At 43.8% G+C, this 72,089-nt stretch overlaps 2 protein-coding genes across 2 annotated transcripts; both read left to right on the plus strand.

The window, feature by feature from the left end:
- Positions 1-15,083: 15,083 nt before the first annotated feature.
- Positions 15,084-18,742, plus strand: LOC123424565 (IAA-amino acid hydrolase ILR1-like 8). The gene is made up of 5 exons (XM_045108197.1): positions 15,084-15,468; positions 16,899-17,024; positions 17,463-17,777; positions 17,895-18,023; positions 18,135-18,742. Exons 1-5 carry the CDS (start codon positions 15,115-15,117, stop codon positions 18,498-18,500), a joined length of 1,290 nt encoding a protein of 429 aa, XP_044964132.1. The 5' UTR covers positions 15,084-15,114; the 3' UTR covers positions 18,501-18,742.
- A 9,078-nt stretch (positions 18,743-27,820) lies between these two features.
- On the plus strand, positions 27,821-40,493 carry LOC123424566. Its single transcript, XM_045108198.1, has 9 exons — positions 27,821-27,905; positions 28,195-28,417; positions 28,762-28,887; positions 28,958-29,032; positions 29,445-29,570; positions 29,668-29,766; positions 29,860-30,006; positions 30,344-30,452; positions 39,724-40,493. Exons 2-9 carry the CDS (start codon positions 28,256-28,258, stop codon positions 40,359-40,361), a joined length of 1,482 nt encoding a protein of 493 aa, XP_044964133.1. The 5' UTR covers positions 27,821-27,905; positions 28,195-28,255; the 3' UTR covers positions 40,362-40,493.
- Positions 40,494-72,089: the final 31,596 nt, after the last annotated feature.

The raw sequence follows: 72,089 nt of genomic DNA on the forward strand, positions 1-72,089 counted from the left end.
ATGGTAGACACTAGCTCACCTGATTTTTCAACCGTCGATGATGGTCGCTACTCCTACTTCCCCTAGTGCATAACCAATATCTAGCACAAGGAGAAGAAGGAGAAACGACCCCCCACAGCAACAGTCGACATTCTTCTTCTCTCATGTATGGTGGACACTCCCTCACCTGATTTTTCGACCGTCGATGATGGTCGCTACTCCTTCTTCCCCTAGTGCATAACAAATATCTAGCACAAAGAGAAGAAGGAGAAGCAACCCCCACAACAACAGTGGGCATTCTTCTTCTCTCATGTATGGTGGACACTCCCTCACCTGATTTTTTGACCGTCGATGATGGTCGCTATTCCTTCTTTCCCTAATGCATAAAAAATATCTAGCACAAGGAGAAGAAGGAAAAGCGACCCCCACAACAAAAGTGGTTCCGCGGCACGCCACGTGGCTCCGCTGCACGCCGCGTGGGACTAATGGTCTTTCATTTTTAAATAACTGCTTTAATCAAAAACAGATCTGTTACAAAAAGGATTTCATTTTTTGAACTTATTTGAACTGAAGACTTTTTGTATATATATGTGGTCGAAATGCATGATACCATGAAGTTAGAAAGGGCTAAACCATTCAAAAGTAGCAAATGAAGTTAGAAAGGGCTAAACCATTCAAATTTGGAAACTATAATGGCACAAACAGAAACTAGACATATATAAATTGGTCCAAGCAGCACATGATACTAGTCCAAACAGTACATAATAATAGCTATCATAGATATATATATTCGAGGTGACGCTGGCCATAGTTGACGACTCGAATCTTGCGGTACAACTCGTATGAAACGTATGCATCTTTTGCTGCATACTCAATGTTGATACGATCAAGTGGGGCCTTCTCCCAAAGTTTGTGTTGAGACTTTGGGAAATTGGTCTACATATTACCATATTCCTCGTCGATCAAGGCAACTGCCATATGAGCCATCGAAGTCCTGACATGTCGAAGCCTGAATACCGTTTGGAGATCAATGAGGCAACCAGTTGGTATCTCAATACCGAAGTTGTACCTCATCTTCAGCTTGTCGTTCGTTATGTCAACGGTAGCAAAAGTGATGCCGCTGCGAAGGAAGTCCATGAGTTCTGGACAATGCTTGTCACTACTGCAACAGAAACAAATTAAAATGGAACAAATGTTACATACTGCTGCAATAAGGAAACATGTTTCACTACAACTAAAGAGAAAATTATCTTTAGGATTCAAATAGAACATATTGCTATCCTATGCAATTTTTATATCCTACGAATTGATCAAGAAACCGTAAATTAACTATGACATATATATATATATATATAGAATCTTAGTGTATATTGATATGAAATATCAATTATATGGGTAGGGAAGACCCCCCTCAAAAAAAAATTAAAATATGCGTACGCATATCAATAGCCAATGCACACACATGTGCAAGTTTCCAGCCAAGTATGCCCGCATACACATATCAGCAGGCAGTGTACGGGCACATGCATATCCAAAGATTATAATATTCCTGAAGATTAAAGTCCAAGACAAAATCATGACGAACAAGAAAATCAAAAAAGAAGACAATGCCACCTCCATTGGCAGCCAAGACACGGTGTGCAAACCTCTCCAACATGCACTCAATATCCTAGAAAGAAGGGCTATAATGGCTACAAAGCCTATAAAGCCTAGAAGGCCTAAAAACTAGGTGCATGATGGATAAGGAGAAAGAAGGAGGAAATAATAGAGGAGCCTTCTCCCGGAAGCCATCCAAGAGGTGCTCTCTTGCCTATAAAAGGAGGAGCCTTGCTGCGAAGAGAGACACCAGACGGAGAAGAACCAGCCACAGATAGAGCACAGAGTTGCAACTCAGCTAGCAAGCTCTTTGCTCAAGTAGTAGTAGTAGTAGTACTTCCTCATCGTGTAATAAAGAGCTACAATATTTAGAGCATTTGTAAGCTCGCGAAGGTAGTTAGAAGGTAATTTCTTTATCCTTGTGTAAACCCTTCGGGGGTTCCCGAAAGGGAAAACCATATGTAAATTATGTTGTGGAAATGATGTAGTTTCGTGTTTTCACTTGGTATTTTATTTTTGAATTTATGGAACGAGTTCTTATGCTAGGGATCCTATAGGAGAAAACTCTGCCGGTAGTTCTCTGTGTAGCCTTTTATGGCATTTGAATGAGAACCTTATGGCCGTAGAGAAGTGTTCCCTTCGGGTGGAACTGCCTGGGAAGACGATAGGAATTTACTCCATAAATTTGCAACTAAAACATCAAGTGAACAAACTTAGCTACATCTGAAACAACATAATGATAAATATGGTGAGTACTGAGTAGGATATTACACCACTGCGTACACCTCAGTCGTCTTGTTGGCCTCGACAGCCCCTCAAAGATCCTGCAATATAAGCGAAATAATTTCAAAACACTTCGTGTTAAAATAATATAAAATAAATAAATAACTTTGTATTTACTTTAATAACTCGTATACGTAATCAAGTATATCAACATTAAAACCTGAATTTGTAACTTAATTTAGTTTAGATTAATTTTAATTATTTTAATTATTCCGAATATTTTAATTATTCCGAATATTTTAAATATTCCGTATATTTGGTATCAGGTCCAGCATTTTAAACATTGATAGGTTAAAGTATTTAAATTTAGAAGTTAGCGCAGGCAAGGTAATAAATACTAAAGAGAATATTAATATAAGGTGCAGAATAAAACCTTCTGAAGAGCATACGTGGCATACATCTCATAGCCAGCTAAATACAATTGTCGATTTTATATATAACTTTTACATATCTTGGGGGAAAAGACAAGATAATTTAGACCAAAAATTTGAGAGTTTATCCAAAGAATACCAAAAGCTTGCGGATAAATATTCTGGTCTGAACAATAAAATCGATCTCGCCTTACATAAGCTAGAAGAAGCAAAGGTCAGGCAGAACGTACTTTGCAAGAATAACGATTATATTAAAGAAGAAGTGTTATCAATTGGCCGTTACCTAAGTAAAGGCAAAGACTCACTCCCTCGCACAGAAGCAAGACAAGATATACTTGATATAAAGAAGTTGCTGCAAGAAGTTAAAACTTTGATTGTCTCATAATTATATGACTGAATATAGCCAAGCATTAAACGAAATAGCCAAATACTTGTCACCTCCTGTAGGATTTTCTGATCACGACTCACCAAAAGAAGACTCTAAAATTATAATAAGAGAAAATAATACAATTCTTCAGCTATTAATTCAAGTTTTAGACAAGCTAAAAAGTGTCCAAAACAACAAAGAAATTGTGCTATCGTCATCTGGAATCGTAACATCATCAAGAAATATTAATTCAGAAAAATGGACATATCTAAAGGCTTCCTTAGAAGAGATAAAACCCTCCAGTTAGTAAGGCAAGACTCAAGACCACTCGCAATGAAGCATAGATTATCATGTAAAGCCGATGATATTGATAGTATTGAAGAAGTTATAGATATTCAGAGAGACCTCGAAAGATATCAAAAGGATACCCTAAGAAAAATAAAACCGCAACAGGTATATCACATGGGTATGTTTGAGAGTAAGAGCGGGTTATACCGAATATCAAGAGAAGTAGAACTAAGTGTGTTAACACACCCAGTTGATTTAAGAATAGTAAGCAAAAATATTGAAAATGAACTAAAATATTGTGGTTACAAATATATTCATCAAGGTATGTATATTATAGGAGTTAAAGGTATGACAAGAAAGAAATTAGGAGCAAAGGTGCTTATAACTCTATTAGACCGAAGGTGGGAATCAGTAGATAAAGCAGCATTAGGATTTTTAGAAGGAGACATGAATGAAAATAGGTTAATAACCTATATAGCTCCAGACCTAATGATGCCTGTAAAAGAATTTATTGAAAAAATGAGTTTTGGTTTCCAAACTAAGGGATATGAAGATTTTAAAGGAACAAATTTGTTAGTAAGCATAGAATTTATAGGAAGGCTTACTAACAGAAGTAACTCTAGATATAGAGTTAATGTGAGCGATGTAATTGATAGTATGCAATCAAAGGGTATTAAATTTATGAATCCACTTAAAATTGGTTCTGAAGAAAGAGCGGGAGAAGAGTGGAAGATTGGTGAATTAATAGAGAAAAAAGAATTAAAGCAACCTGAAAACTATATAAGTTATCAAAATTGTGAAGGAAGTAGTAGCATTAGATTTATGAACTATAAATCGGCATCAATAGAAGACGCAGAATCCTTTATGTCAGAAACAGAATCTATTGACGATAAGAATAAAGGTGTGACCGAATGCATGGAAAAAGCTAATTTAGATGATGAAATAATTCACTGGGAAAATAAGCTAAAGCATATAGATTGGGAATATAAAAATTCTATGACAAAAGATTGGCCTAAGATAAGAGAAAGAGAATTGTTTATAATTAGAGAAATTGCAAGGTTAAAAAAACTAAAAAATGAGAAAAAGTTGGTAACTAGTGGTTCAATTATGCCAAATACATCATCAATTGAAAGGGGAGAACATGCTGATAGTAATAATGATGCTATCACTAATAGAGATAAGAATATTGCTCAGGAAGAAGAAGTTGTTAGTGAAGAAGAGCAATGGGATATAAATAATAAGTTATTACTAGAAAGTTATGAAGAGGAAGAGGAATTAGTAAAAGATATGTGGTTAGAAGATGAAAATTATAATGATTCGGAGCAGAATAGTGATTTTTATAACTCACTAGATGATGTGGGACTACAAAATTTAGACAATGCAATGGAAGCTATGGAAGTAGAAAGTAGTAATAAAAGAAGAAAGGGATATGGCGAGTCTTCGGTAAAAAGAGAAGGAGAGAGAGAGAGACCTACCAGATCAGCTGGACAATGGCCTCCAGAAAATGATGATTATCAACCTACATATATCCCTGGACAATATAGATATATGGGTGCTAAAAGAAGAGATTTTGAAAAGCCAGTGCAATTTCAAAATTATAAGAATGATGGCGCTATTTTAAACCTAGCAGCTCATGACCCTATAGATTGGCCGAATATAATCAGCATATGGAAAGGTTTAATAGTTCAAAAATATATACAAAACTAGTATAATATAGGAACTAAGGTAGAAGATATGTTAACATATCTTGAAACATTTTTAGGAGAATCTGTAAAAGTTCTATGGGAACAATGGGTAGAGACATATCCTAATCAGTATGAAGAATTAAAAAGGGCCGGAAGTAACCCTAATAACTTTGCAAATGTTATTTCAAATATGATAATCGCAGAAGACCCGGAATTAGGATATACCTCACTACAAAACGAAAGGTTGAGATAAATAGAAAAACTAACATTAACTAGCTGGAAAGGAATAAAAGAATTCTCTCAACATTATTTATATAATGCTACCACTGCGAAGCAAGGGTTTAATGTAGGTGTTGTAGAAAGATATTTTAATAAGTTGCCAGACCCTCTAGGATCCATAATATTTGAAGAATATAAAAAAGAAACAGGTGGAAACGTGGTAAATATATCTCAAGCCATAACATTTGTTTTTAAACAATTAAGAAAGGTATGTACACGCATACAAGCCCAAAGGTCTATGAAGAAGTCAGATTACAATTTCTGCAATAACATTGTCCAAATACCGCTTACGTATGGAGAAGAAAGGCATCGGAAAAACAAATATTATAAACCACAAAGGAGATATAATAGAAATTTTAGAACAAAGAAAAGATATTTCTTGAGAAGGTCCGATAATAGAGCCCCATTCTTGCATAAAAGAAATGTAAGAAGATATAATCCTAAGAAATCATATGATAAAACATGCAGGTGTTTCATATGTAACTCTCCCGATCACTTAAGTAGAACTTGCCCTAATAAAGACCAGAAAAGGTACTCTAGCAAATATGAGGAGCAAGAGAGAGTATTAATAGTAGATAGTGTTAATGAGAATATTTTGGTATGTGATGATGAAATAAAAGACGACGAGTCAATATATTCAATCATAGAGACAGATGAAGTAGAAAATGAGACTCCAGAATATGAATCAAGCGATGATGAAATAGACCTAATTGATGAATTAGCCGGTTTAAAGATCGAAATGATGAATCAAGTAGATTGTGAACATGACTGGATTAAAGGAAAAGGGGATTATAACATAAAATGTGCTTTCTGTATATATTATCCTAGCCAAGATAATAGATTCACATGTAGTTTATGCTTAAAGCAAGCATGTACCTCCTGTCTAAAAGTCAGTAATCAAAAATGGAGACAGGAAATAGAATGGGAGCCAGAAGAAAGAATATTATCTAGCAGGGTTAGAAACTTAGAAAATAGAATAAATAAGCTAGAAGCAGAATTAGAAAAGCTAAAGGATGAATTAGAAGATAATAAAGAGCAAGATAATAAGGTTGCAAAAATCACAAAGATGAAAGAACAAATGATAACAATAAGGGATAAAAAAGGAGATAAATTAATACAATTAAAAGATGCAATAACTAGTTTTGGAAACAAATATATTGTTCGATTACCATTCAAAGAAGTGTTAGGGATAAGAATCCAAGTTAGAATAGTTCTAAAGCCAAACATTTCTTATAAAGTGTTAGCGCTACTAGATACGGGTTGCACAAAGAACATCATACATGATAAATATTTCATGAGATGTCTAGAAATAGTTGAAACTATAGATAATAATAAAGCTGAAGTATCTACCGATATGTCAGGAATAAAGAAAATCCACAACCAGTTAGCATATAATATTGAAGCATACATAAATGGCACGAAATATATAATAGATGAAATTACAATAAGAGATTTATCAGTAATAAATGATGACATGATAATAGGGTTAAGGTTTTTACAACAGTCTTTACAAACTACAATTATACATGAAGAAGGGGTTACATTTATCCCTTATCAAGATAATCTCCCATACATATCTGAAGTAAGAAAGCAAAGAAAAGCTTTGCAAAATGTAGAGATATCTAATTTGGATGGAGAATATAGTACAAGTCCAGAGGTAGCCCTTGAATTCTGTAAAGATGAAGAACTTAGTGAGACCATAGAAGAATATCATATAGAAAATACAAGTACAGAATGCATAGCATTACAATCATTTTCACCAAATTGGTATAGAGACATAAAATCCAAAAAATATATAGATAAGATAGTGCAAAGATTAGAAAACATACAAATTATAGGGGAAATACCGATGAAACATTGGGAAAGGAACTCTATAGTTTGCAAAATAAATATTATAAATCCAAACTATATCATTAAGTCAGGGCCAATAGAAGCTACTCCTAAAGATATTGAAGAGTTCAAAATGCATATTGAAGAATTATTAAAATTAAAAGCAATTAGAGAAAGTAGAAGTCCTCATAGGTCTGCTGCTTTTATAGTGAGAAATCATGCTGAAGAGGTGAGAGGTAAATCCAGAATGGTAATTAACTTTAAAAGGCTTAATGATAATACGGTAGATGATGCATACAACATACCTAATAAACAGGAATGGATCAATAGAATACAAGGAAGCAAATTTTTCTCTAAATTTGACTTAAAAGCAGGGTTTTGGCAAGTGAAAATGGCCGAAGAATCCATTCCATGGACTGCCTTTACTTGTCCGCAAGGCCATTATGAATGGCTAGTAATGCCATTGGGTCTAAAGAATGCACCTGCACTATTTCAAAGGAAAATGCAAAATATATTTAATGAGAACCAAGCCTTTATATTAGTATACGTAGATGATTTGTTAGTATTCTCAAAAACATATAAAGAGCATATAGCCCATCTCGAAGTGTTCTTTCGCAAGGTAGAACAAAATGGGCTCATATTATCAAAAAAGAAGATGGAAATTTGTAAAGAAAGAATAAATTTCCTTGGTCATGAAATAGGAGAAGGAAAAATATATTTGCAAGAACACATTGCAAAGAAAATTTTAGAGTTTCCTGATAATATGAGTGATAAAAAAGTTCTACAACAATTCTTAGGAATTGCAAACTATGCAAGAAATTACATAGATAACCTAGCAAAGCTAGCCGGACCTTTATATGCTAAATTAAGAAAGAATGGTCAGAGATATTTTAATTCTGAAGATATAAAATTAGTAAAGGCCATCAAAGAAAAAGTCAAGAATTTAAAGCCCCTAGAATTGCCTCTAGAAGATAATTATTTTATTATTGAAACAGATACATCTAAAGTAGGATGGGGTGCTATATTAAAACAAAAACCTAATAAATATTCCCCGAAAGCAGATGAAAAAATATGTAGATATGCTTCAGGAAGTTATAAGTTAAAAACGGTAAATAATATTGATAGAGAAATCCTTGCAGTTGTAAATGCAATAAATGCTTTTAGGTTATATCTAGGATTCAATGAATTTACAGTGCGAACTGATTGTGAAGCCATATGTCGATATTATAATAAAATTAATAGTAAGAAAAGTTCAACCAGAAGATGGGTCTTATTTGAAGACACCATAGCTGGGAATGGTTATAAAGTTATTTTTGAGCATATTAAGGGAAAAGATAATACTTTACCTGACATATTTTCTCGTGCATCAAATTTGCAGAAATGAAGAAAGGATTATTCCCCACCAGGGACGAATGCTTCTTAGTGTATATTGATATGAAATATCAATTATATGGGCAGGGAAGACCCCCCTCAAAAAAAATTAAAATATGCGTACGCATATCAATAGCCAATGCACACACATGTGCATGTTTCCAGCCAAGTATGCCCGCATACACATATCAGCAGGCAGTGTACGGGCACATGCATATCCAAAGATTGTAATATTCCTGAAGATTAAAGTCCAAGACAAAATCATGACGAAGAAGAAAATCAAAAAAGAAGAGAATGCCACCTCCATTGGCAGCCAAGACACGGTGTGCAAACCTCTCCAACATGCACTCAATACCCTAAAAAGAAGGGCTATAATGGCTACAAAGCCTATAAAGCCTAGAAGGCCTAAAAACTAGGTGCATGATGGATAAGGAGAAAGAAGGAGGAAATAATAGAGGAGCCTTCTCCCGGAAGCCATCCAAGAGGTGCTCTCTTGCCTATAAAAGGAGGAGCCTTGCTGCGAAGAGAGACATCAGACGGAGAAGAACCAGCCACAGATAGAGCACAGAGTTGCAACTCAGCTAGCAAGCTCTTTGCTCAAGTAGTAGTAGTAGTAGTACTTCCTCATCGTGTAATAAAGAGCTACAATATTTAGAGCATTTGTAAGCTCGCGAAGGTAGTTAGAAGGTAATTTCTTTATCCTTGTGTAAACCCTTCGGGGGTTCCCGAAAGGGAAAACCATATGTAAATTATGTTGTGGAAATGATGTAGTTTCGTGTTTTCACTTGGTATTTTATTTTTGAATTTATGGAACGAGTTCTTATGCTAGGGATCCTATAGGAGAAAACTCTGCCGGTAGTTCTCTGTGTAGCCTTTTATGGCATTTGAATGAGAACCTTATGGCCGTAGAGAAGTGTTCCCTTCGGGTGGAACTGCCTGGGAAGACGATAGGAATTTACTCCATAAATTTGCAACTAAAACATCAAGTGAACAAACTTAGCTACATCTGAAACAACATAATGATAAATATGGTGAGTACTGAGTAGGATATTACACCACTGCGTACACCTCAGTCGTCTTGTTGGCCTCGACAGCCCCTCAAAGATCCTGCAATATAAGCGAAATAATTTCAAAACACTTCGTGTTAAAATAATATAAAATAAATAAATAACTTTGTATTTACTTTAATAACTCGTATACGTAATCAAGTATATCAACATTAAAACCTGAATTTGTAACTTAATTTAGTTTAGATTAATTTTAATTATTTTAATTATTCCGAATATTTTAATTATTCCGAATATTTTAAATATTCCGTATATTTGGTATATATATATATATATATATATATATATATATATATATATATATATATATATTCTCCCACGGTTTTGCAAATATTCAATAAGCTAGACATGTTGCATATTGCTATCCAATGGAACCTAGAGAGATCACTATATCTATCCAATGGAACCTATAGAGATCACTAGCTATATGCAATTTTCATGACTATGACATATCATATTGCTATCCAATGAAACCTAGAGAGATCACTAGCTATATGCAATTTTCATAACCTTGGATCAAAGAACACCGCATAAAATTGTATCACTACAACTGTGATTTCAATGGAACATATTGAACCAATCAGATTTTTTAGATTGTGGAACACTATTCCAATGGAACATATTAAACACTAGTCCCTTCAACTATCACTACAACTATTCCCTTCAACTAATCAAAATTGTTTCACTACAACTATTTGAAGCGAACCAACTATGATTCCAATGGAACATATTAAACACTAGTTGATTCTAATACGATTTTTCAGATTATGGAACACTATTCTAATCAGATTGTGTTTCCCTTCAACTAATCAAAATTGTTTCACTACAACTATTTGAAGGGAACCAACTATGATTTAAACAAATAAACTTACAATGTCATTACCTTGGATCAAAGAAAGCCTCAAAACTTACCTCGCCCATTGGAAGATCAAGACATGGTGTGCGAAACATAGTTGGATGACGGCAACACCGCGTTGATCAGCTGCGTACTCCAGATCAAGCCCTAAGAACTTCTCATGATCCACTGCGGCGTCAAGCCATCGTTGCTTCAACTGTCTAAGAAAATGCGGCACCTCCCTGCTCTCGTTCGTGTACACGACATCGAGCTTGGTCTTGCCATGTGCGAGCACCTCTTCAAAGCGAGTTGGCATGGTAGAAGAAGAGAAGGGAAGAAGAGAGGGGAAGAACAGAGAAGGGAAGAAGCGAGAGAGGAAGAAGAACAGAGAAAGAAGGGCGACGCGACACAGACTCTGCTTCGGTTGTGGTTTTGTGAAGCGGGATGCAAACCGTTTTGGGCCTTTAGTCCCGGTTTGAGCCACCAACCGGGACTAAAGAGGCATACCAACGGTTGCCACCACTACGACAGGCCACGTGTTAGGCCTTTAGTCCCGGGTTGAGCCACCAACCGGGACTAAAGGGGGATACGAACGGTTGCCACCACCACTGCCCACCGCGTAGCCCTTTAGTCCCGGTTTGAGACACGAACCGGGACTAAAGGCTCCTTACGGGCCGGGACTAAAGCCTCGAGGGAGGCATTGAGAATTGGGGCGACGTGGCCGGGACTAAATTTAGTCCCGGCCAAAGGCCCGTTTTCCACTAGTGGGTGGGGGGGGGGGGGTTTCTGGTGGTGGATCGCCATGGTATTGGAGGTGGTGAGACCTTCATCACGAGTGTACGAATCAAATCATCGCTATACATTTTTTGTTTGATAATATCTTCTGTGGTATACTTTTATGAAAGCTGAATTGACATCCAGTAACTTTGGAGAAAATCAATGGATGTTTCTGGTGGCGGAACATCCTTACCGTGCAACAAATCCGTGTGTAAGCTCCAACTGCCCCCAAAAATCCACGATGATCATGTCACGGACAGACTTATTGCACCGAGCAAGGAGTCCTGACAGGCAGTCCTTCCCCGTACCAACCAGAGTATCGCGGTCTGTCAGATGCCAAAAATATTCTTACCAAAGTTGAAAAATACATATAGTTCCTTGGTATGTTGAAGTCTTCTTTCCTCCACATCCATCGGCAGCGCGCCGTGAGAAAACTCATTGCCCCATCCGAACCTCCATCTTAACAAAATGAACTTATTAAAATCATGAGGTTGTAAATGCAACAATCGTGAAGTCGCCTATCTAAACCAGGAGACACCGATGGACAGAATTAGAGATGGCACCCGCAAGGTTTGGGTTTGGGTGAAGCCATCTCATATCCTCATCTGTTTTTTTAGCTTACCCATCATCCGTACCCACACCATTATTAATTACATTTTTTTCATACCCATTACCCGATATAGTAGGCGGGTACTTGCAGGTATAATTACCGGTATTTGCAAAGCATCAATTCAAACAACTCATAATCGTAAACAGTAAAATATAATCGTAATACTTTCTTTAAAATTTCTAGCATCCGGCACAGAAAAGGAAAAAGATGAGAAGAGTCGATGAACTAACAAAATCACAGAGGCGTCCCACTAATCGATTAAGTTTTCAAGAGTAATACGAACCCTTCAAGAAATCCAAACGAGTTGATGATAGTTTCGATGGAGGCCCAAACTAATCTTAGATGACGAGGACCATACAGAAGGAAATGTTGACATCAACACCGATGATAACAATGTGAGTGAATTCATTTCATACAGATTCTACTAGCTAGTCTGAAAGTGTTACGATATTTATGATCCAAGAAAGCAGGATAACCTTGATGACAAAAGCAAGTGATATGTTAGTGGAAAAAGAGCCAATAAAACATAGTCCTCCCGGTAGCAATTGCTTTTGTTAAATCTAAAAAAGCAACAGATACATGTTTAATAGAAAATGGTAGTTTATATTAAGGGCCTAGGATTGAATTTTCACATGGAACCACCAAAATCCAGGGACCGGGCCCGTCTGCATTCTACGTAGCAAATTGTCACCCCAAAAAAGAAAATAGTTGACATGGCTTGTAGAACGCCCTACATCAAAGCTATATACACATTATTTTTCTAAATATTATAGAAAACTAAGGTCCGTGTTCTCACTAAAAAAAAGGAAAAAGAGAGGGAGCACCTATCCATCAGGTGACTGAAAAAACATACGTTCGGTTGTTTCTATCCAAACCGAGAACCCAACCGTCACTCCCATGTAGCACTATCTCTCATCTCCCTCAAGCTTCTTGCTCTGCCTCCACCTCCACTCTGGCTCACTTATGGCGACGACCCACTCCTCGCTACCACTGCAACCCCATGCCCAATTGCGTTGTGATAAGCTACGGTACGATCCTGTCCAAGCCCTCGCCGGCGCCCCGATCTCGGGCTCGATCGGGCTTCGCTCGTCTCTCACACAGAATTGACTGACACAATTTCTCATCTCAATTGACCGAAAGTTAGCAAATCTGCAAAAAAGGAAGCATAATCGAATAAGAACACACAAACACTCAACACGTAGCCTTTTTCTCCAAGCATTTTCTCCCCTTCCGATCCCTTGCTGGCTAGGTTAAACTTTTCACTTTAGAGTTCACCGACGAGCCCGTTGATTTGCCTCTACTCTACCCATCCGCTCAGGTGGCCGGTGGCAGGGAGGTGCCTTGCTCCGGGTAGTAGTGTAGGTTGCGTTGTTTAGTCCTTGCGGGTAAGGCGTTCAAACGTATGTTGACCCTTATTCTTCAAATTTGTTTTCCGGGTTCTGATCCTTCTTGATTTTGTCCATATGAATGTAGTCAGTTGAGATTTAGCGTAGATTTTTGTTGTATCCTTAAACAGGCAAGGTTAGGATTTTTCGTCGTGCGTGTACAACGTCAAGATATGATACCATTTGCCCTAGATCTATTCAAGGGATAAGCGACGACTGCTGCAGCTCTAGGACGGTGGTCCTTAGGGCACGTGCACGAAGATATTTTCATTGTCATTGGCAAGGTCAAGCCGTCTCCAGTAGGGAAGCGGAGACTCCGACGCTTCGGTTCAAATGGTAGTAGTAGTCGTTTGGTGGTCTGGAGACCTCGATGTAATTTTTTCTGATGTTTGAGATGGTTTATACTCCCTCCGTTCCTAAATATAAGTCTTTGTAGAGATTTCACTAGTGGACTACATACGGATGTATATAGACATACTTTAGAGTATAGATTCAATCATTTTGCTTCGTATATAGACCCTTAGTGAAATCGCTTAAAAAACTTATATTTAGGAACAGAGAGAGTAATTTTTATAAATTTTTATAATAGTTTGGACCTACTCCATAAAAAAGAACAAACTAAGACAAATAAAAGAATATATATTTTTTGAACCGGGCAACCCCTTTTCCATTACTCACATAACGGAAATACAAAGAATAAAGGACTTAACTATAGAGCGGCGCCGCATGCTAGTCTTCCTATGCGGCGGCTAATTCCATCTCTCTACCATGCATGCATGCAATGACGTCATCAAAATTCTCTCTATTGACTTGAAATTTAAAAAGTTTTATCTCTAAAACCGTTAATCTAATTGACAATCCGTTTTCACCGTTGGCTTTGTCGCGACGAGATCTTCAAAACTAGACCCCATATCGACATGTTTCGAGAACTTTTTTTCTCCGTCCATAATTGCCACATTTTTAGACTTACTTGTCGTATTATTACACACTTACTTGTCCAAAAGAAAATAACTTAATTACCATTTTTTTCTCGATGTGACTCATGTGCCGCATGTATCCATATTGCAGCACACGGCGGCGTGGGCTAGAAGGATATGCAGATGGCATCACAAAAATATGCATTGCAAGCAAAGCGTCACACAGAAAGTCGGTAGAAAAAGTGTCTGACACAAAACATATGTTGGCAGACCTTATTCACTAGCTAAATGCATCTGGTTAGTACTAGTACTACTAGTAGTAGTTTAAAATTGCATAGTTGCCAATTTTTCAAAAACTTAGTTGTCAAGATGCTAGTGAAAACGATGATCAGAAAAGATTTCTTTATGGTCATCGGTTTTAAATATATTGAGTTGTCATATTTTTGCGTGTCATCACTTAAAAAAGTTGTTTGTGCTTGCCATTTGATTACGTCAAGATGTCATATTTACACGTAATTTTTAAAAGTTTGACGATTAAGTTATTTTTTATCAGACAAGTAAGTGCAACAAATGTGGTAATTATGAGCAAAAAAAATGTTGTCGAAACATATCGACATGGGATCTAGTTTTGAAGATTTCGTCGAAACAAAGTCAACGGTGAAAACGGATCATCGATCAAATTAGCCGTTTAAGAGATAAAAGTTTTTGAATTTCGATCATTTAAAACGAATCTGATGACAACATTGCATGCATGCATCCATAAAAGGAACACACAAGCCGCTTCTAGATAGAATTTCCCAAGAATAAAAGAATATTTCACAGCGCTAAAAAATGGGCGAGGCAAATCGCGCCTATCCTCCCGGTGGAAATATTCAACGGGAGGCCACGCGCGAACTATATCACGTACATAGACATAGTCTTGTGAGCTGGGTTGTGACTGAGCAGAGCATCGAGCAGTTTTCGGTCACGCTCGCATGGCTTGGTTTTTGACCCATCTCGTCGCATTGTTCCTCCTCTTCTCCTCACACCTCGTGACCCCCTCATCGGCGGCGACAACTCGGCTCGGGGCCGATCTCCTGGGCGCGGCGCGTGCGCCTCCGTTCGAGTCATGGCTGCGCGGCCTGCGTCGGCGCATCCACCAGCGCCCGGAGCTGGCCTTCCAAGAGCACCGCACAAGCGAGCTCGTGCGCGCCGAGCTCGACGCGCTCGGCATCCCATATGTCTGGCCCGTCGCCCACACCGGCGTCGTGGCGACCATCTCCGGAGGCGGCGGAGGCCCCGGGCCAGTCGTCGCGCTCCGGGCCGACATGGACGCGCTCCCCCTGCAGGTCCGTAGTCATACTCTGCATTTCCCTCCTCACTAACCATGCTCGTGAGATATGAACCCGTATGATCCCAGCATAATGCAGACTGCTTCTTCTTTTTCTTGGAAAAGAGAAGTACATAGAACGAATTAGAGTAATTAGGACAGGATGTGAATGTTGATTCTTTTTCAGAAATACAAGTGTGAATGCTAATGCGTATGTAGTTGTTAGACCATCTTCAGACATTGGAGCCCCAAGAACATTACCGAACCAAAGTAAAATTGATGTCTTGAGGGGTCAAATGCTTCATTCGGTAGAAATATAAGTGCATGAGGAGGGCATCTTCCCACCCAATTCCCACCCCAATCAAAAATTTGTTAGGAAAATGATTAAGTGGGTCAAGAAAAAGGACATATGACGAGACATGATTGGCCAAAACTTCCGTTGGCGCCCCCAAGAGGCCCGCAATGCACTGCGTTTTGACTGAGTTTGCCGGCGCTATTTTGACGTCCTGAAAGCGTTGAGTGGCTGGGCCGTTTTTCGGTAAAAAAAAGCGTTGCCGAGCCTAAAAAGATGTCTTGGGGGCATCCTAAGGGTGCGGTGGTTGAGATGCTCTTATGAAATGACATTTAACTAACACCCAATTCTGTAATCCAAATGACATATCCTCCAACCAGTGGCGGAGCTAGCAGAGTGTAGTAGTATCATCAGCTGGTGCTGCTATTTCTTTTGTCCTTGTGATACTCTGATATTTCTTTTGTCCTTGTGATACTGAAAGGCCACCTTGTGATACCGAAAGGTGATTCAGGAATCTTAGTTTCTGTTATACGTCTACATCTCTTTCTTCGAATTCGCACCAATGTGGGTTTACTTCCATTGTTTTATCTAAGAAATATGCAAATGTGTCGCAACCAAGTGGCCATCATGAAGATCACCGCAGCAGGCAGCCAAAACTCTTGCCATACCCGATTAATTGTTGTTTGTTGTGCTGCATTATGAACTAGCCACGTAGGAAACACAAAATGTCGCTTTAGTGACACAAAGTGGATAGATCAGCACCTACAGTATGCGACGAAAGCGGAAATATTTTTCCATTATAGCTAGTACTCCCGACCTGGGAAAATCACACCAGGAAAGACTGACGCCGATCAGCAAAAGCGAACCCTTCAGTACATCGCTTTGGCCTGCATTCTGGAAAATGGAAATATTAGCCTATTTGATATGTAATTGTATTGGATTGTACGTTGCAAACGGCACCACAGTCGACTTCAAGCATTGGTCCAAGCAAATACGACATGTCCTGTGTGCAGCTTGCACAAAGCAGAATTCAATCAACAAGAACCTAGCTTGTATCCGAGGATAATCTAATTAATCTTTGTTGTACAGATGTTTATTAATTTATTAGTAAATAGTAATGGCATTTGATCTACAATGGTGTGGTTGTCCTTGGCCAGGAATTGGTAGAATGGGAGTACAAGAGCCTGGAGAATGGCAAGATGCATGCTTGTGGACATGATGCCCATGTGACCATGCTTCTAGGAGCTGCCAAGCTACTTGAATCCCGGAAAGAAAATTTAAAGGTAGTTAAAAACATATTGCACTGATCATACTCTTAATTTTAACATGGTGAAATTCAGAGGATTATTCTGGAACATGTAACATGATATTTGTGTTGAAAATAACAAGCAATGCTCTTTTGTCAGTCCGAACAAATTTGGTATATAGTTCCATTTCAGTGCTTGTGGGCATCAGGGTTTAAGCATTATAACTCAGTCAGTTCAGCACATCACTAATATAGTCTTTTTTTTAAGAAGTAGAGCCCCCGGTCTTTGCATTGATGCATGCAGCCATTTTATTTAGCGAAAGTACAAACACAAAGTCTGAGATCCACTGCTGGCTCATAAATCACTAATGTAGTCTTAATAATCGTAATGTGTTCATTTTTTTTGTGCATTCAAATTTGTACGACCGAGAGCGAGGAAACAGTTCAATTTGTGTCATTGTTGCTTGATCTACAGGGTACTATCAAGCTTGTGTTCCAGCCTGCTGAAGAGGGCTACGCAGGGGCTTACTACATGTTAGAGGAGGGCGTCCTCGACGATGTCTCCGCCATTTTCGGCTTGCATGTCTTCCCACATTTTCCGGTAGGGGTAGTCGCATCCCGGCCTGGTCCGTTCCTTGCAGCTGCAGCTCGGTTCACCGCAACGATCACCGGAAAAGGCGGGCACGCCGGTAATCCTCACGACGCTGTTGACCCTGTCATTGCTGCATCCTCTGCCATTCTCAGCCTTCAGCAACTGGTCGCCCGCGAAACCGATCCACTCGAGGCAGCTGTATGTGATTAATATGTCTAGCACAAATATTCAGTGGTGGCCAGTCCACCATTAGTCTGCTTATGAAACCCTGGGAAGTGAGTGGCAACTTGGTCGATGATGTACTACTTTTTTCAGGTGGTGTCTGTTACACAGCTAAGAGGAGGTGATGCTTACAATGTAATTCCCGAATCTGCGTCGTTTGGTGGCACCTTTCGGAGCATGACGGATGAAGGCCTGTCATATCTACTGAAAAGGGTCAAAGAGGTAGTACAAATTATAAGCCCCATGCGCATTCTCTCCTATCTCAAGTTTCCAGTAAATGCTTTCGTCCATCATTTGACATGGGGTACTGATAACCTGATGCCTTTTTGGAAGGTCATAGAAGCCCAGGCCGTCGTGCATCGCTGTGTCGCCATTGTCGACTTCATGGAGGAGAAGCTAAAGCATTACCCAGCCACCGTCAACGATGAGGGGATGTATGCCCATTCCAAGGAAGTGGCCGAGGCCATGCTCGGGGAAGCTAATGTGAAGGTGGCTCCCCAGAGCATGGGCGGCGAGGACTTCGCGTTCTACGCGCAGAGAGCGGCGGGCGCATTCTTCTTCATCGGCGTAGGCAACGAGACCAACATGGACAGGGTTCGTCCGGTGCACTCCCCGCATTTCGTCCTGGATGAGGATGTTCTTCCTATTGGAGCTGCGTTTCACGCTGCGGTTGCCATTGAGTACCTGAACCGCTCATGACTGAAGGTGCCTTCTTGGATTAAGGAGTTGATGAAATCCTCTGATGTGTGATCCATATACATGCCCATTAAAATGAAAGATTGACAAACATTACCATATAGGGTTAGACATTAAGAATCAAGTTCATTTGCTTGTTCAGACCCTATATATGCATGTATAGTGTGTGATGTGAGATTTATTCATATATAGCATGCATGATAATTAAGACAGTCCAGTAATTGAAGTGTTGACGTTTGTGATTTTCTACGTCTGGAATATATTTTTCAAGATCTATGACAGCCCCATGTATATTCATTAAGATTAAGTTAGAAACAGATTTGTGGCACAAAGAAGAATTGACCCATAAAATGCCAAGAAGCCACGCCCCAAGGTAAGCAGCAACACAAATTATATAGTGCTGGCTGGCTGACTAAGGGCCAGTTCTTTTGGTGATTGTTTTGGGGCTTCTAGAATAAGCTGTCCGGTACCCAATTTATTGTAAAAGCCCAATCAAAAGTATTTTTAAGTGGGCATGCAATACAAATTTGAATATAACTCCAACTCAGAATATTTATTGATTTGATTTCAAATGCCAAAAACAATTTTAGCTCATATCCTATATATTATGGATATAAATCCAACTCAAATACTTACTGATTTAATTTCAAATGCCAAAAATAATTCCTTACAAATGTTCACAAATTTTGGTTTGACTAATAGCTATTACCAAAATTCTCAGTACTTTTGGAGGAACATTTTGGAATCATTGAATGCATTTTCAGGGTTCTTGCCCTTTTAATAAATTGTGACGCTTTCAACAATCCTTAGTTCAAACTTGACTAAAAAAATATGATGCATGAATGATCCTAATATAATTATTTACAGGTAATTATTCGAGGGTTGTGAGCATGTGACATACATCTTCTCGATGTAGCTTGGGGGTTCCATTAAGGATGGTGTGGGATTCACTTTGATCCCACATTGGGTGCTCATCGGGGTACTCTTTTCAGAAGAAGTGTCACGTTTATATTCACATCACCCGTAAAAAAACGTGTACATTCACATAACACCACAAATTACATTACACATGGCTTTTCTTTGGAGCAACCGAGGAGAGAACACACTAAGAAGATTTACATGAGCCACTCCCAAGGAAAATTTGCAAAATAATCCTTATTGGTCCCTCTCTCTGCCGCCACCCGAGCACTCCCTTCTCCGAGCCTGTCAGCCATGCCACCACGCCGCCGGCATTACACGATCCAACACCATCTCTTCCTCCTTTAGCAAGTTTGAATCCGAAGGGAAGCGTGGCTACACTATTAGGAAAAAGCTTATAGGTAGAATATTACCTGTAGCGATTTTAATACAGTCCGCGCTACTGTTAATTAGTAGTAGCTCTGGGCAACAACACGCGTTACGGGTAAGTTGTAGGAGAAGCGCGCTCCACATTACCCAGCGCTATTAATATTGAAGGACCCAAGGGCTAGCCAAAGCAGCGGCGCTAGCCCTTGACCGGCGCTACTGCTAATCGTACTAGCAGTAGCGCTTGCCATGGGCCAGCGCTGCTACTGCGGCTAGCCCTGACCCACCTCTCCCTTGCCCAACTTGGCAGTAGAGTATGTCCCCAACGTGCTACTATTAAGTCGTACATTATCTTCTTCTTCCCTCTCCACTCTCTTCTGCACTCCCTACGCCCATGCTCGTCGGCTAGCCCACCGCATGCGCGACCGCCCTCCCTCACATCCAGGCCATCCTCACGCGGCCGCCCTTCCCCACATCCCGACCCTCATGACGCGACGACCCTTCCCCATCCTGGTCGTCCACCGTCGCCGCAGGTAGCCTCCCGTCCGCCACATGTAGCCCCGAGTAACTTTTCTTGTAGAATGCATTTTTTTGTATAGATTTGCTTGTAGATTTCAGGGTTTAGAGCTTGTAGAATGTAACTTTTTTTGTATAGAATAGACAATTTTAGGTATATATTTTCCTAGGAATTCACTAAGAAATATATTGGAATAGTATATGAGAAATTTTTAGGTATCAAATTTCCTAGGAAATCACTAATCTAAATTTGTAGTAAAAATATTATGTCTAGAAATTTTTAATAAAAAATTAGGTCTAATTTTTTTTAGTAAAAAATAGGTCTATTTGGACATGTGTGTATGTTATTGCAGGGAACACATCCGAGTGGCATATGTTTTAACGGAATGTTGATTCCTTTCCGTTCCAACAAATTTGAGGCGCTCGATATGTCTTCTTTTTAGAAAAGGTCATGCCAAAATTTTGGCATAACTTGTGCTAGAAAGTAGGAAACATCGAGTGCTCGTGATTTGGCAAAACATAGGCCACTCAGAGATTTCATTTTTATTTTCACAATTTCATTTTCATTTTCCACTCGGATGACTAATGCTTACAAGGTTGACTTTAAGTATGTCGAAGCCCCTTGTGTGACTTTCAGATGGAGGAATACTGACTGTTGCCGTGGGGGTCGCTTCTTCTTCTTCTCTTCTTGCGATATATACCTCGGTACAATGCGCATGTAGAGAAGAAGAGGTGCCACCATGTCACGTCCAAGATGCGACCCTATCCTCAATTTGGCACGAGGGCCTCGTCAGGGATAGAAGCGCATCTCGTCGTGTCACAAGAATGGATATCGTTACAACTACATGTACTGAAAAGAAGAGATATATAAAGAGTTGATTTACACTCGCCACAAGCTACATCAGAGTCACATCAGTACATTACATAATCATCAAGAGTAAGAGCAGGGTCCGACTACGGACGAAAACAAACGACAAAAGAAGAACGACCTCCATCCTTGCTATCCCAGGCTGCCGGCCTGGAACCCATCCTAGATCGATGAAGAAGAAGAAGAAGCAACTCCAAATGAACAATCAATGCGCTCGCGTCAAGTAACCTTTACCTGTACCTGCAACTGGTGTTGTAGTAATCTGTGAGCCACAGGGGACTCAGCAATCTCATTTCCAAAGGTATCAAGACTAGCAAAGCTTAATGGGTAAGGCATGGTTAAGTGGAGAGGTTGCAGCAGCGGCTAAGCATATATTTGGTGGTTAAACTTACGAGTACAAGAAATAAGAGGGGGAAGATCTACGCATAACGGACGTGAACTACTGATGATCAAATGAATGATCCTGAACACCTACCTATGTCAGACATAACCCCACAGTGTCCTTGATCGGAGAAGGAACTCACGAAAGAGACAGTCACGGTTACGCACACAGTTGGCAAGTTTTAATTCAATCAACTTCAAGTTATCTAGAACCAGTGTTAAACAAAGTTTCCACGTTGCCACATAACCGCGGGCACGGCTTTCCGAAAGATTTAACCCTGTAGGGGTGCTCCAACTAGTCCATCACAAATTACCACAAGCCGCATAGAAATCCTCAATCACGAAGCTCGCGATCTCGTCAGATTCCCCAGTGGAAAACCTCAACTCTGAGATTACCCAAAGCATCACCAGAATCCCGATGCACAAGATATCTCGTCAAAGGTAAAACTAATCCATCAAGGCCGCCCGACGTGTCAACGATCCCGATAGGAGTCGCGTACCTCGTTCTCAGGACACGACGGATGAGCTATGGTTACCACGCCAAACGCCGAGTTGCCCCGGGTAGCGTTAATAAGCTGCTCTGTTTTGGACCAACACTCATGAGGAGCACTGGCCCGGGGGTTGATTAAAATAGTTCACGGGTGCCGGCGGGTCCCTATGCATTATTATTAGGTTATTAGGCAAATGTAGTACCAAAGTTGGGCCTTGCCAGACCAGCTTTAATCTAAAACGAATTATCAAGGGGGTCCCCATAACAACCCCGATCGTGTTAGGAGCGCTCGATTATGGAACATAACACCGGTAGCCGGTAACTAAGGGGGCAAAGGTGGAACAAAACACCAGGCTAGAAAGGCCGAGCCTTCCACCTTTTACCAGTATATAGGTGCATTAAATTAAATAGCATTTAATATGGTGATATACAAGGAACCCATGTTTTCACATGGAAGCAACTGCACCTGTAACTAACAACGCTAACAACAGGATTAAGCAAGCGGTAACATAGCCAATCATGGTTTGCTAGGTCGAACAGGTTGATGGTAATCATGGCATTGTTGAGAGGCTGATATTTAACAGGTGGTAGGTAACGAGACATAAACGATAGAAGCGATAAACTAGCATGGCAATGATAGTAATGGTATCTGGGGAAATGATCATCTTGCCTGAGATCCCGCTTGGGAGAAGTATGCCTCCGTGAAGCAGACGAACTGACGTGGTCGAACGGGTCCTCACAATCCGGCACGCTGCGGAACTCTATCGAGACGAAGCAAACTGGAAACACAAATCAACACACGAAATTCACCACACGATGCACAACACATATGATGCATGAGCTACTTAATACATGCAAGTCACGGCATGACAAATCACACAATCAAACACTACACATTAAGTGAAGTTCAATATGCACGAGTTGCATATTGACGAAACTCCACGTTAATTATTTAGTTCACTCCCGGTTATCTACACGACAATATTAATGTTGTCAAACATGCAAGAGGTGAAGCGGAAATTAAACTACCTATCTAGGCATTTTAAGTGAGGTCGGAAATGACATATAGCACCTCCGAAACGACCTCACATGTTAAATTCTAATTCTGTCCAGATTTGTCCTAACCATATTTTATGTTTGTTAAACGGCAAAACAAAATGGTTCACGTGGAACTACACGTCGTTGTAGTCCATTTACATATATGGCTCATTTCCAACGGAGCTACGAGTAAATAACTACGCACTAAACCGTTTTTAACACGTTGTCACGCAAACCGATGCAAACAGCATGCTAACAGCCTTAAACATGCATGAGAGTTGGAAATTGTTAATCAACGCAAAATTCTAGTCAAGTTTCATATATAACTTGTCTCGATCCGGTGCATGGTCTAAAAGCTACGGGTGTTTGAAAAATCGATGGTTTTTCTGAAATTCGCAAAAACAAATAAGACAGGGAAAACAAATATGGGACAAAGCTGGTATTCGATTCCAAGACCTCATACATAATTCCACACCTAAATAACCGGCTAGTCTACAATAGAACGCTGGCAATAGCTAGGTATGAACCAATATAACCATTCCAACAGGTTGAAGACACTGAAAATATGAGCTAAAAACAAAGAAAAAAAGATTGGAGGCGCCAAGGATTGAGCCCAGGACCTCCTGGACAGGGAGTGGGATGACAACCACTCGGATACTACTATGTTTGTGAATAAATCTAGTGCCCATTCTATATAACCTCTCGAAACTAAAACGAATCTGGCCAAAAATATCTACCGCCACGAACAGGCTTGCTCACAGCAGGGGAAAACACGGGCCTTAGCCATGGCGATTCAGAGCCGAGCGCGGGAGGCCAGGAAGGATGGCGGCGTTGGGTGCCTGCTGGTCGGGAACGGCAGGGACGGGGTCCCGGGATGGATGGAGGCGCCTGGTCCAGCTCCGGCCAGCCATGGATGGGCAACTCCTGCACCTGCAGATAGAAGGGAGAGCGAGCCAGCGAGGCTACGGTGAGAGAAGGTCGAGAAGAGAGGAGGGAGAAGAGCACGGGGAGGTGGGGCACTGGCCTGGGCGTGGTGCTACTCCGGCGGCTTCGGTCGCCGGTGCGGCTGCCAGCGAGGATGGCCTCGGGAGCTCGCTCCCTCCGATCCAGATCGGAAGCGCCGACTGGGGTTGGGGCTGTTGTTGCTATTGCTCGCGCGGTGGGAAAAACATAGGTGGTCACGGGCATGCAGGGCCTCGACCAGGGTGGTCGCCGGCGGCTGCTGCTCCGGTGGCTTGGTCGCCGGCCAGCGCTACATGGAGGTCGGGACGGCCTGGTTGCTGGCTGCTGCAAGCGGATCTGGGAGGAGAGGAAGCTAGTGGCTCCGTGCTGAACACGAGGAGGAAATGCACGGGGCGGCGGCGGCGATAGGATGGGATAGTTCTCCTAGAATTTAGGGATGGGCCTCTATTTAGCTAGTGGTTAGATATTGGGGCATCTGGACCCTCCGATTTAGATCGGATGGTCGAGATAATTAGGTTAGGGGGTGCAATGGACAAATCGATGACGATTTGCGGTAAAACGGGGTTGATCCGGACCCCATGGTCACGACCGCCGGGTTCGGGTACCGAGAGGTTTTCGGACTAGGCCGCACGTAGGTCGGTGCACTGTGCAGAGGGGCCAGACGGTGATGAGAGGGGAAACGGGCAGCCCGACATCGGGGTTTAAAACAACGAAAACGTCCGACAATTGACCGGCTATAATGCCGCTATATAATAAACGACACGGGTAACAAACGAGCTCCGATCGCGATGAAATTTGACAGACGGCCTACCTACACTAAATTAATACCGTACGCCAAGTTCCAGCTCAATTGGAGAAAGTCTTATACACGTTATAAAACAATGTCTTGACGATGCCGTGGGCGCGTGCGTGTGTGGTCGGGTTCAGAACGGACAACGACGAAAACCGGCAACTACTAACGAATGCAAGTTTTGAAAACTGGCGGCAACAGAGATGCCGATGCGATGCTGATGATGCGCATGATGCGATGATGATGCGACAAAATAAAACAGACACACGACGAAAACGGAAAGGAAAGGGAATCTTCTGGAACGTCGGCACCGGGCTGTCACACACCATCACCGATGGTCGAACTATTAGTGTAAGGGATAGAATAAGAGGAGGAAGCGACCAACACCGTGTGGTAGAGATTTTGCTAATGCACGCGGGAACGAAGGGAGGAGTGATCATCACCGACGGTCGAAATAGTAGTGTGAGGGAGTGTCCACCAACATACACCGCTAGTTGAGAGAGTGTGCACCATATGCACCATGAGATATTAGAGATTTTAAAGGAAGCCTCGACAGACCAAAACTCAACCCATGCTGATTTTTCATATACATCAATAGTTATCGTCGATTTTTAATCTATCAATCATGAACACGGGAAATGTCGTCTGATGACGAGGGGATCCATGAGTGTGATTATTGCAACGAAGATCGGGATCTGTGCGACAGGTCTCACATGTGAAACGACATGTTCTTCACCATCAAGCTTGGCGAGACTTTTGATGTTTTTACGGTACACAATGATGACCATTATTTTTGCTTCTTTGCTTTGTGTTTCTTTGCTTCAATGTCTAATCTCTGTATTTTTACAATTCGACAAGTGTATCCCCTATCATGCAAGACGGTATATCTTGGAGAAGCTCAATTTCAAAAAAATGGAGAATATGAAGACGAGGAGAGCTCACCTGAGAACTAAACATGATTTTACATTTTTGGTTAAACTATACAATGCAGTTAATCACTCACATTTTGGTTGCTCAACTTGGCCATCTCTATCCAAGGCATATGGATCTCACGAGCATATGAAAATAACCTTCGATATTCGTCATGAAGATGATATTGAAGGTAATATCGATATTTGGGTAGAAGTCGATATACTTCCAGTTTTACCTTTATGTGAGTTTGTTAAGTAATTTGCATTGTTTATTTAATAATATTGAGTGTTCATCCCTACTTAACTCGTTTATTTTTAATTGACAGCTTATTTTCTATCTTCGAGTTATTTTCACTCTAACTCAACTTGATCACTTGCACCCATCCACTTTAATTAAAATATTGTTTTTTACACAATTATTTTTGTTATTGTATATTAATATGTGAAAATATGTGTAAATACAATATAAATATAAAAAAAAGAAATATGCGCGGTTAGTAGTGGGGCGAGTCAAAAAAGAGTGCAGCTGCTAACACAGTTACGAGTAGCGCGGGGCAATCGACGCTACTGCTAAAAGTTAGTTGTAGCGTTATAGCCTGCGCTACTGATAGGCTTCTGACCCGCGCTACTTCTAGGGTTTTTCCTAATAGTGCTACATCTGGAACCGGAGATGGATTTTAAGGAGGGGGAGGAGATGAGGGAGGAGACCGAGGAGGAGCCACAGGCGCCCGAGGAGGAGGCGCCGGCTGTCGTCGATCTTTGGCTGGAGCAGCTGGTCATCCTTAACTCCATTCGCTCGGAGTCAGTTGCGGTGGACAGGAGTCGGATGGAGGAAGCACCGGCGATGCAGGCGACGTAGGCGATGACGTATGCGACTCAGGCTTCGGCACAGGCGGATCAGGCCATCTTCGACGAGGAATAAGTGTAGTACACTAATTAATTATGCATGCTTTTGTATGGATATGAAAGATGAAATATGACAGAATTGAACATGGAAAGAAAAACTTGAGACATGACCGGTCAGTCGCGTCCGCGGCCGTTTGAGGGATCGGATTTGCGAGATGCTGCTATAGATGCTCTTAATTACTGATTTCCGAAACCGTTATGTAAAAAAGGGGCTGCTACGCATCCACCGACGGATGTTTTATATACATCCGTCACCCGCACGACCGTACGATCGAGGCGAGCAGCCGTCCGATCCGCAGATGGATGCTCCGTCGGGCATCAAAATTTTCCTGAAACGGCGGTCAAGTTGCATAAACAATCGTTTTGTTGAAAAAAAAACTTTGGACCTAATAATTCCTGAAACAACTGTCGAGTTTCAGAAACAATTTGCTTGTTGCAGGATTTTTTTTTCTTGCAGAAGCACTATCTAGCGAGCAGGGAAGCTCTTGGCGGCGGGGCGGCCGACTAGCTCTAGGCGGCGGGGCGGCCGGCGAGCTCTTGGCGGCGAGGCGGCCGGCGAGCTCTTGGCTTGCTTCCGGTGAAAGCCGTCGTCGCCATGTCTAGGTTCCCTCCTTCTACAACTACTTCCAAGCTGCAAGAACAACATCGTGAAACAATGGACTTGTTTCAAGAAAACGGGTCACGGCTCGTCCGCCCGGCCATGTGGCAAACAAAGAAGGCGATGGATGCGAGAGCAGGATCAGCCGATCCGATTGAAAGGTAACGTTTCCCATGTAAAAAACCGCTCTCTTTGAGCATGCATGCTGTTGTTCTCGCGTGGCCGCATGCGCTTCACGTGCCACCCCTCGCGCACAGGACCCGACCACCTCTCACGTCACGTTTCCTGCCGCGGTAACGGCAGAGCCAGGTGCGCGGGCCCGAGCAGTCACCACGGGACCCACACGCCACCCCCACCACGCAGACCGAGACACCCGCTCCCTCCCTGCTCCCACCCTCCACTCCGCTCTTCCCATTCCCAGCGCGGTGGCCGATCCCGCCCACCCCGCCGTCCCTCGCGCCGCAGGCCGTTGGCCGGCGAGCGGGCCCGCCCGCCAATGACCACCCCCTCCGGCTCGGGCCCTCGCCGCTCCGCGCGGGCGCGTGCCCGCCGCCAGCCGCCGGACGACGAGGCGCCGCCCGACCCCGCCGGAGTCCCCTCCTCCTCCCCTCCTTCGCGGAGGAAGCGCGGGGCCTCTCCCTCCCGGCGGTCCGTCCGCGCCAGGTTCGCCCCCCCTGCTTCCTTCCTCTGCCCCGCCTGAGCTGTGACTTCGTCATATATGCTGAAACTCGTGACGTCGGTGCCATGGTCTGGGCCTGCGATTCCTGGCTAATTACTACGCAGATTGCTATCCCCATTTTGACAAGATTGCTTTTATATGGCTTATATTATGTCGACGAAATTACACCTTTTTTTCTGTCACAAACTGCGTTTCATGTTCTGTGGCACTAATTTGTCAGCGACTCTGGGCCTAATTTAGCATCCATGCCACTGTTTGCTGCTTCTGCCACAGAGAGAAGTACGACTCCAAGCCACCGGTGGCGGTCTTGGATGACGATGAAGTGAAGCGTCGAATGGAGGCAGAAGAGCCGAAGAAACAGGGGAAGGAGATTGTGGAGGCAGGGGGACCGGAGGAGGTTGATGAAAATGCAGAGGCTTTGAAGGAGGCTCCGTTCTGGCTCCCCGATGGTTGGATCATAAATGTTCGCCATGGTGATGATGGCTCAACATACCGGGTACTGGAGTACTACTCTGCTTTTCTGCTAAATTTTATTTATTTACGCGATTCCCACATACGCCCTTGTCTATATGCTTCTATGCTGAATCTACTATTGTGGCCATGTTGATGTTGGGCTGGGATGTGGTACCTATCTTGTGTAAACTAGAGGGGACTCCCCTACCAAAATATAGTTGAAAGTTCTCTTTAAAATAGTACACTGAACTAAGCAGAGTTATTTAAAAAAATAGATATTAATTATGAGTTAGCCAAGTACATGCCAAGAGCAAAATCGAAGCAACTAAACAGAAGACAATAGAGGTCGCAATTGATTTTTGCTGCTTTCTCGTTGTTTCGTTGCAGTACTACACTTCCCCAGTGTCTGACTACACATTCTCGACGGATATGGAGGCACTAGATTATCTGTTCTCGGAGATGGACGAGCGCATATTGGAGTCTGAGGCATGCGCTGAGGACAACGAGCTTCATGTGAGTGAGGTTTTTTTAATGCCATGTGTTGATTACATTTGAGATGTGACTCCCTGAATGTTGCATACAGAAAATGCATTCATGGCTTCCAGACGGTTGGGTGGTTGAGATCAGAGCTGGGACGATGCGGGACAAAATGTACAAGGTTGATTTCAACTTGCTTACACATTAACATTTTGCGTATGTTACTTATTGGCTTGTCGTTTTCTCGAAAAAACTGGCAACTCAGATTTGTCCATATCTGGTGAGAGGTCAGTGCAGCTACACTCATAAGAGATCAAAAGTATGACAGACTTTTTCAGGTGTATCTGAAAAGAACAATGTATTTTTTCTAAGCTACCACTATTCCGTACTTGCTTCTAGAATGGCTTTATGTATTTTTTTTTGTTTAATAGAAGACATTGTTTGTTTAGTGATCAAATATTTTAATTCCATTGGGTCGAGCTAGAGAGTGGGAGAATGTAATAAATAAACAATGTTAATTTGGTAGTCTGATTTTGTAGCGTTGCCTCAAGAGAGTAGCCATCATTTTTACGATGTCTGCATGTCTTTTGTAGTTTTACGTTCACCGGCCTACTGGAATGCGATTCTTCTCAAAAGAAGATGTATTGCGCTATGTGAATGAAGGGAAGATTTCTGGATGTGATGTCAAGGGGCTGTGTGACACCATCTCTGAAGATAATGTATGACTATTGCTGGAACTGTTCTCCTATTTGAACAACACAGTATCTATAAAAAGTTGTAACTATTTTCAGAACTAAGCTTTGGACATATTTGCAGATACTTGCACAGGTGGAATTCAATCCAGATGGGCTACCGAAAGGATGGGTGAAAGAATTGGTATTTAGAAAGTGCAACGATGGAATTAGAAAAGACCCGGTACATTACACGGACCATCTTCCTATTCCTTTAAAATTCATTGAGGGAATTGATTTGATTTTGTTGTTAATCATTCATTATTTGATCGTGCAGTATTATACCGATCCTGTCAGTCATCTTTTATTCCGAACACTGAAATCTGCAATAAGCTACCTGCAGACTGGAGAAATTAGTAAACATGCCTATCTTCCAAGGAGAAGTGTTACAGACATTTACTCTTTTGATGGGTGTGCAGATCTGGTAATTGTTATAAATAGAGTTTTTATCCATTACTAGGCCTATGATCCATTATACGTAGCAGTATGCAGGAAGCCCTCTAAAAACGGGGGAAAGTACGCAGCTAATATATCATCCATGATAGGAAAGTTTTACTGCTTTGACTGTTACTTCTATTTTTCATATACCGATAATTAATAATATTGAATATACAAGTTCAAACAATAATATTGACTATACCGAGGCTTGTTTCTACTAAAATGATCCTGTGGCATTGCTAATGGATGTACCTTCATCGTAATTTTGAAGTGCTCAAATCTTCTTTGAGTTATACTTGACAGATGTTTCTTTTAATCACCAGCCTCGAAAAATGCTGAAACGATTGAAAGTACAAGGGAAGAAAAAACAAAAATTCGTGCAATCATTGGTATTTGAAAAGAATTTATCTGATGACCAGACGTCAAATCGCTGTAAGTTCCTGCAGTTACTGATTACATGGTGTTCTCAGAGTATAGTTCCTACTGTTATTGGCTAGGTGATATTTTGATAGCTAATATGGCACACCTAGTTATGGTACTTCTTGTTACAGTATATGTGGATTGAACTAGCCCTTTCCATCAGTTCGGACTTTTGGTTGCATTGGCTAGTGCATGAAGTTTAACATGGTAGAGCTAAGGTCTTTGAGTTCAAGTTCTGGTTTTCGCAATTTATTAAAAATTGCTGGTAGCCCCCCTTTGTGTCCACGTAGAGGCCTCTTGAGTCATACGTGAGTTTCGCGCGCCGCGCTCTCTTTCAGTTGCACGTGTTGACTTGTCTTCCCCGTCACATGTGAGAGGGGGTGTTACAGTATATGTGGATTGCACTAGCCCTTTTCATCAGTTTGGACTTTTGGTTGCGTTGGCTAGTGCATGAAGCTTAACACTTCTTGGTGAACTCTAATTTTCCATACTACAATCATACTAATTTTCTCATTCAGTAGTCCTTCAAATTACAAACATATGAAATGTTTGGTCTGATCTTTGTTGTACTGAATGTTAATTAACTTCGTATGAAACTAGCCTACAATATGCCCCTGCTTATTTCTGACATTAATGTGTTGTTGATATGCTATGGGGCATGACACCAGCAAGCAGTTAGGACTGTAGTATAACTGGACTTTATCTCTGGTAGTTCAGTCAAACACTCAAACTCCTTATCTAATAATACTAATACGCAGAATACAACAAGAATATCGTGTCTTGTAATTTTATATTCCTTAATTAATGTTATTGGAGTACTTGAGATATATTTGTACAGTACTCTTGCATGCCGTGCACAACAGAGATTTCAGGAGTCAAGGAACATACCCAGATGCTATTTTCACAGAGTACATGAGATGCATTAGGGAGTTGAATTTGTGCTTGGGAGGTGTTGAGCAGGTATGGGGCCTGGCACATCTCCACTTCAGGCCATAGGGCACAGTCCATTGTCATTGACGTAGATCAGGAAGTGCTGGTCGCTGTCTTGAGTAGAGCACACACTAGATGGGCATGGGCTGAACTGAAGTTGCTGCTAGTTGCTGTTGGTGGTGCTACTGATGCCTTGTGCTGTTCCTGGAGACTTGTTGCTGCTGCTGATTGAAGAGGAGAAGAAGGTTGTGTCTGGTGCTGCAACTCGGTGAGCATGCGGGAGAGACTATAGAGTTAACTGCGACGAGGCGGCTGGTTGGGCTGCTGATTCTGCGGAGGTGTTGCTGCTGCTGATTGCAGAGGGACGCAGGCTGCGATTGGAGCTGCTGCTGCGTGCAGCTGGCCAGGGGAGGAGACCTTGTTGCGTGTAGCTGGTTTGGAAGATGGGTGAACCAAAGGGCCTTGTTGAGGCTATCGAGAAGCTCACTTTGTTCCTCACGGGCTTGAACTCTGGGGCCATTGTTCCTCGACAGGAAGTGGCTCAGAAGATCGAGTTGTCGCCCACGGATAATAAGTTAGAGGGGGTTACCAATTATCGGAGCTGGTTCCGGAGGGCTTTGTCGGCTGTGGACCAGAAGGAGCTTGATGGGACTTGTTGGGTACCGTTGAAGAACCAGGAGATAAGACTGATCCGGAGGAAAAGAACTGGAAGGCCATCAACTATTTGCTTATTGGGTGGTTGTTGAACTCGGTGGTGCCCCCCATTGGACTCTCTGTGGAGGGGCCCTCCGCAGCAGCTAAGATATGGAAGACTCTGTCCATCCAATACTCACACGCAATACTCCGGCAAGGGTAATGACATGCTCATTGCTCAGATTGATCGGAAGATTCATCGTCTGTGCCAAGGCGACATGTCATTGATGACATATGTGGCAAAGCTGCAAAACAGTGATGCAAGCTCATTTGACAGAGTGGAACTGCCTATTGCGCTGCAAAAAGGACAAGTGACGCAACTGTTAGGAATAAGCAACTTGTATTCCCATGAGTCCATAGGCCGATATATATACATGTACATGTGGAACATATGCAGGAAACCCCTTATACAACGGGTGAAAGGACGTGGATGTCGCCTAGAGGGGGGGGGGGTGAATAGGCGCTTTAAAATAATTAAGGTTTAGGCTTGAACAAATGCGGAATAAAACTAACGTTTAATATGTCAAGCACAAAACCTACAAACAATTAGGCTCACCTATGTGCACCAACAACTTATGCTAAGCAAGATAAACAACTACGTGATAGCAAGATATATTACAATAAACAATATGTCTATCACAAAGTAAAGTGCATAAGTAAAGGGTTCGGGTAAGAGATAACCGAGGCACGGGGAGACGATGATGTATCCCGAAGTTCACACCCTTGCGGATGCTAATCTCTGTTAGAGTGGTGTGGAGGCACAATGCTCCCCAAGATGCCACTAAGGCCACCGTAATCTCCTCACGCCCTCGCACAATGCAAGATGCCGTGATTCCACTAAGGGACCCTTGAGGGCGGTCACCGAACCCGTACAAATGGCAAACCTTGGGGGCGGTCATTGAACCCGTACACGTGGCAACCCTTGGGGGCGGTTACTGGTACCCGTACAAATTGCTCGAGGCAATCTCCACAACCTAACTGGTGACCCCGACGCTTGCCCGGAGCTTCACACCACAATGATTGAGCTCCGAGACACCACCAAACTTCTAGGACGCCAAAGCATCCGTGAAGAACAATATCTAGGGTACTAAGTACCAAAGGTAATAAGCTTCTCAAACTTCACTTCCACGTATCACCGTGGAGAACTCAAACCGATGCAACTAATGCAATGGCAAGAACTCACGAAGTGGTCAAGTCCCTCACACTCAAATCCCTCCACAACAACGAAAGCTATGGAGAAATATGAGAGGAAGAACAAGGAGCTCACAAAGAACTCCAAGAACAAGATCCAAGGGGTTCCCCTCACATGGAGGAGAAAGTGATTGGTGGAGATGTGGATCTAGATCTCCTCTCTCTTTTCCCTTAAGAACAAGCAAGAATCATTGGAGGGATTGAGAGTAAGCAAGCTCTAAGAATGTCAACAATGGAGGTAGAACAAGAGCTCAACGGATAGATGAGGCCAAGGGGGAAGAAGACCCCCTTTATATAGTGGGGGAAGGAATCAGACCGTTACCCCCACTTACAGCCCGAGCCCAGCGGTACTACCGCTGACCCTCCGACGGTACTACCGCTGGCTGCAGCGGTACTACCGCTGAGCCCATGGTAGCGTAAAGATACTACCGGGCCAACCACCGCCAAGAAAGTCTTCGCAAAAATGTCCGACGCAGTACAACCGCAAAGATGACGGTACTAAAAACTTGGAGCGGTACTACCGCTGGCCAGGGGCGGTACTACCGCTGGGACAGCGGTACTACCGCCAGCTCTAGCGGTACTACCGCTAGGGTCAGCGGTACTACCACCAGCTCTAGCGGTACTACCGCTCGCCACTGAAACAACCATAACTTCCGCATACGAGCTCCGAATCGAGCAAACCCAAGCTTGTTGGATTCAGGACGACAAGAGCTATCCAAACAGCGACTGGAAATCTTAAGACCATGCATATATGAAAATGCCAATGATATAGAGATGTGAGTCCTTTATGAATGAAGAACCGGCAAAAACTCCAATATCGAAAACATCATAGTAGATGCATATGGACTCTGTTTTCGATGAACTCGAGCTTGTCACGAATATGACCATAAGCTCTAAAACTCACAAAGAGAAACACCAAACAAGAACCAAGAAGTATGATGCAAGGATGCAAATGGTTTGAGCTCTCAACGAACGATACGATCAAGCTACTCACTTGAGAGCCCTCCTTGATAGTACAACAATCTATCCTAAACAGAAAACCTATCAAGGGCAAACCTATACCTTGCACCTCGCCCTCTTGAGCTAGATGATGATGATCTTGGCTTCCTCAAGATGGACCACCTTTCTTGATTGCGTTGGCTTGATGAAGACTAGTTGATTGCTCCCCCATACTCACTATGGGTGAGCCACTCTTCAGCATATCTTCACAAGTCCATTGCCACCACAATGAACGGCAAGCTTCAAGCATGATATCTTTGTGCTGATCCACTTGAACTTGCACATCGCAATCTTGATGACGATCACAACTTGACGTCATACTTCATGGGTTGTATGAGATCTTCCCTTTGACGCAAGCCCATGGAAACACACCTAACCCCCACATGGAACTCTCACAAAGACCATGGGTTAGTACACAAACACGTAATGGACAATGCTTACCATACCATGGGACCACTTGATCCCTCTCGGTACATCTTGTACGCTTTGTGTGTTGATCATCTTGATTTACTCTTTGTCTGAGATCTTGATCAACCATGTGTCTCTATGACCATTCTTTGGATAATACCTTGAATACCATCTTGGTCATCATATAAACTCCTTGAACCCAACAGATGGACTTCAAGAAGTGCCTATGGACAAATCCTATAAATGTAACTTAAGGCAACCATTAGTCCATAGGAATTGTCATCAATTACCAAAACCACATATGGAGATATATGCTCTAACAACGGGATAAATACAAAGGGGTACATGACTCAACAATCTGGCCACCAGAAAGGAGCTGCATGGTAAGCCGAGGAACATGAGCAACATCGGGAACATGAAAAGATGAAGTGCTAAGAGTGCCTCGGCCAGTAATCGGGAGAGAAGTACCATCAGCAGTAAGAACATGAACAGGAGAATCAAGAGGTCAAGTAGATGACAGAGTGGATGAATCATGAGTCATATGAAAAGATGCTCCAGTATCAAAAACCCACGGAGATGTACCTGCGTGTGTAGAAGGTGGTCTCACAATGCCAGAAGAGTCCGTAGCAGAACCAACAGAACCTGTCGATGAAGAAACAAAAGATGGAGCTAGCAGACATCGAAATTGTCCAATCTCCTGCTCAGTCTGCTCAGCTAGACACACCCGACAACGGAGAGTCGAAGGCAAGCAGCAGGGCGCGAAGTCGCGCAATCTCGTCCTCGGTGAAGTACACAGCTGAAGTAGGCGGCATAATGGCACGAGGAGAGAAGCGACCACCACCACCTGTGGAAGCCGCTAAATATGGCGGTGTAGCATGTCCAGTATCGTCTGCAAAGACCGGTGGAGAAGACGAGGCCGTGTGCAGACAAGCACCAAGCGCCAAGGAAAGACGCGTGGACGAAGAGCAGCCCATGGAGTCATAGGCACAAGGACAACCGGTGAAAGTCGCGAGAGGTGTCGGGGAAGAGCGACATGCACCGATGAAAGTCGCGAGAGGTGTCGGTGTAGAGCAACAATCACCATATGTAGAGCTCGCAGGAGCAATAGAAGAACTACCAGCACAGCCGTCAGGAGTCACGGGAAGCAAGGGACTGCAACGTTGCGTGCTGGTGTAGACCATTTTTTCTTTTGGAATCACAGTCAACGAACAGCGTTTGCGTCTGAAACCGCGTCCGCGTCGACAACAGGATTGAAGGCGCCTCGATCTGGCGAGATGGGGTGGGATGGGGCGGCGCCTCGACTTGGATCAGGAGCCGCCGCGAGATGGAGCGGGGACGAGGCAGCACGAGAAGAGACCGGATCCTATAGGATCGGGAGTAGCGGCGAGACGAGGTGTTGATGGATTGGAGGCAGCAGCGGCGGGATCCTATAGAATCGGGGGCGGGAGAAGAGACCGGATCCGATCCCGTCCTGGATTGAGCCGCTCGGGAAGCAGGCAGATTCGATCCCGTCCTGGATCGAGCCGCTCGGGAAGCACCAGCAGCGGGACTCTGGCGCGTGATGGGAGGGCGACGGGAGCTGAGGGCGCTGTGTGACGGGAGACGACATGACCGGCAGTAGACGAGGCCCGTCGCGGAATCAGCAGCAGCACGAGATCGGGCACCAGCAGGGTATTGGATCGGAGCACGAGTTGCGCGTGCGAAAAAAAAAACCTAAGGCTCTAATACCATGTTAGGAATAAGCAACTTGTATTCCCATGAGGCCATAGGCCGATATATATACATGTACAGGTGTGGAACATATGCAGGAAGCCCCTTATACAACGGGATAAATACAAAGGGGTACATGACTTATATTATAACTCTAACAGCAACATGGAAAACTACCACAGGATGATTTTGATGACCATGACATTGGCAATTTTGTGTCTTATGAGGCTTTGTCTCCTTCCTATAGAGCGTTTGTTATCTCTCTAGAAACTGTGTCAACCCCAAAGGATTGAAAGGCGCTTTGCCTCCTTCCTATAGAGCGTTTGTTATCTCTCTACAAATTGTGTCAATCCCAAAGGATTGAAAAGCTGCCAAATAAGATCCAAAGTGACGTGAAAAGGAAGTGGTCGCCAGAAGATATAGTCAAACCTATGGAATTTACTATGATGAGACGTTTGCTCCGTGTCAAAGATGAACACAATAAGGATATTGTTTTTTTGTGCTGCAAACTTTGGCTGAAGCCTGAAACCCTTAATTCTTTCCTATAGAAGTTTCTTATAGAGTGACCTCCAGGAAGAAGTGTATGAAGAAGTGTATATGGAAATACCTGGGTTTTGGTAAGTTAGAGACCACGAGGAAGGTATGCAAGCTGAGAAAATCATTGTATGGACTGAAGGAATTGCTGAGGGCATGGTTCGATAGGTTCAAACATGTTGTCTGTTGTATGGGGTATGGTCAGTGTAACGGTGACCACATTGTGTTCTATAGACACTCAAGATCACCATTATTGCGGTTTATGTGGATGACTTTATTATCACTGTAGATGATAAAGAGGAAATAAAAAAATTGAAGGGTTGTCTGAACAAGGAGTTTGAGGTAAATGATTTGAACAACCTAAAATACTTCCTTGGCATAGAAGTGGCCCCGACAGAGGAGGGTATATCTCTGTGTTAGTGGGAATACACCCTAGATCTCTTGAGCGACAAGGGCATGATGGAATGTCATGCAACCTTTATTTTGGTTGAACAAAATCATCAAGTAACAACACAATTAGGTGAGAGTGAATAGGGAATATTATCAGAAAGTGGTTGGGAGGTTATAGTACTTGTGTCATACGAGGCCTGACATTACATATGCCATGGGTGTGGTGAGCAGATACACGCATGAACCAAGGAGTGGGCATCTTGATACAGTCTACAAAATCCTGTGATACTTGAAGGGCACTCTGGGTAAACGGTTGTGGTTTTCAAAGAGTGAACATCTTAAGGTGGATGGCTATAGTGACTCTAATTGGGCCAGTTGCCAAGATAGTAGAAGATTAACTTCAGTCTATTGTGTGTTTTTGGGAGAAAATTTGGTGCCATGGAGAAGCAAGAAACAGACAATTGTGTCTAGATTAACAACGGAAGCTTAGGGCCTGTTTGGAACTACTCCGCTCCTTAAAATTCAGCTCCGCTCTAGAAAACATAAATCAAACGGGATAGCTCCATGATATGCTGCTCCGCAATTTTTTTTAGAATTTGAGGTACAACTCCCTGTTTTTCGTGAAGCTCCTCAGGGGGTGCTTCAAAAAACTCTCGACGCTGGAGTTGAGAGAAATTACCTACCACTGCCACCAGTAAGTGGATATCCCTTCATTTTTTCCCACTAAATCAATCAAATAGATCATTTCCACCAAATGTCCCATTCTTGAAGGTGGAGCTAGATGGAAACCAAACATTCTCTTTGGTAGAGCTGCAACTTCTGTATGGAACTACTCCAAAATGAATTTGGTGGAGTGGAACTGATTTTAATGGAGCGGAGCAGTCCTAAACAGGCCCTTAGCATAGACCTTTATCTCAAGGGTTAAGTGGGATGCTCTGGGTGAAGAACCTATCGAGCGAGTTGAAACTTCTGAGGAAGGGACCCCTGAGAGTGTTGTGTGACAATCAGTTAGCTATAAAGCGGTGCCAATGACCCAGTTTTTTTTGTGTGTGTGGAATAACCCAGTTTAACATGATAGGACAAACGATCTGAAAATTGATTGCTTCTTCATGATAGGACATGATAGGATTATCAGCCTTACTCATGTCAGTTCTGGACAGCAGGTTGCAGTTTGCTTGACAAAGGGACTAGGAGCAGAGGACTGTATCTTGGCATGTGGCAAGAGGGGTTGATAGATATCTACCATCCATTTTGAGGGGAAGTGTTGAACCGGTATTGGGCCTGACCCATCTCCACTTCAACCCATAGGGCCCAGTCCATGTCACTGACCTAGATCAGGAGGTGCTGGTTGCTGTCTGAGTAGAGGCGCCGCCCAACACCCACACATGACACTGGTCCACTTGAACTGAAAATCCTGTTGGATATTTGGTAGCTCCCAGCAAGGGTATTGACATTTTGTACACTCTCCCGTTTGCTACTCTACTTGCTACTAGTTGTTGTTTGAAATTGAAAATGCCGGAAACATTTGAATGAAATTGAAAAAAGATCTGCACGTTTGACAAAATCTGCACATCATGTCCATGTCCCAGGAATGAAGTTAAACTCTGCATATCAAATTCTGTTGTTTAATATTATAATCTTTTGAGTGATGTTTTGGTTTAAATTGTTGTAGAGAAGATATTGGAAATACACAGGCTACAATGTTTACAATCTTTTGATATAGTATCTCGACAGTGTTCTACAGCAGTTCCTCCCCTTCATGTTCTGTTTGGCCTCATTCTGTACAATAGTTACCTCATTTGTGAACCTTTGTTGTACACTTACTGAATCTTAAATTTGGACAACCAAACTATATATGTCAAACCTGACAGCGATCGAAGATCTAAGGTAATAGGAAAACATAAAAGGCAATACAATGATTTTATTTGTTAACCTTCATTATCTGGTGAAGACGATATACCAAACTCTTTTTTTGCTCCGATTCATTTTGTCCAAATGACGCTTGCAACTTTGATGCTCTTTCTCTATTGTCAATTTAGGTTATGAACTACATAAGCAAAACATTATATTTGGGTTCAGGCTTAAATGGAAATTTGAATTATTGTTTACAGATTACTGAAACACGATGAAATGGCACAAGATTGTACAGAAAGCCAGAAACACTGCGACAGTTGTTGCGTATCTGCACATGCCTCTGTGTGCTTTTGCTATAGTAGTATAGTGGTGCACTGTTGCTCTTTATAAGAAAAGTTCATACAGACCTATAATACACATCGTAGTCCATTAGGCTTTACCAAGCTTATTGCCAAACTTGAAAGTTTTGAAGAAATATGCACTTTATACATTACTTTGATTATTATAGCTCAATATGACGCGATGTGTGTTTCGTCTTTATTGTGCCTAATGATTTTACATTACCATGTTGCAGCTCATGGTGGCACCTCGGGTAGCATGAATCCTCAGTCTGACCCAAAAGAAAAGAGGGTCAATACCGTACAAGCTAAAGGCAAAGAACTAATTAGTTCAGAGACTACCAAGCAAGGCAAAGAACCAATTAGTTCAGAGACTACCAAGCACGGCAAAGAACCAATTAGTTCAGAGACTACCAAGCAAGGTAAAGAACCAATTAGTTCAAAGACTACCAAGCAAGACAAAGAACCAATTAGTTCAGAGACTACCAAGCAAGGCAAAGAACCAATTAGTTCAGAGACTACCAAGCGTCCGAGGGGCAGGCCACGGAAAATACCAAAGCAGACGAATGAAACAACTTCAGATTGCGCAAAGAGTTCAGACAAGGCGACAACACATATCGAAATTGCTTCAGACAAGGAGACGAAAAAGGAGATGGAGAAGCATGCTATGGCAAACCAAGAAGTCGACTGCAAGAGCGACCTTGCAATGACCCTTTTGTCGCTGATGAGGAGGGGAAGCACGGATCCGATGACTGACCCGGAAATGCGCAAGCAAGAAAATGGCGATCCGGCTGAAGCTAATGCAAAGTCAACACCCTCGGCGGTCAAGAAATTTTACATGAGAAGAAATAACAACCAGAGCTTCAAAAAATAACCTGTGACTTGATCATTCAGAGGTAGTAACTGAGTTGTACATGAACCAGATACTAATGTGAAGGGGATGCACGCCAGTTTGTATGTACCTGAATAAGCGAATAATGGAATAAACATGCTTTATGTGACTTAACATTTGTGTTCAGTTATTTGGTGTGTACCTAGCAAAAGGTTGAAGACCATTGTATTGATGCAACACCATGATGCCTGGTGTAAGCAGTGAATATCATCACTTTAGGAGCAGAAGACAAGTCGCCAGTTTTCCTTTTCTTCGCCTGTGCTCTGAGATGAAAAGACACCAAAGTTAGGACGGGTATCAGTATTGGGAAGAAAAAAAAGGTTAGTAAAAAACTTACCCCTGTACACGAATCATTGGGGGGAGAGCCGACATTACTGAGTTGCCGGATGAAGGAGGGGAAGCCTAATGGACAAAAGTTCAAGGAGTGAACGAACCGCGAGCGTCATTTTCCCACAAGAAAGGAAAGGTGTTAACAGGAGTATACCTCGCTTTGCCGTTTCCGACCAGTTGTCTTTTCTGGTAACCCAGAAACTAAGTCGCCGGAATGGCTTCGGGTATGACGTTTGGGGGTATACCTCGCCTTCTTCAAAAGGAAATCAGGGTCTAGATGAGCATTTGGATGAGACATGAGAACTTTTCCACAGATCCGCTTGGTCGGCTTAGGAGAAGAAGAAGTTGAGTCGGAAGAAATAGAAATTACCTCGACAGCGTCATCTTGGCTCCCATAGTCATCCTCCTACGAACAAAGGTAATGGGGCATAAGCATAAGTCAGAACATGGTGATAACAAACAAAAGGGTAAATTTTTACCTCTGATTGTTCTTCACCGGCTCGAGACTCGCCAACAACAGATGACTCCTTGGCGGCGGCTTTGCCTTTGCTCTTCTTTTTCTTCGTAGGAGGCGGCTTGGTTGTTTTCTGAACAGTCACCTTGGGCCTTCGAGACCAAAATGTTGATCCTTTCTGATTGACATAATGACAGTTCAGATCAGGAACATGGGTAAACGTATTGAAAGAATAAAAGGAGGCGATTTAAATTGTTATTGGTGGAGCCGGGTTGGAGAGACAGAAAGGCTTGAGCTTAATCTTGGCGCAGTTCTCTAAGGGCTCGCTAGTTAACTTCTTGATCATTTCAACAATGTCTTCTTCAGTAAGTCGTGTATGGAAGAAACATTGGGGGTGGTTCAAGCTACCATCATACTCACACATCAGGCCATCTCGGCGACTCAAAGGCAAAATCCTCCACTCCACCCAACAACGGATTAGGGCAATCCCAGTAAGCCCATTGTTGGTCAAAGACCTTAGCTGGGAGAAAACAGGGATAAAGGTTGATTCTTCTTCTTCGGTAAGTTTCTCTGGCAGTTTGAAATCCATGGGCAAGCGATCGTCTCTGTAACTCGGAAGTGGGTTCTCGTCGGGAGGAGATGTGTCACGGCAATAGAACCAAGACTCGGCCCAGCCTTTGGGATGGTTGGGTAGAATGACAGGTTGGAACCCACATTCGCGACGTCGCTGGATGTTAACCCCCCAAGTTCCAAGCAAGGCCCGCTGGTGAATTCGGTCTGGCGATTCAGATAGAAGAAATTTCTGAATAGTTGCACTATGGGTTCTATCTACAGATAGGCCTCGCAAAACACCTGGAATTGGCAGAGGTTGCTGATGGAGTTTGGCCCCAAGTCTTGAGGGTCAACATTGAGGAAGTGCAAAACGTCTCTGAAGAACTTTGACCCGGGAGGCTTGAAACCTCGTTCAAGGTGATCAACAAAAATGACTACCTCCCCCTCGGCAGGGTGGGGAGTCGCCTCGCCTGGGGCGGTCCGCCATCAGATGACTTCTTTAGGATCAAGATAACCCGCCAAAACATATTAGTCAAGATAAGCGTCGTTGATCTTGGTTGGTAACCAATTGCATTTCGAGATATTGCCCATGACTACAAAAGGAAGGAACAAGGCGGTTTATTAAAAACCACGTAAGTGGAACTCGCTAGTTGTGTGATCTACGGTAAAGCTACAGGGATATTACAACTCGCCAGTTGGGTGATCTACAATACAGCTACAGGGATATTACAAGTCGCCAGTTGGGTGATCTACAATACAGCTACAGGGATATTATGACCCACTAGTTGGGTGATCTATAGTACACCTACAGGGATATTATGACTCACCAATTGAGTAATCAAGGGCGTATCTACGGGGATGCACTAACTCGCCACGGTGGAAAGAGGTGAGCAGCAATTCTAAAATTGGGTTTTGTCCTTAGGATATTCCTGGAAGAAGGATAAAACATGTTTCTAAAGACGAGCAATAATTTACGGATCTACGGGTGGATCAAATTAAAGAAATAATGCATGTCGAAATTACGGAAGCTATGAACGCAAGAATGTGACGGGGATGTCGTATGGATCTATGAAGTAAACACTAAATGACCGGGAAATGCGGTAAAACTACCGTGATTTACTACTACGAAGAATCTACCATAAGCATGTTGGACGGATCCAAGATAGAGGGGAGATGTTCATCGCATTCCGAGGCTGACCTAGAAGGACATGGGGATTCGAGATCTAACCCTAATGGAGGAAGGGTGTTTACGTGAGAGAGGAGGACGATGCCAGGAGATGGATGCGGAAGATCCACGATGGAAGACCGCGCCTTTGACTCGCCTGGGGACGCCCAGACTGCGGTGGCCGGCGACGGAGCTTCGGGGACGGCGAGGAGGCCAAAGCGCAGGCACGAGGAAGATGAAGCTGACGAGGAAATGAAGTGGGGGTAGGTGACGGCGCCCCCACTCCCCCCTGCGGTTATTTAAAGGCCTGGCGCTGGAAACGAAATGGCAGGCGCAGGAATAGAGGCGACAGATTGAAAACCCGCAATGATGGCGCGTGGATTTTTGGGATAACAAGGTGAAGATAAAAAAAGATCTCTTGGGCAATTACGTCAACAAATCCCGAAAATGGAGGGAAAAGGTGATGTCATCAGTAACTACTTGGCGGCTCAGACAATTTATGAGGGATGGCGGCTTGTCATTTGTCAAAATATGAAAGTAATACAAGTCGCCCCCTGCGGTTATTTAAAGGCCTGGCGCTGGAAATAAAATGGCAGGCGCGGGAATAGAGGCGACAGATTGAAAACCCGCAATGATGGCGCCTGGATTTTTGGGATAACAAGGTGAAGATAAAAAAAGATCTGTTGCGCAATTACGTCAACAAATCCCGAAAATGGAGGGAAAAGGTGATGTCATCAGTAACTACTTGGCGGCTCAGACAATTTATGAGGGATGACGGCTTGTCATTTGTCAAAACATGGAAGTAATACAAGTCGCCCAGAGTGAGCGTGGGAGTTCATTGGCATGAATAAATTCAAGTCAATCTGGGGCCTAATGTTGGGGATATTACCTGCGGTGTAACCCGCCCTAATTGGCCGGGTCACCAAAGGGGCGACTCATACATGGTTAATGCAAGCTTTAGCCGAGGGGCCCATGAACCGGATGGTGGTTCAGGATTGATGAAGAAGATAAGCCGCCAAGGAGGTTTCCAGTCTTGGAAAGCACGACGACTTAGAGATATGGAAGACCACGATATGTAGCACGGCTAAGACTTTTGTAAACCCTAGGGCCTCAACGTGTATATAAAGGCGAGTCTCTAGGGCAGATAGATCAAGTTAGAAATCATCGAGAGCTAGGTCAGGCGAGTTACGCCCTCCTTGTAATCAAATCCATCATCAATCTACACAAAGCAGGACGTAGGCTTTTACCTCCACACAAGGGGCCGAACCTGGGTAAATCTGAGTCCCACTTTCGCTCACCCCCTTTGAGTCGCCACCAAGGTGTGATGGCTCCTTCACTAAGTCCTTTCACGAGGACATCTGCCGTGACAAAACCATGACATAGTAATTAGCAAGCATAGTAGATATTGCCTCATTAGGAACTTTTCTTTTATTAGTAACAATATCTTTCATATACCTCGAGTACGGAGGCAACTTAATAGCATCAGTCAAAGGAATTTAAACAAAAAGAGGTTTCATCCATTGACAAAATTTATTGTAATGCTCTTCTTCATTGGTTTTGAAAGACTTACCTCAGAAGGGCATTGATGTCTGTACCCATGGTTCTCTTTCCTTCCCATGTCTTCTTGCAACAAAGTCTTCTCTAGTATATCTCTTGCGCTTGTCGGGTGCTTCTTCTTCTTGTACTCCAGGAGGATCATTCTTCTCATTATCTTTATTAGGTTCAACACCATCTTGAGTTTCAACATCGGAAATAGATATACTATCAGGATCAACAATAAGTTCTTCATCAATTATGGGATCATTGGAGTTGTCAGCTTCCTTGTGTTTCTTCTTCTTCTTTGGGGAGCTGACAACGTCTTCTTCCTGCAATTGAGAATCTTGCTCGATCCTCTTTGGATGCCCCTCCGGATAGAGGGGGTCCTGGGTGTGTGTACCACCTTGGGTCTTTATACCGTATGCCTGCGTATCAACTTGTTTGGTATTGTTAGCAAGCAAATCTTTTTGCACATTAGAAATTTGTTCAAGTTGAGTTTGAACCATATGAAAATTCTTAACAAGACCTTTAACATCATCAACAGTTCTACTTAAAACATCAAGCAAACTTTTGATAGCAAGGGAATTATCATGCAATTGGCTTTGAATCCTCTCATTAAAGTGACTTTGCTTGATAATGAAATTATCAAGCTCATCTAAACATTGATCAGGAGGCTTACCATGAGGGACGTCACTTGCATTGAATTCTAAAAGAGGGTGTACCTCTACCATAGGTGGGTGAGTGGTAGGCTCACATAATTTCTCAATAGGAGGTAGATTCTTCACATCTTCAGCTTTAATACCTTTCTCTTTAATAGACTTCTTTGCTTCTTGCATATTTTCAGGGCTCAAGAAAAGCATACCCCTCTTCTTTGGTGGCGGAGGTGGTTCAGGCACGGGCCAATCATCATGATTCTTAGCTATCTTGCCCATTAGTTCTTCAGCATCGTCCGGTGTTCTTTCCGTGAAAACACAACCAGCGCAACTATCCAGATATGTTCTAGATTCATCGGTTAGACCAGCATAAAATATATCAAACAATTCATTCTTAGGGACTCCATGTCCCGGTCTAGCCTTGAGTAAAGTGCAATACCTCCCCCAAGCTTTAGGGAGGTGCTCATCCTGCAACTGTTTAAAGTTATATATTCTTTGTAAAGCAGCATGTTGCTTATGAGGAGGAAAGTATTTAGCAACAAAAGATTGAGCTAAATCTCGAGGACTCTTAATGGAACCACATGGTAGTGCATCATACCATGCTTTAGCATCTTCCTTCAAAGAGAAAGGAAGTAACTTAGTAACATAATAATTTCTCTTCTTGTCCTCTGTAGTGAATAAACCACCCAACTCAATGAGTTTGGTAAGGCGTGCAATAGCGTCGTCATTTTCCCTGCCATAAAATGGGTCAGCTTCAACTGTTGATATAAGTGAAAGATCAACAGAGAAATCAAAATCAGCATCCTCAATGCAAATAGGAGATGAAGCAAATTTAGGACCAGGAGTAAATTTGTTCTTCATAGAATGCTTTTCAAGCAGCTTCTTAACATAAGCAGGGTCAGAGTCAGCACACTCTTTAAGCTCCCTACATAAATCATCATCAAGTTCAATATAATCATCATCAAGAATTCTTTCCGTGAGACCACTCAAGTTTGGGTAACCAAAGGATATACCAATGGGGTAGCGTGTAACAGGGATTTCAACCCCAGACTGCTTTGCAACCTTAGCAATCTGAGACTCAATAAAATAACCAAGTAAACCAGTCTCATCAATAGTAGTGGAAGCACCATCAATAGTATCAGACATAGTGACGGACTCGGTAGAAGCAGCATGTGGTGGTGGTGAAGCAAACTTACTCATAACGGAAGGTGAATCAAGCATAGCACTAGTGCTATTAACAATACCTTTTCTTGTTGTGGATGGTAAAATCGGAACCTTGGGGTCTCCTTTCTTACCCATATCGGATAAATCGCAACAAGCAAAATAACTCCAAGTAGACTTGTAAATAAAGCTATGCTCCCCGGCAACGGCGCCAGAAAATAGTCTTGATGACCCTCAAGTGTAGGGGATCGCAACTGTCTTCGCGGGTAAGTTAACCCAATTTATTGATTCGACACAAGTGGAGCCAAATAATATTCATAAGCTTTAAAAGTTGAGTTGTCAATTCAACCGCACCTGAAAGATACTTGCTTGGCAACGAAATATTAGTAGCAACGACAATATGGAAGTGATAGTGACAAGGCAACGAAAGTAAAACAGTGAAAGTAAAGTAACTTGTAACTAGCAGGATTAAAACACTGTAGGCTAGGGAGATGAATGGTTGGTCTTGGATGAGAGATATCATGTACTTAACTTGGGGCAAGGCACATAGAAAAGTAATGATCATCTAGGAAAATATCAAACATTAGGCATGTATCCCAAGGTAGCCGTGCGTGCTTGCAATAAGAACTTATACAACATCTTTTGTCCTACCATCCCGCTACCAATGGGGCCAAAAGGAACTTATGGAGATTAAGGTGCTCCTATCAAAGAGCACCGGAACAAAGCATTAACAATCAATGGATACATGGAATCCTCAAACTATAGTCTATCCCCTTTGGTGTCCCAAGTTGTCACCATTGGGATCGCCGGTTCCGGACTATAATAGGTGCATACTACTCATAGATAGGATCAATAACACAATTATATTCCTGAAAACATAAGGTATTCAGATCTGAAATCATGGCACTCGGGCCCAAAGTGACAAGCATTAAGAGTAACAAGTAGTAGCAAAGATGATAAACACCACAGTAGATGATAGGCAACATGCCCCCAACAATCCGACGAACTATTACATGATCTAGCTCATCCAATCCCTACGATCCCCTTCACCTACAACAAGGATTTACTCACACATGATGGGAGAAGCCATGGAAGGGTGATGGAGTGATGACGGTGATGACGATGACGACGATTTCCCCTCTCCGGAGGCCAAGACAGCCTCCAGATTAGCTCTCCCGGAGAAGAACTGAGGGTGGCGGCGGCTCCGCGTCGAGAACTTGCAAAACGACTTCTTTTCTGAGATTTTCCCATCATGGGTAAAAATATGAGCCAAAGTAGGGCACTAGAGGGGCTGCACCCCACCCAGGCGGCCTCCCAGCGCGACTAGGGGGCAGGCCGCGCCCACAGGTCGCCCGGAGCCCCGGTGGCCCCCCTCTGGCCCATCTTCTGGCCCAAGGTTCCTCCCGGTGCGTGGATTTTCTCTATTTTTGTGAGAATTTTCCGGGACGTCTAAATATCCATTTTCCTGCACACGAGAAAACCATACAGGCAGTTGTGCTGAAAACAGCGTTAGTCTGGGTTAGTTTCATTCAAATCATGCAAGAATGGGGCCAAAACAATATCGAAAGTGTTTGGAAAAGTCGATACGTTTGAGACGTATCAGCCGCCGCCCCAGCCGTGGGCACCAGTCTCCAGCGACGCCAACAAAGACCCCGCGCCCGAGGCAAACGGGCGGGCCAGCGTGCCCAGCCCTCAACCAAGCACGCCGACGGGCACGGGCATCAGTCGCCGCCACTACAGATCTACAGGAGCTCGCGAGTCAAACGGCCTCGCCGACGCCGACGCCGGCCGGGCTTTGCCGAGCGGTGCCCTTTGGCGATGGCAAGGGGAGGGGAGCAGGAGGGGAGCGATGATGCCGACAGGCTAGGCTCCACCCGTGCCGCTCCTCGGAGAGCGATGATACGTCTCCAACGTATCTATAATTTTTTATGGTTCCATGCTATTATATTATCAACTTTGGATGTTTTATATGCATGACTATGCTATTTTATATCATTTTTGGGACTAACCTATTAACTCAGTGCCCAGTGCCAGTTTCTGTTTTTTTTTCGTATTTTTGACCTTTTTCAGAAAAGAATATTAAATGGAGTCCAAACGGAATAAAACCTGCGTGATGATTTTTTTTCCATAACAGAAGATACGCAGGGGACTTGAGAACCAAGGCAGGAGGCCTCGTGGGAGGTCACGAGCCCCCTAGGCATGCCCTAGGGGGGCGCCTAGCAGGCTTGTGGGCCCCACGTGGCTCCTCTGCCCTACCTCTTTCGCCTATAAATTCCTAAAAAACCCGAAACCTAAAGAGAGAGCCAAGAAAATACTTTTCCACCGCCGCAAGCTTCTGTCTCCGCAAGATCCCATCTGGGGACCGTTCTGGTGCCCTGTCGGAGGGGGATTCGGACACGGAGGTCTTCTTCATCAGCACCATTGACTCTCCGATGATGCGTGAGTAGTTCACCACAAACCTTCGGGTCCATAGCTAGTAGCTAGATGGCTTCTTCTCTCTCTTGGATCTTCAATACAAAGTTCTCCATGATCTTCATGGAGATCTATCCGATGTAACTTTCTTTTGCGGTGTGTTTGTCGAGGTCCAATGAATTATGGATTTATGATCAGATTATCTATGAATATTATTGAGTCTTCTCTGATTTCTTATATGCATGATTTCGTATCCTTGTAATTCTCTTCGAGTTATGGGTTTCGTTTGACCAACTTGATCTAATTCTTGCAATGGGAGAAGTGCTTGGTTTTGGGTTCATACCGTGCGGTGTCCTCACCTAGTGACAGAAGGGGTAGCGAGGCACGCATTGTGTTGTTGTCATCAAGGGTAAAAAGATGGGGTTTTATATCATATTGCATGAATTTATCCCTCTACATCATGTCATCTTGCTTAAGGCGTTACTCTGTTTGTTATGAACTCAATACACTAGATGCATGCTGGATAGCGGTTGATGTGTGGAGTAATAGTAGTAGATGCAGAAAATATCGGTCTACTTGTCTCGGACGTGATGCCTATATGTATGATCATTGCCTTAGATATCGTCATGACTTTGCGCGATTCTATCAATTGCTCGACAGTAATTCATTCATCCACCGTAATACTTGCTATCATGAGAGAAGTCTCTAGTGAACACTATGGCCCCCGGGTCTATTCTACACCTCGTATATTCAGATCTACAAAAACACCAAAAATATTTTGCTGCACTTTTATTTCTTTTTACCTTTTATCACCTTCACATCTCACCTTGCAAATAATCGTGAAGGGATTGACAACCCCTTTATCGCGTTGGGTGCAAGTTTGTTTGTTTTTGCGCAGGTTCATTGGTACCTCATCTTGATACTCCTACTGGATTGATACATTGGTTCTCAAACTGAGGGAAATACTTATTTCTACTTTTCTACATCACCCTTTCCTCTTCAAGGGAAAAAACAACGCAAGCTCAAGAAGTAGCAAGAAGAATTTCTGGCGCCGTTGCCGGGGAGTATTCAAGTGAAGCATATCTACCAAGTACCTATCGCAAATTCATCTCTTGCATTTACATTATTTGCCTTTCGCCTCTCGTTTTCCTCTCCCCCACTTCTAAAAACAAAAATTACAAAAATATTTGCCTTTTTCATTCGCCCTTTTCTTTCGCTTGTTTTCTGTTTGCTTGTGTTGTCATGTGCCTTCTATTTGCTTGCATCTTCGCTTGCTAAAAATCTATTGATATGGATCCTCATCCAGTTGCTAATCTTTTCAAAAGACCAAATTATGATGAACAATTTGCTAGTGAGTTGAGTGCACTTGACTATCTCTATGGAGTTTTGTTTGAAAATCATGAATCTGAAAATTTTGATGAAGTGTTGAAAGAAGAAATTTATAAAGTGGTTCATGATATCTGCTTGAATGAAAAACATGATTGCCATGTTGTTAGTATGAATTCTCTGAATATCTATGATGCTAATGATATGCAAAACCACAAGCTTGGGGACGCTATGCTTGATGAAGATGATATTTTTTGTTTCCCAAGTTTTGGTGATGGCCCTTATGCTATAATTGATCATGAAAAGAATGCTTTGTGCAATAGTTATATTGTAAGATTCCTTCATGATGTTACTGAAAATTACTATGAGAGAGGAACATATGCTTTTACATATTGCAATAATAGCAAGCTTCCTCTCTATGTGTTCAACATTTTGAATTTATGCTTGTTTTGCCTTCCTATGCTAGTTAATTCTTGTTCCCATAAATTATTTGCTCACAAAATTCCTATGCATAAGAAGTATGTTAGACTTAGATATGTTTGTCACATGTTCCATGATGCTCTCTTCGTGTCCGATTGCTATGTTTTATGTGAGCATCATTGAATTATCAATGCCTAGCTAAAAGGCTTTAAAGAAAAGCGCTTGTTGGGAGGCAACCCAATGAATAATTTTTTTTTGCTCTTTACTTTCTGTTTTGTTGTGTACGCACCCTCATAATTATGTTATGATTGTGTTTTTTATGTTTTAATTAGTGTTAGTGCCAAGTAGAACCTTTATGATTAGTTTTGGTGATAGTTGTTTAATCATGCTGAAAAAGATAGAAACTTTATGCTCACGAAATTATTTTTAATTTCTATCCAGAAAGAGATTTTGAGTTGATTCTTTTTGTTGTTGATTGATATGCAAATTGCCCTAATTTCCATAATTTTTTAGAATTTTTTGGATACGAGAGGTATACGAAATATACATTTTGCTACAGACTGATCTGTTTTTGACAGATTCTGTTTTTGTTGTGTTGATTGCTTATTTTGATGAAACTATGGTTAGTATCGGGGTACTAGCCATGTAAAAGTGAGAAACAGTAATATAACACCAATCTAAATGGAAATCAAGTTTACTACAATACCTAAAGAGTTGGTGGTTTGTTTTCTTGTGCTAATGATATCACGAGTTTCTGTTTAAGTTTTCTGTTGTGAAGTTTTCAAGTTTTGGGTGATGTTTTTATGGAAAATGGAATAAAGAGTGGAAAGAGCTTAAGCTTAGGGATGCCCATGTCATCACAAGCCAAATTCAAGGACACCAAAAAGCCTAAGCTTGGGGATGCCCCGGAAAGGCATCCCCTCTTTTGTCTTCAATCCATCGGTAACGTTACTTGAAGCTATATTTTTATTCACCACATTATATGTGTTTTGCTTGGAGCGTCGTGTATTATAGGAGTCTTTGTTTTTTGTTTTTTCACAATCATCCTTGCTGCACACCTTTTTGAGAGGGACATGTACTCATCGTGAATTTGTTAGAATGTTCATTGAGCTTCACTTATATCTTTTGAGCTAGGCAATTTAGCTCCCACGAGCTTCACTTATATCTTTTGAGCTAGATAATTTTGCTCTAGTGCTTCACTTAAATCTTTTTAGAGCACGGCGGTGTCATATTTTGTAGAAATAAAAACTCTCGATCTTCACTTATATCATTTTGAGAGTGTTCTCTCTAAGTAACTTGGTAATTGGCGTGTGCTATGAAATTAGTCCTAAATATGATAGGCATCCAAAGAGGATATAATAAAAAAATCATATTCAAGTGCATTGATTAGTAAGAGAAGTTTGATTCCTCACAATTAGTTTTGCAATATGGATATGGTGATATTAGAGTCATGTTAGTAGGGTGTTGTGAATCTAGAAATACTTGTGTTGAGGTTAGCGATTCCCGTAGCATGCACGTATGGTGAACCGCTATGTTAGGAAGTCGGAGCATAATTTATTTATTGATTGTCATCCTTTGTGTGGCGGTCGGGATCGTGCGATGGTTAACACCTACCAACCCTTCCCCTAGGAGTATGCGTTTAGCACTTTGTTTCGATTACTAATAAAACTTTCGCAATAAGTATATGAGTTCTTCATGACTAATGTGAGTCCATGGTATATATGCACTCTCACCTTCCATCATTGCTAGCCTCTCTAGTGCCGCACAACTTTCGCCGATGCACAAACCCACCATATGCCTTCCTCAAAACAGCCACCATACCTACCTATTATGGCATTTTCATAGCCATTCCGAGATACATTGCCATGCAACTTCCACCGTTCCGTCTCATGACATGTGCCGTCACTTTCATACTGCCATTGCATGATCGTAAGATAGCTAACGAGATGTTTTAACGTTATACACTAAGCTAGATCGTTGCACATCCCGGTACACTACCGGAGGCATTTCATATAGAGTCATTGTTGTTCTAAGTAGTGAGTTGTAAGTAAACAAAAGTGTGATGATCATTATTATTAGAGCATTGTTCCATGTGAGGAAATAAAATTAAAAAAAGAGAGGCCAAAGATGCCCACCAAAAAGAAAAGAAAAATGAAAAAAAGAGGCCAAAGAGCCCAAACAAAAAAATGATGAGAGAAAAAGAGATAAGGGACGATGCTACTATCTTTTTCCACACTTGTGCTTCAAAATAGCACCATGTTCTTCATGATAGAGAGTCTCTGGTTTTTTCACTTTCATATACTAGTGGGAATTTTCATTATATAACTTGGCTTGTATATTCCAGTGATGGGCTTCCTCAAAATTGCCCTAGGTCTTCGTGAGGAAGCAAGTTGGGTGCACACCCACTAGTTTTCTTTTTGAGCTTTCATACACTTTTAGCTCTAGTGCATCCGTTGCATGGCAATCCCTACTCATTCACATTGATATCTATTGATGGGCATCTCCATACCCCATTGATACGCCGAGTCGATGTGACCATCTTCTCCTTTTTGCCTCACAACCTCCACCACACTCTATTCCACCTATAGTGCTATATCCATGGCTTACGCTCATGTATTGCGTGAGAGTTGAAAAAGTTTGAGAAAGTAAGAGTGTGAAAACAATTACTTGGCCAATATCGGGGTTGTGCATGATTTAAATTCGTTGTATGGGGATGATGGAGCATAGCCAGACTATATGATTTTGTAGGGATAACTTTCTTTGGCAAAGTTCATGATTACTTTGCTAGTATGCTTGAAGTATTATCGTTTTCATGTCGATATTAAACTATTGTTTTGAATCTTATGGATCTCAACATTCATGCCACAAGAAAGAAGTTACAAAGAACAAATATGTTAGGTAGCATTCCACATCAAAAATTCGGTCTTTATCACTTCCCTACTCGAGGACGAGCAGGAGTTAAGTTTGGGGATGCTTGATACGTCTCCAACGTATCTATAATTCTTGATGGTTCCATGCTATTATATTATCAACTTTGGATGTTTTATATGCATGAATATGCTATTTTATATCATTTTTGAGACTAACCTATTAACTCAGTGCCCAGTGTCAGTTTCTGTTTTTTTCCGTGTTTTTGACCTTTTTCACAAAAGAATATTAAACGGAGTCCAAACGAAATAAAACATTTGTGATGATTTTTTCCATAACAGAAGATATGCAGGGGACTTGAGAACCAAGGCAGGAGGCCTCGTGGGAGGTCACGAGCCCCCTAGGCGCGCCCTAGGGGGCCGCGCCTAGCAAGCTTGTGGGCCCCACGTGGCTCCTCTGCCCTACCTCTTTCGCCTATAAATTCCTAAAAATCCCGAAACCTAAAGAAAGAGCTACGAAAATACTTTTCTGCCGCCGCAACCTTCTGTCTCCACAAGATCCCATCTGGGGACCGTTCTTGTGCCCCGCCGGAGGGGGATTCGGACACGGAGGCCTTCTTCATCAACACCATTGCCTCTTCGATGATGCGTGAGTAGTTCACCACAAACCTTCGGGTCCATAGCTAGTAGCTAGATGGCTTCTTCTCTCTCTTGGATCTTCAATACAAAGTTCTCCATTATCTTCATGGAGATCTATCCGATGTAACTTTCTTTTGCGGTGTGTTTATCGAGATCCGATGAATTGTGGATTTATGATCAGATTATCTATGAATATTATTTGAGTCTCCTCTGATTTCTTATATGCATGATTTCATATCCTTGTAATTCTCTTCGAGATATGGGTTTCGTTTGGCCAACTTGATCTATAATTCTTGCAATGGGAGAAGTGCTTGTTTTGAGTTCATACCGTGCAGTGTCCTCACCTAGTGACAGAAGGGGTAGCGAGACACGCATTGTGTTGTTGCCATCAAGGGTAAAAAGATGGGGTTTTATATCATATTGCATGAATTTTTGCCTCTACATCATGTCATCTTGCCTAAGGCGTTACTCTATTTGTTATGAACTCAATACACTAGATGCATGCTCGATAGCGGTCGATGTGTGGAGCAATGGTAGTAGATGCAGAAAGTATCGGTCTACTTGTCTCAGACGTGATGCCTATATGTATGATCATTGCCTTAGATATCGTCATGACTTTGCGCGATTCTATCAATTGCTCGACAGTAATTCGTTCACCCACCGTAATGTTGGGGAACGTCGCATGGGAAACAAAAATTTTCCTACGCGCACGAAGACCTATCATGGTGATGTCCATCTATGAGAGGGGATTTCAGATCTACGTACCCTTGTAGATCACACAGCAGAAGCGTTAGTGAACGCGGTTGATGTAGTGGAACGTCCTCACGTCCCTCGATCCGCCCCGCGAACCGTCCCGCGATCCGTCCCACGATCTAGTGCCGAACGGACGGCACCTCCACTACAGGAATCACCTTCTTTGCCATCTGCCATCACAGACGGCAAAGACAAATACCCGGACGGCAAAGACAGTACCACAGACGGCAAAGATTGTCACGGCCGGCAAATTTTCTGCGTCATCCTACGACGGCATAGGACCTTCTTTGCCGTCTGCCCCCCTAAAGCGGACGGCAAAGCTCTTTGCCGTCAGCTTTCCTGAGGAGCAGTCGGCAAAGAGTTTGGGACGGCAGCCGAGAGGCGTTGCCTCCGTTAGGGGTTAACGGAGCCTTCGTCGTCTGCCTCCTCGGCAATCTTTGTCGTCTGCCTCCCGGTCAAGCTTTGCCGTCCGCCTTCTCCTCCCCTCCCCTCCCCCCTCCATCTTTGTCGTCTGCCCCCTTGACTATCTTTGCCGTCTGCCGTGTCCTCCCCTCCCCCCTCTCTCCACTTTTGTCTTCTGCCCCCTCCTCTGTGCCCTCTTCTTTGCCGTCTGCCCACCCAGCAGGCAGACAGCAAAGAGACTATATGGCCAGCTGCTACTGCCCAGGTTGCACAGCTGGGCGCCACGTGGCACCTTTGCCGTCTGCTGGCTGATGGCAAAGGCCTTTGCCATCAGCTGGCAGACGGCAAAGATCCTATATTGTCCCATTTTTATTTATTTTTTCTATTTCACATCACATATACATATAATTCAGAGCACATATATCATAAATAGATCACAACACATATATGATATACATATAAAGCTCATCAATGCCATTTGTTCATCAACGTACATCCCATATATCAAAAGAACCAACACATACGAAGTTTCATCCATATATACATACATATAGTTGCACATATATTGTTCATCAACACATTGTTCATCAACACATACAAAGAACCAACACATTGTTCATCAACTCAAATAAAAACGGAAACTAAAGCACTCCAATGCCAGCTTCCATGCATGTAGTACATCCAATCTGCAAAATGGGAATAAGAAAGTAAGTAGAAGAAGAACAACAACATATATATGACAAATAAGCTAAATTGAAGAAGAAAGAGAAGAAGCAATAAGAGAACAAGGAGAAGAAAAACAAGGAGGAGGAGGAGGAGGGGAAGGGGAAGGAGAAGGAGAAGGAGGAGGAGAAGAAGAAAAAAGAAGAGAAGAAGAAGGAGAAGAAGGAGGAGAAGAAGGAGAGAATAAGAAGGAGAAGAAGGAGGGCTCCTTCTCCTTCTCCTTCTTCTTCTCCTCCTTCTCCTTCTTCTTCTCTTCTTCTCCTCCTCCTTCTTCTTCTTCTCCTCCTCCTCCTTATTCTTCTCCTTCTCCTTCTATTCTTCTTCTCTTCTTCTTCTTCTTCTTCTTCTTCCTTCTCCTTCTTTTTGAGCTAAATATTCCAATTATGTCATTTTAGAGGAAAACAAGCTAAGTATATAATATTCATGAGCTAACCAAGGTTCTTATGCCATTTTGAGCTTATTATGGTATTTTGGAGCTAAATGGGCTAATTATGTCATTGTTGGGTTAATTAAAGCAAGGATAATATGAAAGAGGAGAAGAAAGAGGAGGAGGAGGAGAATAAGAAGAAATCAAGAAGAAGGAGGAGGAGGAGAAGGATAGAAGGTCCTTGGCCTTCTCCTCCTCCTCCTCCTCCTCCTCCTTCTTCTCTTCTTCTTCATCTCTTCTTCTTCTTTCTTTTCATTTTGCCTATTTCTTCTCCTCTTCTCCTCTTGTTGGAGCTAAATTACCTAATTATGTCTTTTTTGAGCTAAATATTCCAATTATGTCATTTTAGAGAAAAACAAGCTAAGTATATAATATTCATGAGCTAACCAAGGTTCTTATGCCATTTTGAGCTTATTATGGTATTTTGGAGCTAAATGGGCTAATTATGTCATTGTTGGGTTAATTAAAGCAAGGATAATATGAAAGAGGAGAAGAAAGAGGAGGAGGAGGAGAAGAAGAAGAAATCAAGAAGGAGGAGAAGGAGGAGGAGGAGAAGGATAGAAGGTCCTTGGCCTTCTCCTCCTCCTCCTCCTCCTCCTCCTCCTCCTTCTCTTCTTCTTCATCTCTTCTTCTTCTTTCTTTTCATTTTGCCTATTTCTTCTCCTCTTCTCCTCTTGTTGGAGCTAAATTACCTAATTATGTCTTTTTTGAGCTAAATGGGCTAATTATGTCATTTTAGAGGAAAACAAGCTAAGTATATAATATTCATGATCTAACCAAGGTTCTTATGCCATTTTGAGCTTATTATGGTATTTTGGAGCTAAATGGGCTAATTATGTCACTGTTGGGTTAACTAAAGCAAGGATAATATGAAAGAGGAGAAGAAAGAGGAGGAGGAGGAGAAGAAGAAGAAGAAATCAAGAAGAAGGAGGAGGAGGAGGAGAAGGATAGAAGGTCCTTGGCCTTCTCCTCCTCCTCCTCCTCCTCCTCCTCCTTCTCTTCTTCTTCATCTCTTCTTCTTCTTTCTTTTCATTTTGCCTATTTATTCTCCTCTTCTCCCCTTGTTGGAGCTAAATTACCTAATTATGTCTTTTTTGAGCTAAATATTCCAATTATGTCATTTTAGAGAAAAACAAGCTAAGTATATAATATTCATGAGCTAACCAAGGTTCTTATGCCATTTTGAGCTTATTATGGTATTTTGGAGCTAAATGGGCTAATTATGTCATTGTTGGGTTAATTAAAGCAAGGATAATATGAAAGAGGAGAAGAAAGAGGAGGAGGAGGAGAAGAAGAAGAAATCAAGAAGGAGGAGAAGGAGGAGGAGGAGAAGGATAGAAGGTCCTTGGCCTTCTCCTCCTCCTCCTCCTCCTCCTCCTTCTCTTCTTCTTCATCTCTTCTTCTTCTTTCTTTTCATTTTGCCTATTTCTTCTCCTCTTCTCCTCTTGTTGGAGCTAAATTACCTAATTATGTCTTTTTGAGCTAAATGGGCTAATTATGTCATTTTAGAGAAAAACAAGCTAAGTATATAATATTCATGAGCTAACCAAGGTTCTTATGCCATTTTGAGCTTATTATGGTATTTTGGAGCTAAATGGGCTAATTATGTCATTGTTGGGTTAATTAAAGCAAGGATAATATGAAAGAGGAGAAGAAAGAGGAGGAGGAGGAGAAGAAGAAGAAATCAAGAAGAAGGAGGAGGAGGAGGAGAAGGAGGAGGAGGAGAAGGATAGAAGGTCCTTGGCCTTCTCCTCCTCCTCCTCCTCCTCTGTTATGACCGGCTTGGCCTATGGCCGGCGTAGGCCCATTGGGCGTTAATATTAGCGGCTTGGCCCGCAAGTTATCTTAGGTAAATTACTTTAGGAAAGTTATCTTAGGCTCGAGTTATAAATACTAGTTGTAAGACATCAATTGAGATCAAGCAATAAAGATATTATCTTCTGTTGCCCGGCTCTCCAAGGAGCCGGAACCCTAGCCTCCGTTGCACCTAACCCTAGCCGCGACGGCGCCATCTCACCGGCGCGTCCGCTCCAGCCCTCGCTCCCCTCCTCCCTGCCCTTACAACCTACGCCGGAGGCCCGGTAGGAACCCTAGTCCTACCAATTTGGTATCCAGAGATTCCAGGTTGATCATGTCGCTCCCTCCACCACCGCCGCCGCTCAACACCACCACCGCCCCACTGCTGCAAACCACCACCACCGCCCCGCCGCCGCTGCCGCTCACGTCCGGGACCGCTCCCTCGCCAGTGCCGATCATCACCGCGGAGGAGCCGCTCCCCATACTCTCGCCCGAGGCGATATCGGGCACCCTGCGGGAGCTTGTCCAAGCGGTCCGAGGCATCAGCCTCTACCTCGCTGGGACCCAACCCCCGCCGCCGAGCGTCGCCCCCACTATCTACGGGCCGCCGTCGCTGCCGTGGGCCACCCCGGCCTTCCAGCCACTCCACGGAGGGGCGCCGCCGCCGCCGCCGCAGCTGCTGCTGCAGCACTACCACGCCGCGGGCACTCCCTGGCCGGTGTGGCCGGCCACCACCGAGCCGCTGGGGGGGTGCCCCACCAGTCGCTACCGGCCACCACGGCGCAGGCTCCGGCGCCGCACCAGCAGCCGCCGCCACCGTGGGACCGCTTTCGCGAGCTCTGCCTTCTCCGGTTTGGCCCCCCCATCCGTGGCAGCCGACTGGCAGCCCTCGGCCGCTTACCGTTTACCTCAACGGTCCAGGACTACGCCGACCGATTCCAAGCCCTGGCATGCCACGCGCCAGGCATATCCGCGTCTCAGTGCGCTGAGCTCTTTGTGGGTGGCCTACCGGACCATATTCGCGTGGATGTCGAGCTCCGGGAACCCCCCGACCTTCAGTCCGCCATGTACTACGCCCGGGCCTTCGAGCAGCGGGCCCAGGCACTGCAGCAACCGCCCGGACGGGGCGGCCGCTAGCTCAGTCGACCCGTGCCGACCCTTCCAGCACCGGGCCGGCCTCCGCCAGCCGCAACGGCCGCACCTCCGGCCGCCACACGGACCTTCCGCAGGTTGTCCCCGGCCGAGCAGCAGGAGCGTCGACGTCAGGGTCTCTGCTTTAACTGCGATGAGCCCTACACGCCGACACATGTCTGCCCCCGCCTCTTCTACTTGGAGACGGTCGACTACACCGAGGCGGACGAGACGAACGACGCACCAGACCCGGCCGCAGATTCTACGGCGACGGCCTGCGTCGTCTCTCTCCACGCCCTCGCCGGCATCCGCCATGAGCGGACCATGTTGCTGCCCGTGACGATCCATGGCGAGCAGCTGGTCGCCCTGCTGGATACGGGCTCCACTCATAACTTCCTGCCCGAGGCAACCATGCGTCGTCTAGCTATTCTGACCACGGGCGGGGAGCGCCTTCGGATCACGGTGGCCAACGGTGACCGCCTCCAATGTCATGGACTCGCCCGCGACGTCCCATCACCATCGGGGGCGAACACTTTTCCATTAGCTGTGCCGGCATCGACCTCGGCTGTTTCGACTTCATCCTCAGTGTGGACTTTCTCCGGACCCTCGGGCCCATCGTGTGGGACTTCGACGCCCTCACGATGACATTCTGGCGGCTGGGACACCAAATTGGCCTTGGCTTCCTCCTCCTCCTCCTCCTCTTTATGTCTTTTTTGAGCTAAATTACCTAATTATGTCTTTTTTGAGCTAAATTACCTAATTATGTCTTCTTGGAGCTAAATTGGCTAATTATCTCATTTTAGAGGAAAACAAGCTAAGTTTGGAGGAGAAACTTACCGTAGTGGTCATCAAGGAGGAGAAACACCACGGTTGCTCGCGCTGGCTTCGTTTGGAGAGGTTGCCCTGGAGAAGGGTCGTGCGATGCCGCTCGGGAGTTATTCTGCAGAAAAGATATTTTGCAGTGTCTCAGTTAGCATGATGACACTCAATTATTAATACTAGTTTATAATGAAACTCACCGTGCCAATCGAAGAGAAGACGGGCATCGGCGGAGGGACTTGACCGCTCTTCTCGCACAGACCCTGAAGAGTGGGTCGTATTAGTTAGTATTGAAACAGACATTACACACATGATTTGGCTAATGTGAAAAAAAACATACCACAAAAAGCTCGTACAGGGCCCGTTGACCCGCCTCATTCCGGGCCCTCTCCTCCTCAAGCAATCGTGCCGTGCTCTGGTCCCTCTCATCAAGAGCAGCCTGAAGAGCAGCCTGGCTTGCCAATCTCTCTTTCTCAAGAGCAGCCTGGTTTGCCGCTCTCTCTTTCTGAAGAGCAGCCTAAAAAACCATTCCTCGTTACCACAGTAATGATCTATGGTGACACACATAATGAAATGGATGAAAGTGTTCTTAGTCCGTACAACTAACCTCGATGGCAAGTTCGACTGGCCGTGGACGACGCGTTATCTCAGGACAGTTGCTCGACTGGCGCGCCTTGATCTCCGGAAGAGTGAGTGGACAACATATTATCCCATCTCCAATGGCTATCGAGCCATGGGGCCTCCCGCCACCAGATATCATTACCAGCTCTGGATCCAAAGGTTCCTGGCTAGGGTTAAAGTCATCCCCTTTCGTAGCCTTCCCCGCATCCCTGTATGCCACGAGCTTCTGGTGGGATGATATGTTGGTGAAGTTACTGGGATCATCCAGGTCAGACTCAGAGAATGCCTTCGCCTTCTTGTACGAGGCAGTATGGGCCATGCCATAAAGGTCGTACAAGTGTGGCATCTCAGTCTTATTGTGATGCGCCTAAAAGAGAGGAACAAAATATTAGCATAAGAATGAATTGCATGAATCATGAAGCAAATCACATACCCAGTTTCGTCCAAACTGAAGTAAGTTGGCGCTGCCTTGATGGTGTGGCACACCAACCATTTGGCTACGCCGATCCTTCGCATTATCGTGGACGGCTCGCCAGCTGCCTGTGCACCACTCTTCAACCAACGCCTCCCAACAATCCATCTTATCCGCACACCATCTCGGGGGCACCTGTAAGTTATTAGAAAGAATTTTCAGCGCTACGCCTATGAATGAAATCAAGAAAACTACGTAGAAGGACTTAAGAATAGGTAATTACCTTCATGTATTGCTCCTTCTTCAGAAACTTTCTGCGGCAATCCTTCTTCTCCTTCTTAATACCACGCGTGGCGTAGTAATCTCGAATAGCCTGCGGCCGAGCCTCGTGGCGCAAGTTCTGTAGTAACCGCCTACACTCGACCTCGAGAACCCTGGCCGCCGCCTCCTCATATCCATCCTCACACCTATAGAAGGTCTGCAATCAAACGTGAAAACACTTATTAGTACCATAATTAGCTATATTGTTAATTTTAGATTATGTAAAAGGATAATTTACCCAAAAGCTCCTGATCACCATCTCGGCCCTCGTGTGGCACAAGACACCATCTATAATCTCCTCCGGCGGGGCCTGCGCAGCCTGGTAGTGCTCCCAGGTAAATCCTAGTGTAGGAACCTGACCCTCACCAGGCAACGTGACAAACCCCGGGAAATTTGTCCGGCAAAGCACACCAAGGACGGAGTTCGGCCTACGGACTCCAAGAGGGTGTACCCATCCCCTGCAGTATGATAAGGTCAGCGCATTAGATATTTGAACAAACTTGAAGGCAAAAGCTAAAAAAAGGGTAAATGTACTTACCTATCTCCTTCAGGTTTAATCACCGGCCTCTGCTCGCGGGTAGTCGGGGTGACCGGGAGACGTGTACTACCACGCTTGTACACGGTAGCCGGGGCCCCGTCCACCTGCACATCGCCCTCGCTATCCGTAAGCTCATCCCCGCCATCCCCGACCCCTGAGCCACCCGGACCCTCGGTCCAATCCGGCAACTCGGTACGATCCGGCCAAGGCTCCCATCCGGACCTCTCCACGTCGGGTGAAGCCTCCGGAACCGTAGTCTCCTCCGGCTGCTCCTGGGCCGAGTGCACCTCGACCCGAGGCTGCTCCTGGACCGGAGTCTCATGGGACGAATGCCCGTGAACACCAGGCTCCTGGACCGGAGTCCCCGTAGCCTCCTCCGCAAACGGGTCGACCATACTAGTCCTATGCTTGGGTGAATGAGCTGGTGGTGGTGGCGAGGACGGCTCAAAAGTCCTCCTGGATCTTCCGCGGCCACCACCTCTCCCTGTACCCTTCCCCTTCTTCCCTACCCGACCAGCACCTCTCCCAGCGGGCAATGCCGCCGACGAAGAAGAACCCACGGCTGGTGTCGAAAGACTGTCTGCCAAGGCTCTACGGAGAGATAGGGGTGGAATGGAAGTACCACCCCTCGTGCGGGGCGCCTCGGAAGAACCCTCGAGCGATCTGGACCCGCGCCCACCATCTTTCAACACCTGCCATGATAAAGATTAAAAGAAATTAGTACAACATAAAAAAATTGAATGACTGACATGAATAATAATATGTACATGAATAATAAAGATTAAAATATATATAATTTAAGTTGTGAATCTTACAAACTAATAATCATCATCAATAAATGCATCATCATCATCACTATCACGCATGTCTTCATGAATGACGTGCTCATCGGGTTCAACGGCGTGAAGTTGTGAAATGCCTTCCTTTAATCGTTGAAGCATTGACAGGTCATCCGCATCAGTAACCTCTACGAGTTCCAGGTCTTCTGGTTCCGGCTCAGGGCTGGAGTCGGATTCATTGTCGCTGTCTACTTCCATGTTCTTGGATGAAGCACGGCGGTTCTTGAAACGTTTCTTGGAAAGACGTGTTTCTTGGAAGAATTCTCCATCATATGTGTCTGGGTTAATGTGAGGTTCATAATCCTGTTCATTTGGGAGAGGTGGTCTGACATGTGGCGGCACTTCATAAACAACATACCAACCTTCCAGATTCTTATCCGTTTGGCATGCCCACGGTAGGTAGAAAACTTGGGTCGCCTGTTGAGCCGTAATATAGACATCGGGAACATCTAAATGGGTGTTTGGATTGATTTCGACTAGTCCTATATGTTCATGAGTCCTTCTAGTCTCCTTCGGCTGGAACCAATAACATTTGAAGACTACGACGTTCGGTGGGTTTTCACCATAGAATTGAAGTTCATAAATTGCTTCAACTCTTCCATAATACTCGATAACACCTTCGCCGATAGCAGAGACACCACAATTTGTAGATTTCCGGTCGGGCATAGATAGCTCTTTGCCAAAGGTACGAAAGAGATACCCGTTGATGTTGTATTTCTCAAATGAACGGACCTTATAGTCAAAACCATTAGCGACTTGTCTCAATTCGGCGTCCATAGACTCTGAATTAGCCTACAAGTTTAATACGAAACGGTTGTTGCATTAGCCGCAAGTTAGACCAAGAATGAAATGGTCCATTATTGATAATTACCGTTTGTTTGAACCAAGAGATGAAACCGGGATAGCCGCCTCCTGTCTTTGACAGAAGCTCATACTCTTCGACGGAATCATTTTCGATCACCGCTCCATCCGAGAATTTGACGACGTAACGGCTGTTTGAAATATCCGGGAATAAGAGCAGTTCAAATGAATTAGAAGTTACGAGAAAATGTGCCGAGAACTCACTCGATGTACGGCCGCACTTCTGTTAGGTTGTTGAAGATATACAACAAAATGTTCCGCCATTCTTCGATATCCAACATTATTGGTTTCGAAGCACCGGCTGGTGCGAGCTTCCCTTTGAATAGGCTGAGGTTGGACCCACCTTTTTTAGGGTCTCCATCATTGTGCCGAGGCTTCGGATTATGCAAATGATGATTTTTGGCTTCGTAGTGTGCTGTCACAAAGTTTGCCACCTCCTCAGTAATGAATGCCTCAGCCATCGATGCTTCAATTCTACGCTTATTTTTACATTTAGCTCGAAGGGTCTTCTGCATCCTCTCAGTTGCAAAGCACCAATGATTTTGCACGGGCCCACCCAATCTTGCCTCGGTCGGTAGATGTAAAATCAAATGCTGCATTGGATTAAAGAAGCCCGGTGGAAAGATCTTCTCTAACTTGCACAACAACTCCGGTGCAAACTCCTCCATGTCTTCTACCATGCCAGGCGACAATTCTTTCGCACAAAGAACACGGAAGAAATAGCTCAGCTCCGCCAGTACTAGCCATTCATCCTCAGGAATAAAGCCACGTAACATCACCGGCATTACCCGCTCTAGCCATATGTGCCAATCATGACTCTTGAGACCAAAGATTTTTAATTTTTCAAGACTCGCTCCCCTCTTTAGATTCGCTGCATACCCATCGGGGAACATCAAGTGCATTTTGACCCACAAGATAATTTCCCTCATAGCTGGCCTTCCAAGATTGAACCAGGCCTTTGGCTTCGACCACTTCTGCTTTCCTTTGCCTTCTCGCATGTTTTGTAACGGTCTATGACATAGTGTCTCTTGATCGACTCTAGCCTTAATATTATCCTTTGTCTTCCCATCTAGGTCGAACAATGTACCAAAAATAGCCTCTCCGATATTCTTTTCAGTGTGCATCATGTCGATATTGTGTGGAAGAAGGAGGTCTTTGAAGTAAGGCAGATCCCAGAAGCATGGCTTGTGAGTCCAGGCATGTTTTGAATTATACTCCTTGAAATACCCTAGACGCTCTGGATCAGGCTCGAGGGCGTTTAACTGATCCAGGATCTGTTGGCCCGTGAACGCATGTGGTGCCAAGTTTTTGACAACTTTACCTTTGGTAAAGTTCTTCTTGTCTTTTCTAAACTGATGGTCAGGATCCAGGAACTGTCTATGCAAGTCAAAGCAAGAATACTTCCGACCCTCCTTCAACCAATGAAACTGAAGAGCTGCCTTGCATTGGGGGCACGGGAACCTTCCATGCACACACCATCCAGAGAATAGCGCATACGCTGGCAAGTCATGCATAGAGTACATGTAGCACACATGCATTTTGAAGTTTTCTTTTCTAGCGGCATCGTATGCCTTGACCCCATTTTCCCAAGCTTCTTCCAATTCATCCTTAAGCGGTTGCAGGTACACATTCATATTCTTCCCCGGATAATTGGGCCCTGGAATTATCAACGTCAGAAATATGTTCTTTCTTTGCATAATCTGCCCGGGGGGGGGGATTCAGTGGAATGACAAATACAGGCCAACAACTGTATTGGGTTGCCGTCATGCCGAAGGGATTAAAACCATCCGTGGCGGCGCAAACTCGAGGATTCCTTGGATATGCCGCTTTATCCTGATGCAATCCATCGAAATGTTTCCACGCTTCCCCATCCGATGTGTGTACCATCATCTTCTTCCCATCCGCATCTAGTTCGGTTCTTTTGCCCAATTTGTGCCATGTCATCTGTCTGGCTGTCTCTTCGACCATGAAAAGACGTTGAAGTCTTGGTACGATTGGCATATACCGAAGAACACTAACTGCGATTTTGGTCTGCCTCTTCTCACCCATACCGTTGTCTACCACAAGATACCTGCAAGACTCGCAATTGGGACAATAGTCCAAGTGTGCATACTCCTTCCTAAATAAGACACATCCTTTCTCACATGCATCTATCTTCTCATAGGGCATCTTAAGTACACGAAGTATTTTGTCCGACTGGTACAGGTTTGCAGGCATGACATGGCCTTTGGGTAGGAAACGTCCAAATAGTGTCATCATCGCGTCGTAGCATTCTCTTCCCAAGTTGAACTGAGCCTTCAGAGCCATTACTTGTGCAATTGCATCCAGCTGACAGAGCTCGGTGTGCTCATGGAGAGGACGTTTTGAAGACTCCAACATTTCATAAAAGGCCTTTGCAGATTCCTCCATCTCATCTTCCGAATCCCGAGCATCATCAAAGTCTTGCACCATGTCTTCGATCCCAGTACCATGCTCGTCCGTGCGACGACGGACCACCTCAGCTCTTGTGCGTTGTATAGACTCACCATGAAATGTCCACACCGTATAATTAGGCTTAAAACCCCTCCTCTGCAGGTGTTTAATCATTACAGCCTCTGTCGTCTTTTTATAGTTGTCGCATCCAGGACAAGGGCAATAGTTTCTTTCCTGGCCATTTGCGAATGCGGCTTTCACAAATTCCTTTGTTTTTAAAAACCATTCTTTCGTCATCTCTTTCTGACTAGGGTGACCGGTATACATCCACGCACGATCACTCATCTTGCGTAGCTACTAAAGACAGAAGAAATATATTTATATATAATTTAGCATTTATATTCATCTTTCGCCATTTTTATTACGTCCAGGCAACCTACACGCTAATAGGTAAAGATAGGTCCTAATCCCACCCAAGTATGTGTAGATTGGGTTCGTTTTCCCATGCTCTGCTCCGGATCCAACGCAAAATTTCGGCAGCACCTCCCCGCTGTTCTCCTGATACACGTCTCCGCAATAAACAGAGAGGATGTGCATCCGGAGAACAACAGGGAGGCACTGACGAAATTCCGCATCGGATCCAGAGCACAGCATATGGGAAAACGAACCCAATCTACACATACTCGGGCTGTCCATGGATAATGTTGGACACTTCGAAAGGATGGCGGTTATAAATATGCAAAGACATGCATATTTATAGATGTCGCCCTTTCGAACGGGAGACGCATACTGGTCACGCACACTGATAAATTAATTGAATTACCTAAATCTAGAAAGTTGCATCCGGAAACCGAGCCACAGTAAATGAAGGGGCGGGGAGGAGATGAAATTTGTACTGACCCACGAATGCAGGGGCGGAGCTCGTACAACAATTACCTAATTATGTTGGAGCTAAATTACCTAATTATGTCTTTTTTGAGCTAAATGGGCTAATTATCCCATTTTAGAGGAAAACAAGCTAAGTATATAATATTAATGAGCTGGGTTATGTCATTGTCCTATACTACTTCTTTTCTTCTTCTCCTTCTTATTTTTGTCTTCTCCTCCTCCTCCTCTTCTTCTTCTTCTTCTTCTCCTCCTCCTCTTCTCCTCTTCTCCTCCTCCTCCTCTTCTCCTCCTCCTCCTCTTCTTCTTCTTCCTATTCTTTCTATTAAGCAGGTCCAGAAGTTGCCCTTTTGGTCCAGAGGACTTTCCAGGTTACCTATACTACTTTTCAGGTTATGTCATTGTTGGGTTAATTAGCCCATTTTGCCTATTTCTTCTCTTCTTCTCTTCTTCTTCTCTTCTTCTTTTCTTCTTCTTTTCTTCTACTAAATCTACTAATTAACTAACAGAATCTACCACTAAAACTACTAATCTACCACTAAACTACCTACTAAATCTACTAATTAACTAACAGAAACTACCTACTAAATCTACTAATTTATTCTTCTTCTTCTTCTTCTTATTTTATTTTTTCTTTTTTCCTCTTATTCTTCTTCTCCTTCTTCTTGTTTTCTTCTTCTCTTCTTCTTCTTCTTCTTCTTCTTCTTCTTATTTTCTTTTTTCCTCTTATTCTTCTCTTCCTCTCCTATTTTTCTTCTTCTTCTTCTTCTTGGTTCTTCTCCTTCCCTTCCTTTTCCTTCTTCTTCTTTTCCTTCTTCTTCTTATTTTTTTCTTCTCCTTTCTCCTTCTTCTTCTTCTTCTAAACCTAAACTAACTAAACCTAAACTAAAACTGAAACTAAAACTAAAACTAAACTAAAACTGAAACTAACCTAACTAAAACTGAAACTAACCTAACTAAATCTGAAACTAACCTAACTAAAACTGAAACTAACTAAACTAAAACTGAAACTAACCTAACTAAACCTAAACTAAAACTGAAACTAAAACTAAACTAAAAGTAAGAACTAATTAAACAAAAACTATTAAAAAAAGAAGAAACAGAAACTTACCAAGGGGAGGAGGGCCGTAGGGGGAGGAGGGCGGCGGTGGAGGAGGGTGCAGGGCGGCGGTGGGGTGGGGTGGGGGTGGCGTCGGCGGCGGCGGCGGCGGGGGCGCAGGGAGGAGGAGGAGGGCCGCAGGGGGGGCGCAGGGCGGCGGTGGGGTGGGCAGGTGGGGTGGGGTGGCGTCGGCGGCGGCAGCGGTGGGACGGCGACGGCGCTGGGGGCCGGGGGCTGCTGCGGCGGCGCTGAGGGGCTGCGGCGGCGCTGAGGGGAGAGCAGTGAGAGAGAGTGTGTGGGAGAGAGGAGAGAGGTGGGGCGCGCGGCGACCGTTAACGTTTGGGGGGTCCATCCCCTTTGCCGTCTGCCACGGACGGCAAAGCTAGTCAGGCAGACGGCAAAGGGGTGGGTGGGGCCGGGGTGGGATGGGGAGAGAGGAGGGGTGGGGTGGGATAGCTTTGCCATCTGCCATCCCTACCTTTGCTGTCTGTTGACAGACGGCAAAGAGGTGGCTGATGGCAAATATGTATTTTGCCATCAGCCTCCTCTTTACCGTCTGTTTTTTGCCAACACACGGTAAAGAGGTTCTTCGTCGTCTGCTGGCTGATGGCAAAGATTTGGCGGACGGCAAATATAGGAATTCCAGTAGTGCTCCGCGTTCAGCACACGTACAGCTCGACGATGATCTCGGCCTTCTTGATCCAGCAAGAGAGACGGAGAGGTAGATGAGTTCTCCGGCAGCGTGACAGCGCTCTAGAGGTTGGTGGTGATCTAATCTCAGCAGGGCTCCGCCCGAGCTCCGCAGAAACGCGATCTAGAGGTAAAACCGTGGAGGTATGTGGTCGGGCTGCCGTGGCAAAGTTGTTTCAAATCAGCCCTAAAACCTCCGTATATATAGGTGGGAGAGGGGGGGGCCTTGCCTTGAGGCTCAAGGAGCCCCAAGGGGGTCGGCCGAGCCAAGGGGGGAAGTCCTCCGCTTCCAAACCGAATCCAACTAGGTTTGGAAGGTGGAGTCCTTCTCTCCTTTCCCACCTCCTCCTTTTTTTCTCGTTGATTTTCTTCCTATGGCGCATAGGGCCTTCTTGGGCTGTCCCACCAGCCCACCAAGGGCTGGTGCGCCACCCCCAAGGCCTATGGGCTTCCCCGGGGTGGGTTGCCCCCCCCCCCCCCCGCCGGTGAACACCCGGAACCCATTCGTCATTCCCGGTAACTCCGAAAACCTTCCGGTAATCAAATGAGGTCATCCTATATATCAACCTTCGTTTCCGGACCATTCCGGAAACCCTCGTGACGTCCGTGATCTCATCCGGGACTCCGAACAACATTCGGTAACCAACCATATAACTCAAATACGCATAAAACAACGTCAAACCTTAAGTGTGCAGACCCTGCGGGTTCGAGAACTATGTAGACATGACTCGAGTGACTCCTCGGTCAATATCCAATAGCGGGACCTGGATGCCCATATTGGATCCCACATATTCTACGAAGATCTTATCGTTTGAACCTCAGTGCCAAGGATTCATATAATCCCGTATGTCATTCCCTTTGTCCTTCGGTATGTTACTTGCCCGAGATTCGATCGTCAGTATCCGTATACCTATTTCAATCTCGTTTACCGGCAAGTCTCTTTACTCGTTCCGTAATACAAGATCCCGTAACTTACACTAAGTCACATTGCTTGCAAGGCTTGTGTGTGATGTTGTATTACCGAGTGGGCCCCGAGATAGGTCTCCGTCACACGGAGTGACAAATATCCCAGTCTCGATCCATACTAACTCAACGAACACCTTCGGAGATACCTGTAGAGCATCTTTATAGTCACCCAGTTACGTTGCGACGTTTGATACACACAAAGCATTACTCCGGTGTCAGTGAGTTATATGATCTCATGGTCATAGGAACAAATACTTGACACACAGAAAACAGTAGCAACAAAATGACACGATCAACATGCTACGTCTATTAGTTTGGGTCTAGTCCATCACGTGATTCTCCTAATGACGTGATCCAGTTATCAAGCAACAACACCTTGTTCATAATCAGAAGACCCTGACTATCTTTGATTAACTGGCTAGCCAACTAGAGGCTTGCTAGGGACAGTATTTTGTCTATGTATCCACACATGTATATAAGTCTTCATTCAATACAATTATAGCATGGATAATAAACGATTATCTTGATACAGGAATTATAATAATAACTATATTTATTATTGCCTCTAGGGCATAATTCCAACAGTCTCCCACTTGCACTAGAGTCAATAATCTAGCCCTCACATCATCATGCGAATTACATTGTAATAAATTTAACACCCATACAGTTCTGGTGTTGATCATGCTTTGCCCGTGGAAGAGGTTTAGTCAGCGGGTCTGCTACATTCAGATCCGTGTGCACTTTGCATATATTTACGTCCTCCCCTTCGACGTAGTCGCGGATGAGGTTGAAGCATCGTTTGATGTGTCTGGTCTTCTTGTGAAACCGTGGTTCCTTTGCTAAGGCAATGGCACCCGTGTTGTCACAGAACAAGGTTATTGGATTCAGTGCGCTTGGCACCACTCCAAGATCCGTCATGAACTGCTTCATCCAGACACCCTCCTTAGCCGCCTCCGAGGCAGCCATGTACTCCGCTTCACATGTAGAATCTGCTATGACGCTTTGCTTGGAACTGCACCGGCTTACCGCACCCCCATTAAGAATAAATACATATCCGGTCTGTGACTTAGAGTCGTCCGGATCTGTGTCAAAGCTTGCATCGACGTAACCCTTTACGGCGAGCTCTTCGTCACCTCCATACACGAGAAACATCTCCTTAGTCCTTTTCAGGTACTTCAGGATATTCTTGACCGCCGTCCAGTGATCCACTCCTGGATTACTCTGGAACCTGCCTGCCATACTTATGGCGAGGCTAACGTCCGGTCTAGTGCACAGCATTGCATACATGATAGAACCTATGGCTGAAGCATAGGGGACGGTGCTCATATGCTCTCTATCCTTATCAGTTGTTGGGCACTGATTCTTACTCAATCTCGTACCTTGTAAAACTGGCAAGAACCCTTTCTTGGACTGTTCCATTTTGAACCTCTTCAAAACTTTATCAAGGTATGTGCTTTGTGAAAGTCCTATCAGGCGTTTTGATCTATCCCTGTAGATCTTAATGCCTAGAATGTAAGCAGCTTCTCCTAGGTCCTTCATAGAGAAACTTTTATTCAAGTAATTCTTTATGCTCTCCAAAAACTCTACGTTGTTTCCAATCAGCAATATGTCATCCACATATAATATTAGAAACGCCACAGAGCTCCCACTCACTTTCTTGTAAATGCAAGATTCTCCAACCACTTGTATAAACCCAAATGCTTTGATCACCTCATCAAAGCGTTTGTTCCAACTCCGAGATGCTTGCACCAGTCCATAAATGGATCGCTGGATCTTGCACACCTTGTTAGCATTCTTAGGATCGACAAAACCTTCGGGTTGCATCATATACAACTCTTCCTTAAGGAAACCGTTAAGGAACGCCGTTTTGACATCCATCTGCCAGATTTCATAATCGAAAAATGCAGCTATTGCTAACATGATTCTGACGGACTTAAGCATCACTACGGGTGAGAATGTCTTATCGTAGTCAACTCCTTGAACTTGTGAAAAACCCTTTGCCACAAGTCGAGCTTTATAAACGGTCACATTGCCGTCAGCGTCAGTCTTCTTATTAAAGATCCATTTGTTCTGAATAGCCTTGCGGCCCTCAGGTAGTACTTCCAAAGTCCACACTTTGTTTTCATACATGGATCCTATCTCGGACTTCATGGCCTCTAGCCATTTGTTGGAATCTGGTCCCACCATTGCTTCTTCATAATTTGCAGGTTCATTGTTGTCTAACAACATGATTGACAAAACGGGATTACCGTACCACTCTGGAGCAGCACGTGGTCTCGTCGACCTGCGTGGTTCGACAGGAACTTGAACCGGAGTTTCATGATCATCATCATTAACTTCCTCCTCAACCGACGTCGCAGCGATAGAGGTTTCCCCTTGCCCTGCGCCACCATCTAGAGGGATGAGAGGTTCGACAACCTCATCAAGTTCTATCTTCCTCCCACTCGATTCTCTCGAGAGAAACTCCTTCTCGAGAAAAGCTCCGTTTTTAGCAACAAA

The sequence above is a fragment of the Hordeum vulgare genome, chromosome 2H, assembly GCF_904849725.1.
Source record: "Hordeum vulgare subsp. vulgare chromosome 2H, MorexV3_pseudomolecules_assembly, whole genome shotgun sequence".
In the NCBI taxonomy this organism is placed as follows: domain Eukaryota; kingdom Viridiplantae; phylum Streptophyta; class Magnoliopsida; order Poales; family Poaceae; genus Hordeum; species Hordeum vulgare.

Coding starts and splice junctions, on each gene's coding strand:
- LOC123424565 (XM_045108197.1), top strand. CDS start 15,115: ATGGCTTGGTTTTTGACCCATCTCGTCGCATTGTTCCTCCTCTTCTCC. Junction 15,469..16,898: donor TGGACGCGCTCCCCCTGCAG/GTCCGTAGTCAT, acceptor GTCCTTGGCCAG/GAATTGGTAGAATGGGAGTA. Junction 18,024..18,134: donor TACTGAAAAGGGTCAAAGAG/GTAGTACAAATT, acceptor CCTTTTTGGAAG/GTCATAGAAGCCCAGGCCGT.
- LOC123424566 (XM_045108198.1), top strand. CDS start 28,256: ATGGAGGCAGAAGAGCCGAAGAAACAGGGGAAGGAGATTGTGGAGGCA. Junction 28,418..28,761: donor ATGATGGCTCAACATACCGG/GTACTGGAGTAC, acceptor GTTTCGTTGCAG/TACTACACTTCCCCAGTGTC. Junction 28,888..28,957: donor CTGAGGACAACGAGCTTCAT/GTGAGTGAGGTT, acceptor TGTTGCATACAG/AAAATGCATTCATGGCTTCC.